Genomic DNA, 57,397 nt, shown 5'->3' with positions numbered 1-57,397 from the left:
TCTTTCTCAACGGCATAGCTCCTGTTATGGTTTGGATGTGAGGTGATCCCCAAAAGCTTACATGTGAGACAATGCAAGAAGGTTCAGAGGAGAAATGGTTGGCTTTTGAGAATCATAACCCAATCAGTGAATTAATCTCCTGATAGGGATTAACTGAGTGGTAACTAAAGTGATAGGGTGTGGGTGGGGGAGGTAGGAATTGGGGGTGTGGCTTTGGGTATATATTTGTATCTGGCAACTGGAGACTGCTCTTTGATTCCCTCTGCCACACACTCAGCCTCAATGTTCAGCCTCACCTTGAGCCCTGAAGAATGGAGCCTGCTGCCCAGGGACTGAGACATCTGAAACTGTGATGCCCTAAATAAACTTTTCCTCAGCTACAGTTGTTCTGGTTGGGTCCTTGCATCACATGGGCAAAAAAGCTGACTAAAACAGTTCCCATGTGCCCTGCTGCACAACTCATTTTCCTCTTAATGCTATTAGAGTAAATCAAACCTTTTCAGTAATCAGGAGACTTCTGCCTATTTTATCCTCCCTTGATCTTTTGTACCCAATTTAAATCAAAGGCCCTTCTTTTGTCATCCTTGTTAATCAGACCAAATAAATTATGCCAGGTCAGAAAGTCTAGTTGATGTTCAAAGATTGTTAGGAGTGACTCCTGGATTCAGCTTATATGACTTTCATTTTAGTTAGCTTCCACATCAGCAAATAATTCTTGCCAAAGCTATGTGAGATAAGGATGTAAATGAATGGATATGACCTTAGTTTCTCTCAAGTTCCTCTGGTTGCCGAATTATGGCAGTAAAACTCAATGTGCAATGTGAGAAAAACATCAGTTGGGCTATAAGGAAACTATTCTTGTAAATGTGGACTCATGATAGGCTTCTGAATATGTGGAACCTGCCCTTCTCAGCCTACATTGTCACTTTCATTGGTTTTATTCATCAATATGTTTTCAACTCCTAGGCTGTGACTCTGAGTGATGAATGAAAATGTTTTTAATGTATTTTATTTTCTTTTTCTAAAAACAAAGTCAATATACAGTAGCTTCAATAATTCCTATGAAAAAAGAAATAGTACATGGGTAGGCATGGCTTTTTAAGGAAAAAGATATATATGATACAAATAGTGGTAGTTAATTAAAATATATATATATATATATATATATATATTAATTTTTTCTAGTTGTTGATAGACTTTTATTTCATTTATTTATATGTGGTGCTGAGAATTGAAGCCAGTGCCTCACACATGCCAACAAGTGCGCTACTACTGAGCCCCAGCCCCAAAGAGGTATATTTTTAAATCGAACTAAATTAGGAAAAACTATGGTTAGATAGGTGGTATCTGATTTTTTTTTATTACCAGTACCTTCCATATTTCATAAATTGCAACAAACATGATTGTAGAAATTTCAGTGCTATAGTAGAGCTTTTAGTGAATATGATGCCATCAATTTATACCAATGGCACCAAACCAACCAATTTTCACAATTATCATTTATTTACTTTTTGTACTTTAAATACTTAAATTGATAATTTTAACTTCTTCATAAAATTTGAAAATATTTCTGAAAGTTTTGAATTAGAAAAATAATACACAACTGGGGCGACAACATGAAAAAAGTCTTTATTTATCACTACTTATGATAAATTAAATGAGTAAATAAAACTATTGAACTTTAGTATTGGTAGTTTTTCACAAACTCATGCATGTTTATATTTGATCACAATATCCTTTCTAGACCTCTTAAATATCCTTTATAAGTTTATAATCACACAGGATGGATTTAAAAATTCAGAAGTATCCTTTACTTATATTGCTTTTGTTTTTAAAACTCTGTTCTAGGTCTTCTTGAAGATTTTCTCTTCTTTAAGATACAAATAGTGGTACTTAAAATAATACTAACAACCACAACAAGCACAATAGACCCCACCACTGACAGACCACAGTAGAAATATTAACTCCAGAATCATGATTAGGATGACTTTCACCAGGATTAGGATTTGGTTGGCTTTCATCAGGACCAGGATCTGCTTGAGGGACAAACAAAGCCACTTGTGCAATATTGGATACTTTTGATGTCAAATTGCTTTTGTCTACACTTTGAATGGCAATGAATATGTGGGTTATGTTTTCTTCTGAGATGTTTCCTGGTTTAAATGCAAAGGTTTCCTTGGAGTTCGCCTCTTTTGGTGATAGGTCGGTAGTGTTCACTTGAAGTGCATCATCAAAATTGTCTCTTAGATCAATGATACTTCCACTTATTCTTATGATATACTGTCGAACTAAGAAAAGAATTACAGGCAGTTTAATAACTGTAGCATAGATACCATATAAATTTCTTTCCATTTACTCTCAAAAATGTTGTTTACTTATGCATGGTATATACTCACAAAAAAAGTTACTGCTTTTTAAATAAACCTGAATTCTGACTTTTAAGCTCTGCCAAATGTTACTATCTTTGCATGAGAAGTAAAACCATGTTAAAATATCTCCTTTGATTGATTAAAAAATATCAGATTATAAAATTAAAAGTTCAGTGAGCTGTCAGTCAAAAACTGTTCTTTCCTAACCTGCCCATACACCCTTGCTTTTGCAATGAGCACCTTTAACTTAAGTTGAAACCACATGATACTTTATGCTTACCTGTTCCGACATCAAAATTATCTCCTGGCGCTGTCCATGTTAGATTGATCTGATCCCCCTCAGATGTGGCATCAAGGTCTGTGATTTGACTTGGAGGGAACAGGTCAGGCAAGGGAACATTTGTAGAGTCTGGAACTTGTGACACCACAAATGCACCTCCAGATGCTGTTCGGCTGAAATTCTCCAATATTGTCTGAGTATCCTCAGTAGTTTCAGGTCTTGTTGTATTCTGTTCAATTTTGCCTGCATTAAAAATTTTCTAGTTTAAAGTGAGCAAATAAATCACCTTCTTCATCCCACTAGTCTTTCCCTTTTTTTCTTCATGTGTATAGTCAAATTTTTAGTAAGGCCTGTGACACAATCATAAGTGCCAATTGGTGGGATAATTCATCTTTTAGTTTCCTTTAGGATAAAACTGGATAATAAATTGCTTTGGAGTAAAGACTGTCACATGAGAATAATGTTATCTACAAATTCAATGTATACCTTCAAAAAAGTTTGCTTTACATTTCAAATTATCTTCAGGCTGGAATATACCTTGGGAAAAACCAGTTTCCTTCCAACCACTCCATGCTGCAAGTGCTATGGAATAATACTTATTGTACTCTAATTGCTAAGAAAAAGCCCCTGAAAGTCACAAGAGAAGTGACTATGCAAGGGAAAGTTAGCAAAGAATGCATTCTTCATGCTTATCATCACCTTGCTCTACACATTTCTTCTTTTGACTTAAAAAAAGCATTCCAGTATATGACAAAAGTATGGTTAGTTAACTAACATCCTGAGTACACTTTGTGTTAAAATTCATAGGAAGGATTGTTCTTAAAACCCCTTAGGAATTGAAATCATTAGAGTTCTCTTTAAGTATTACAGATGCATATATCTGACCCCTGCCTTGATAAGAGATGAGGAGAGAGGTTCCAGGCCATAATGTTCCTGTTTGGAAGTCACTTTCACATTCTAACCTTTAAAAAAAAAAAAAGGTCTTTTTTTTTCTCATTTCTGTTCCTTTGCTTTAAAGTCTAGCCTGTGTTAAATAAGTGTGTGTGGTTGATTCAGTGCTAGTGTATGTTTCGTGGGAAACTTAAGTACTTTATTGGAAACATCTAGTCTTTCTGGATGTTTAAAAGTACAAAACCTATGGCAAAAGTAGAGGGCTGAAATAATGCCCTTTATATATTTTTTGTTACTGTATAGGAATGGTTGGAATTTAGGGGAATGGAGTTATTAAACTTGATGTTTTGGAGAGTGTGTTGACTGTTCACTGGGTGCGGGGTGGAGAGAGAAGAAAGTATGGAGCAAGAATTCTTCTGTTCCCCTTATATTAGTTCAGATTCTCTAGCTACTGTTAAATGTATAATTTAGTTAATATTTCCGGGTATTAAAGGATAAGTCCTAATACCAAAAATTATATTAGAAGTAGCAAAATAATCTCTATGTGATTATCCTTTTGTTATTATTATTATTATTCTTTAAGGAAGAACTATCTTCTGGGAGTGACCTTTGTTTGCTTACCTCTTAAACCTAGTGGTAGTCCTGTACTTAGTCACTGAAAAGGGATAGGAGGAAGGGTAAGGGGAATGACTATTTGCTAGCATCTCCATATCTGGAAGTCTGTTTTAGATCATAATCATAAATCTATATGCGCATTTTTTTTGTAATGTACTTGTGCTTATTGTGTACAAAGTTCATACTTTATTTCATAAATTTCATAACATCTAAATTTTCTAGATGCCCAAGGTGATAGTATATCATAAAAATTAAACCTAGTGAATTAGCCAACTTGTAAATATCTTTTTGGTACAATTGATAGGAAAGATGCATCTTGGACATGAAATTATTTTTATCTCTGGGCAATGTTTTTCAGGACTTATTCCTTAGGCTAGCAGCAGAGGGGCAGAAGGAAGCACATAAGTAAACATGGGAGCAAACACTGAAAGATTTACATTTTGATGTGAGCTACTGATGTGTGTGCATCTTCTGGCTGTACTGTAGGAATACTTAAATTCACTGGGGACATGCTCTCTTGCTAGTATTTTAGTAGTAGAAATCTGATAGAGAACCTTCTGAGAAACATTATGCTTGGTGTATTGTGTTGCTTTAAGTCTCATTTTAATTGAGAATTAAAGGAATACATTATTGTAGTTGAAACTTTGCTAATATATCTATCTAGAGACCTGTTGCCATTTCTGCCTTGAGTGAAAATTTTGTCGCAGGAAAGGCAGGATTACGATTTTTTTTCTAACAGAAGGTATTGCTGTAGTATAGTATTCTTGATTATCAAAAATGCTCATGTAGCTTTGGCATTTTGAACTGGTGAATATTTATGATGCACAGAAAAACCCAATTCACACTATGATTTCAACCACACAAAATGAGATGTTATATATGGACATGCAGGTTCTGAAAGGACATGTCCAGCTAAGCTACTTGTGACTCCATGACTTTGTTCTTTCCTTGTGTTTTTCTGTTTCCTCTAATGTGCATATTAACTTTTAAAATATAAAAGATACTTTAAAGGCAAACAAACAGAAAACAACATTACAAATAAATGTTTATTTTTAATAGCACATGTAATCTGAAGGATAAATTCTGCTTATACTTAGGCTCATAACATATTGATTTGTTTTTATGTCCTGAGCTGAAAATTCGGCATATTTTTGTTGATATCATGAAGTTTTCTCAAACTGATCTAATACTAGCTAACAGTTTTTAAATGTTTACTAGGTGCTAGGCATTATTCTAAAGCTTAGATCAATTTGAAGGCAATTAGCCAAGAACTTCATTCCAGAAGTGGGAAAAGCTATATTTTGAGTTGTAAGATGTTTGAAGCCTCAATTATACCAAATCCCGAATATTATTCAATCTATACATGAATTCAGATGCCATGAGCTACTCACCATCTACCACCCAGCCTGGTATATAGGCAGCTCTATTCAGTGGGTACTGCAAGCTTCGCCTGGCAGAGTCTGTTCCTCCGTGAGCCCGCACTTTTAAGTTATATCTGCCATTTTCTGAATAAGATGTAAAATACCTGGAGTAGACCCCGTCATCTTTGAAAGAATCAGCACCTTATCATAGAAATGAAGAAATAAATGATTGTAAATACAAAGATAAATTCATGCATTTTCTAATACAACAAGCTTTGGCCTCTATAACATGCCCCCTAGACCAGGCTTCATATTTAGGGTTTGACCTTCTGGAGACTAGTTCTATTATGCTCTGTCAGCTCAATATATTGATACTAGAGTTGAATTGATACTAGAGTTGTTTTGATATCTTTATATCCATATAGCACATATACAACACTATATTTGTATATGTAAACAAATACCTCATATTCCTGTCCTTAATCTATTTACATATATTTTATAGTGCTTTTACCATTTCTCTGCCAATTGCTGCAATTTTACCTTAATTTATCTAGTCATATTATGTCATCCCTGTGTTTAAATCAAAAAAGGTCCCCACTAGGAAAAAATAGTGACTTTGTATAGAATCTATTTCTCACTCTAGTTGACTACATTACTTGTTTTGCTTTATCTTCAACAACTCTTTCTTTTTCGTTTCTCCAGCCTTTATTCTTCTGATCCATTAACTTTCTGGTCTGACAGAGGAAAATCTCATCTGCTATTAGAAAAAAAATTGGAGGATTTGTGGGATATTATATCATATGTATACTTCTTGATAACACAAGCATTGGCATTACCTGTTCAATTGCCAAACAATTTCCCATAGTTTAAAATTCTAAAACAGTGTATTACAGTGAAGTCCTTGAACCACCAATATCTGTATCTCTAAAAATCTAGATATTTTTAGACATGTAAATTTCTCATACTACTTTGGAAGGGCCTCAGCATTCAATATTTTACCAAACTCTCTAGATGATTCCCTTGTACACTAAAGTTTGAGAATGCCTTCATTGAGCCATTCTTAATCACCAATGCCTTTTTAGTTGAAGACATTTCAAACTAGTTACTTTCCAATTAGCTAAATATTCATCTGGTAAAATGCAAAGAAATCAAACAAGATGCAGGTAAGTTTAATATAGTGCAGATGGGTTTATGGAAAGGGAAAGAAAAGGCAAAGGACAGTTGTGTAAATATCATTATGCCTAAAGAAGGAATTGAGTTGCATGTAAGGATAATTAGCCAACTCTAGTTGAAGACAGTATTATCAAAAGAGTGAATAAATTACATTGTGGAAGGTACTGATTCAAATTTGTAACAATTAAGATGTGAATCAAATTGTTTATTTCCTTGCTTACTGACCTCTTACCCAGAAGCCAGCACAGTTCCTTTTTTCCTATTTGTAACAACTGGTATCTGATGCCCCAGCGAGGAGCCCTCCTTTTTTCAAGTAGCTCCTGCTGCCCCTGGGTCTTAGCTCTCATGTCATTTTTTCAGTTGTTGGGAGTTCTCTTGTTTCTTTCCCTTTTCCTACCAGGGGCCCAGGTAGTACTACTAGATCTCATCTGGCTGCTTGTGCTTGACTATCTCTGAGCAGACTTTCTTGGTGATGTTCCCCTATGAAACACTGGCCCAGCATTGCTGATGCTGTCCTCAACTGCCTGAATGAGATCTACTTAAATGGTGACAATCATTGGCTGACCAATGACAAACAATAATAATGACAACAAATAACGTTTATTGTCAACATCATTGATTGTAGGTTTTATCTGGTAGAATTCCCTACTGATCCTGCTATTTCCCCATCCCTTGGGTATCTATCTTACTGCCCCATTTTGACACAGGACCCTTACCATATCCTGAGTTTTGAAAATATTCATAAAACCAGTGAATTACCTGCACCATTGTCCAAAAGTTCCAAAACTTGTGTTTTTCCACTGTTTGATTCAATGATTGCAGTCACACTGGCTCCAAGAATGGGAAGATACCCTTGGAGAACTTGTGCATAGACGATCATTGGGCTGGGGAAGCTGTTTGTGTCTTTGTTCATTTTAGCATTCACCGTGATTGGAGGCACAGAAGAATTTGCTGCCCTAGAGGTTACTGTCATGGTTAGTATTTCTGTGTTTGCTTTGGCCTGAAGACTGTAAGTCCACGTGCCCACCTAAAATTTCCAATGGAAAGATAGTAAGTTTCCAGAGTTAAATGATATCCTGGTTCCCACTATGCAAATCTACAATAAATCTTAGAAATGTGAAGTATGATCCACAGGTTTTTGATGGTTTTGAGGTTTTAAAATGGTGTGAGTTAAGGTTCAGGCAGGTACTGTCATTATTGTCATGTATGGTGTCTGTATTTTGTGACATCTCATCTGGAAAAAGTAATTACTGGACAGTCTGCTTTTGGTCTTATTCATTGACCTCAACAGCAGTCTTCACACTAACTACAGAGTCTTCCCATAGTTTTTCGTGAGGGTTCTTGTTAGATTTTCTCCTGATACAAGAGTTCTTTATTTCTTTTTCCAGCTATCCACCACAGTCTTTAGGATCACAAAGTCTAAGAGAGTGTATGATAAAATAATTTTGTAGATGATATAATCATCAATACTCACATTTATGACATTAAACAATGAATTTTCAGCTTTTAACTTCAGAGAATGTCTTAAAGCTGATTACTTACCTGTGCAGTTCCTGGAATGCGGAGATAAGCCATTTTGGAAAGAGTGTCCTGTGTGAAAGCTTCTGTCAGTGTCCCATTGGGATTCCAGAGTGAAATACTGGGAGGCTGTTTTTCCCACGTGATGAGAAAGAATGTGTCCTTTCCCACAGTGCTATCAATTATTACAGTGTCATTCATCCAGGTATCATTGTTCAGGGTTAATCCCTTACTTTCGAGCTGTTTAGATACATTTTAAAAATCAATGACTATAGAATAGAATAATTTTATTTTTTTCTTTTAAAGATCAATCTCAATTTCTCATATGAATACGATGTTTTATATGGCATGCCACCTTATACTTGGACTCTTTCTGAAAGATCATTGGTATGTAGCAGTTGTCAGCTAGAAAATGTGGAAATAAGAGGGTCTGAGGGAAGAACAGCATATAAAAGAGCCATTTACAGTTGAGGGGCATGAACTCATTATTATTTTTTTTTTCAGTTTTTTTGATAAACACCCATGCCAGTCTTTAGTATTAACAGGTGATATGGACAGAGATGGACTATTGGGGGTGTGTATGTGTTTGTGTTTTTGTGTATGTGTGTGGTTATCCTCAGTTTCCCCCTCTTCATGATGATCCAAAGTATAATGTTTATGTGTCATTAGAGCTTTATAAATAAGGACCATATAACTGGGGAAAAGCTCTCATGGATACATTTCCCTGATTTGGAATCTTGAAATAGTTTTTCACAGGATAGAGAGTGAAGCTCTGGACAGTAAATACAAAAGAGGAAACTAATGTGTACAGGATGGAATTCTGAGAAAAGACCAATAAAAGATAGGATCTTCTCAGAGAGAAACTTTAAAGAAATTATTAAAATCTCTGTGGATAGCACTTAGTCTAGGAGATTCAACTCTTTTGCTTTATTATTATTTTTTAAAGTGACAAAAATGGTATAAATTTATCATATACAACATGGTGTTTTGAAAAGTATACATGTTATAGATGGGCTAAATCAAGTTAATTTATATGAGTATTACCTCACATCCTTGTCATTTTTTTATGGTGAAAGGACTTAATTTCATGCTGAACAATTTTCAAGGAAATAATGCATGTTATTAACTATCAACACCATGTTTGTATGATAGATATCTTGATCTCATTTCTCCCATCTAACAGAAATGTTGTATCCTTGTTTAATATCTCTCCAAGCCCAACATCCTACCAGCCGCTTGTAATCATCATTATACTCTTTGTTTCTCTGAGTTCAACTGTGTAAAATCATGCACTTTTGTCTTTCTGGGCCTGGCTTATTTCAGGTAACATAATGTCACAGAATATCCAACTTAATTCACTCACTACATGCTTCCTAGGTGAAGCATTCTCTGTAGAATAAGAAATCTCATTTATATTTCCACTTACTCCATAACCCAAAATACCTTCATGCTAATAAAAGTGAGCAGATTGCTACTTTGAAAATCATTGTTATAAAAATCTCCATCTCCTGTTAAGTAAATATATCTTTAGTTTATTATTATTGAGTTAAATCTCCAAACCAATATGTACATATTCTAAGCCACAGGCTCTCCTTCTATGCTCTCTTTATTGTTGGAAAATAGGTCTGTCCAGGTGATCATGCTAAGTTTTAATGTATATAGTGATTTGATGAATAGAAAAACTGAACACAGGAGTCTTGACATAAGGATGCATGACATAGACTTTTGGGAAGAAGATAAACAGATTTTTTAAAAAATATATTTTGATGGAAACAGGCTTTGTTGACATTGTACATGGGATCTGAATTGAAGAACCAGAGCTTAATCAAAGTTCTTGAATTTAAGTAGCAGAAAATGATCCTGTCATTGTGATATAGATGAGAAAAAGAGTTGAGTTCAGAGGAGAGGTGAGTAAAATAAAATGCCAGTGAAAAGTGTGGTTGAAAATATGGGAGAAGCCCTAGCCTTGTAGATACAATAATCATTCACCCTTCTTTCTCGTATTTATTTCCAAGATACATTTCTTCCATTTCCAAATTAGGCAGTTGAGTTCATTTGTCTAAATTTATTTTGTAACAATGAAGTGTAAAGAAAGCTTGGAAATATGGTGAGGTTTTTTTGTTGTTTTTCATTCAAAATGGTTGCTTTAATTTAGATGAAGAAAATGGATGTAGAAGAGCCTACATCCTGGGAACAAATTTTTACTCCTCACACTTCAGATAGAGCCCTAATATCCAGAGTATACAAAGAACTCAAAAAATTAAACAATAAGATAACAAATAACCCAATCAACAAATGGGCCAAAGACCTGAACAGACACTTCTCAGAGGGGGACATACAATCAATCAACAAGTACATGAAAAAATGCTCACCATCTCTAGCAGTCAGAGAAATGCAAATCAAAACCACCCTAAGATACCATCTCACTCCAGTAAGATTGGCAGCCATTATGAAGTCAAACAACAACAAGTGCTGGCGAGGATGTGGGGAAAGGGGTACTCTTGTACATTGCTGGTGGGACTGCAAATTGGTGTGGCCAATTTGGAAAGCAGTATGGAGATTCGGGAAAGCTGGGAATGGAACCACCATTTGACCCAGCTATTGAAGACCTTAAAAGAGCGTACTACAGGGATACTGCCACATCGATGTTCATAGCAGCACAATTCACAATAGCTAGACTGTGGAACCAACCCAGATGCCCTTCAATAGATGAATGGATAAAAAAAATGTGGCATTTATACACAATGGAGTATTATGCAGCACTAAAAAATGACAAAATCATAGAATTTGCAGGGAAATGGATGGCAGTAGAGCAGATTATGCTAAGTGAAGCTAGCTAATCCCTAAAGAACAAATGCCAGATGTCTTCTTTGATATAATGAGAGCAACTAAGAACAGAGCAGGGAGGAAGAGCAGGAGGAAAAGATTAACATTGAACAGAGACATGAGGTGGAAGGGAAAGGGAGAGGAAAGGGAAATTGCACGGAAATGGAAGGAGACCCTCATTGTTATACAAAATTACATATAAGAGGTTGTGAGGGGAAAGGGGAAAAAAAAACAAGGTAGAGAATTAAATTACAGCAGATGGGGTAGAGAGAGAAGATGGGAGGGGAGGAGAGGGGGGATATTAGAGGATAGGAAAGGCAGCAGAATACAACAGTTACTAATATGGCAGTATGTAAAAATGTGGATGTGTAACCGATGTGATTCTGCAATCTGTATACGGGGTAAAAATGTGAGTTCATAACCCACTTGAATCTAAAGTATGAAATATGATATGTCAAGAGCTATGTAATGTTTTGAACAACCAATAAAAAAATAAATAAAATACAAAAAATACAAATAAAAAAAAGAAAATGGATGTAATTTGATTTTAACATTATCCCTTAATCAAATTCTATGGGAATATGAAAAACAGTCTTAGCTATCTCACCATTTATTTTACTCTCGTTTTAGCACTTAATTTGGTTATAGCTAAAGAATAATTTCTATTTCTGGCAGAAGTTTTGATTTTAATTAAAAGTTTACTTTGAGATAAATATAGAACTCAAAACTTAAGACTACCAAATTCTTCTGCTCAGTTATGGTAAATGCAAACACAAAAATCCCAAGAGTGGCAACTCTGACCTGAAGTGACTTCTGGGTGGGATCAGCATTTTCTGATGTAAGGGCACCAAAAGCATCAATGAGGCCATTGTTCACGGCTTCATCTGTAGCTAAAACATGTTTTCCTCCTAAAATGTAAATGCATTAATCAGTTTACTTTCTAGAAAATAAGCACATATTAGTGGTTAATAAGGTAACAGTTTAAATAAAATCAGTTTCAGAATATATTAGTAAAATAGACCAATGTCAGATAGCTGTAGGTTTTAACTCTGAAATGCCAATTTAAAAATGGTATCAGAAGCTATTTTAATATCTCAACATCAAAATCTCAGCTACCCGAAATACATCAAATAATTATGGACTATGAAAGAAGATGTGACAATTCCATGTGGCTAAGCTTGCAGTCTTTACACAGCCCTTTCGGGGAATTATTCACTTTTATATAGGATATAATTCTAAAAAAAAAGCGGTTTTTAGATTTTACAAAGTATAGATCAAACAGCAAATTAGAATGATAATATACAAATTACAAAGATATTAGAAAGATGCTGCAGTACCCTGACAATCATTGACAGGCGATAGAAGAAAAGTAAGCAGTGGAGTCAAGTTTAAAAAGTACTACTTGGAAAATATTTAAATTAGACATTTGCTATAAAAGCCCTTTGAATGGGCATGGCAACTCAGGCCTGTAATCCTAGCTACTTGGTAGGCTGAGGCAGGAGAATTATAAATTTGAAGCCAGCATTGGCAACTTAAGCGACCCTGTCTCAAACAAAACAAAACAACAAAAACAAAACAGAAACACTTTAAAATGATGAGTCTGTACAACTACAAGCACATTTATATTTGTGACATTAAAGCCATTTTGGTAATTTGTACTCATGAATTATGTTTTGTCTGCTATTTAGAAGGCATTAGAAACATTTAATCTGAATCATTCATCTGTGTGCCTAAAATAACAGCTACCATAGTTAATATCTATTATTTGGATATTTTGGCTGAGCTTCTGTCCAACATGGCCTCCCACTCACAGCCTGCTTCACAAATAAGCACCTCACAGCAGGAATACCACTGTTTCCATAGATTGCCTCACATTGTCACTCCACAATGATTTTTTTTTTTTTTTTTTTTTTTTTGCTCATGGCCTGATTATTTCCCTTTTTCCTTCCTGGAGAAATTTAACACCTTGTTCAAGGCCCAGCAAAGAAATCTCCTCGTTGCTCAGACCTCCTTGCCCTTATTCTCTACAACCTTGGGAGAACTGATGGCTTTCTTTTCTCACATAGAGATTTATTCTTTGATATTTCACATGTTGTCAAGGAATGTTATCATCTTATGTGATCTGATTTGCAGTTTCATTTCCCACTCCAGACAACTGAATTCTGAGTACTGTTAGAACACAGATTGCATCTGGTTTGACTGGGGTTTTCAACTCTTCGCCCAGCACCTGAAAACCAGGTGCTCAAGAGAAGTTGTTGAATTGTCAGCTTCTTTATATACATTGGTATTAAAGGTCTAGAATGTACAGATCATGTTTTACCTGTTTCAATGCTCATCTCTGTTACTGCAGAGTCAGCATCTGGCCCCAAAGCAATTAAATGAATGATGGCCCCACTCTGTTTCACAGCATCAGCACAGCTCCCTGTAGTGCTGTCCTCCCCATCAGTCAGCAGCACTATTTCAGATCCATCTATTTGGGGGTTTAGCTTTTGAATCACCTGCAAGCATAATTCAGACCACAATTACCATCCAAGATCCAAAAGACCAAAGGGAAAAAAAATAGAGGAATAAACAATAGTGTGAAGAATAGAGGAGATAGTTTCTTATAAAATCATAGAAATCAACAATCCCTGGGGAAATTTAAACATTACCTTTTCCTGCCTCCTGACCCCTGCCCATTGAAGAGAATATTTATTCAAATATAATACCTTCTGATACCATTTTTAAATTGGCATTTCAGAGTTAAAACCTAAAGCTATCTGACATTGGAAAATCCTGCCTGGACCAAATGGCAGTGGTGTCTCAGCCTGGGAAATTAAAGTGAACCAGACACCTAAAATTTAACTGTGTAATATGGAAGTAATATTTACTGCTTTCTTTGACTGGACTATCTTGCAACAAAATTCAGTGTATAATGTCTGTTGTATATTCAGATAAATGTATTAAGAATCTACCTCACTAAAGGGAACAGGGGGGAGGAAAAAGGAAAATACTGGGGACTAATTAGGAGCAGATTATATATCATCCTTGTATAATTTTGTCAAAAAGAACCCTAATATTTTTTTTTTTTTTTTTTTTTTTAATTTTTTTATAGAGAATTTTTTTAATGTTTATTTTTTAGTTTTCGGCGGACACAACATCTTTGTATGTGGTGCTGAGGATCGAACCCAGGCCGCACGCATGCCAGGCGAGCGTGCTACCGCTTGAGCCACATCCCCAGCCCAAAAAAAAAACCCTAATATTTTATATAACTGAAATGAACAAATGAAAAAAAAAGAGTGCACTCAAAATAAAAGTCTTGATTTCAAATTAGAAAACTCTTATCATATTTTTTTTAAAAGATATGTTAAATTCTAAGCATGGCAGAGCTAGGGATCTTGTATAACTTTATTTTACTTTTAATAGTAACTGGCACAGATCTAACCATATTAGTGGTATTCAAAGACAACATGAACTATATTTGTTGATTTCTATTTGCAATTGAATTGCTTTCCTACAAGTCTAGCAGTTTGAACCTTAGAGTTCTGAATCTAGATGGTTGTGGTAGAGGAAAAAGAGAACTTAGCCTGGGAGAGCAATTCTATTTCAATTTCTCTGTCAGTTTTAATTAGTAGTGGCTTCTTTGAGCACCATTTTGGAAAACTGAGTCCAGCCAGCAAGGGAAAAAAATGTCAGATTATCAGTGGCTTCTTTGCTCAAGGAGTAGAGACATGTGTACAGAAAAAGTTTGAGAATATAGAAATCCCTAATAGAACTGGTATCAGGGGAAAAATTACCACCCATATTACAATTTGCCTATGGCTTGAGGCAAAGCAACTTATATATATTTTAATACATGGGAAATATTCTCTGACATACATTGAAATCAACTGAAGAGGAAGACTTTTATACACTTATGACATCTGTACAGCATTCCAAAATCATATCCCCCACACAAAGTCAAAACAAAGACCCAAAGATGAAGTAGCGTTCTCTATCCTTCATCTCTCCCTTTTTTGTATTACTTACTGAGCACTTGCCATGGGTCAGCCACTGTGTGGAAATTCAGTAGGAACTACATAGTTCCTACATTCATGGAAATAATTAAATTCAATTTAATAATCCCTACTGAGTTTTGTGTCTTGAGACTGAGAAAATGTAGACATGAGTAAGAAAAAATACAACAAATACTATAACAGAGTACTCTGTAGTTTAAGAGAGATGACATATTACAGAGTTGCCATTTATTGAACATTGATGTTTTACACAGTATGTAATTTATGAAGCCCAATCTCCTGAACTGTCTGCCTATTACCATTCTTGCTCCCTACACTTGGTTTTACGTGGGGCAACAAGATCACCTTCCTAAAACATAAATTGATAATCAGATTCTGGCAGAAGCCCTAGTAGCTGTCTGTTGTACTTAAAACAAATTAAAATTCTTATATATTTTTGAAGTTTTGAATGCTTAGCCATCATTTAATTTTTCAACCACATTTCATACCCCCTCACTTGCTATTCTCCAGTGCCACCAGCTTTTACCATTTCTTGGAATAATCCAGTTTTTATCCAACTCTTCCCAAGGAACTTTGTGCTCTTTTTTCGACATAAACCATTGGCTTCTTCTCATCTTTCAAGTCTTAGTTTAGATGTCACTTTTTAAGGAAGGCCTCAGTCGGCTCTTTTTCTGAAGTGATTCCCTCCTTTCCCAGTTACTCAGAATCATAGCACACTGCTAGGTTATTTTGCAACACTGTCTCCATAATGTGCATTACTGTTTGTATTCACCTAGAGGTAATATCTGTTTGCAAACACCACAGCAAACACGATAGAGACAAGCAGCTTTGATTGGCCCATACCAGCTAGACATTAAATACATGTTGAATAAATGAAAACATGAACTACCTTATGTGCTGGCTTTCATTATCACATTTTACAAAGGAGGAACTCAAGGACTCAGAGGTCAATCATGTTTAGTGTCACAAAGCTAATAGTGACATTTGAGATTTAGATGCAGGTCTTCATTTTATAAACCTACACTTAAAAGGCCATGTAATTCATAAAAGAGACTCTATAGGGTGGTGGAGGGGCAGTAAAAGCTAAAAAGAGAGAGGATTTTGAAGACCTAGTAGAATTTTAACATGTCAAGATGGGAAAGAAGGAAGCATTTTAGGTAGAGAAATTGCATGTGGATAGGTACAGGGACTGCTAGCACACAGGGGGCTTGGAGAGCAATGTGCACAGTAAGTTCTTGGGGCATAGAGCATCAGGAGTGGTGAACTGAGAAAAAGGCTGGAAAATAGAAGAGGGTAATCTTAGCCTCAGGAGACTTTGGAGTAACTTCAGACTGAGGAATTTGGACTTAATTTTATAGACTGTGAGGAGATAGGGAGGGTTTCTAAACAAAAGAAAAATGACAGTTGATATTAATGATGTGTTCAATATGACCATTTGGATAAAATTAACTCTATAATACAGCAAAGATCATTCCAAGTATATAACTGTATAAGTTCACATCATCTTCATAATAATCCTATGAGTAGGCATTCCTCTGTCCTCTATTGTATAGATAAGGCATATGGAATCCATAGAGACCAAGAAGTTTGCCTAAGGTTACAAAGCTAATAAACAGAGCCAGTACTCGGATGCGAAAGGTCATGCCCTGACTCACATGGCTTACACTAGATAGGATTAATAGTCCCTACTTAATAGATAGGCATCAGTTTGCCCTGTCTGAATGCCACATAAACTAAAAGGAGAACTGGCAAAAGTGGAATCACACCAAGTAATTTTCTTCACTGCTCCCAAAGTTGATGGCTTTTGTGCCCACACACTATCATTTACTTAACTGACATTTATTTCTCACCAACTCTTCTATGCGAACAAGAGCAAAATATCTGGCCTTCTTGGACATACAATGTAATGACATTTTTATACTTATTTATTTCCCTATATTTATTCATTGATTCACTGATTCATTTAAAAATGAACTGAATTTTTTTCTGTATATTCTGTGCCTCTTAGGATAAATTATGTTAAAATTAGGCAGAAAGCATGTGTAGAAGCACTTTGTATTAAAATGTCCTAAAAACTAACAAAAAAGAAAAAATACATATTTGTAAATATGCGTTTTACCTGAAATGCAGCTGCAATTCCAGAGCAGATGGAAGTTCCTCCAAGAGCTACAGTAGGTAAGCTCTCCAAGAGCTTGTTTTTTTCGCTGTCACTTTTTATTTGGATTAGCTCACTTTTAACACTGGCTGCACTATCAAAGTGAACCATCCCTACCCAGGATCCATTTTCAACAGTCTGTAGTAGGAAATATTTAGCTGCTTGATTCATTCGATTGAGGCGATTATAAAGCTGAATTAAAAAAAAAAGACAAGAAAACAACAAGTGGTTTTCATCTGGAATATAATAGCAGATCACACAAAATGAGTGGATAAACCTTACTGATAAGAAATTTCTATAAATATTAATTGGTATTGTTGAAGAAAGCAATTATTAATTTGTAAAATTGAAAAATATGGTTATGTGTGTTATGGAACACATACAGTATATTAAGGAGCACATATTTTTCAACTTGAACTGATTACTGCTGCTAACCACCCAAGTTAGAGGTGGAAGCTAGGGAGGAGATTGAGTTGCAAATGATGATACACATTTTAGAGCCTCTCTAATTCCTCCTGGGAGCCTCTGTGCCTGTTGTCCTTGGATGAAATCACATCCCAGAACTCTCAATCCAACCAGACTATCTTGACCTCCACCCAGAACTCAAATGGTTCAACTACTGGGGATTAGTCTTCCCCAAATGCAAAACTTACTTGAGCTGCAGTAAATGCTGAGAATCCCAGTCCCTCCCTCCCTCCTTTCCTCTTCTCCTAACCTTCCCCACCACTTCTCCAGCTATGGATTAATTTGAATTGGTTCTCTGGTAACACTTCAGGACTCACATCCCTCTTCCTGGTATTGGGTTTTTGAGGATGTATACTTCTTCATAATTTGTCCTCTCCATCCCTCCTCACCACACTCAGAGGGTTCCTCTCCACAACCACAACCAAGTTTCTCTCTGAACTTCCTGAACAAGTTACAGGGAAAAACTTCTATACCCCCATATTTGAGTACTCTCCACCACTTTGCTGCTTTACTTTGCCTTTAACCCTGGATCTGCCAACACCCTGTCTCGGGAAGACTCCTCAGCTGCCAATCAGGAGCATTTTCTTTCCTCAGTGACATTTACTGTTCACTTTATGGGTTGCTGTATAGCATTTTGCTGCTTTCTCTGGAACTCTGTGTTACTGTGGTTCATCTCATTAATCGTATCTTTCTCTGCCCTTTTAATAGCTACCCTTTCCCTATTTGCTGAAGTTTTTATTCCTGGCCTGCAGCATGCATGCTCTGTTCTGCTTCAAATGTGTCATCCTCTGGGTGCTTTATCACATTGCATCTGCTTGTTAGTAGTCCATACATTTCAACAAATTTTTATTGACTGTCCCTACATGATAAACTCTGTTCTAGGCCATCGGATAAAAAGGTGCATCAAATAAATTTCCACTTCCTAGAAGAGCTCCCAGGCTAGTTGGGAAAGACATGTGTAGTTTCCATTTAATGCATAGTAATGGACATAAGCACAGGGCAGTGTTAGGATCAGAAGAACCTACAGCGTGTTATAAACCTAGCCCATCTATGGGTGAGTGCCTCTCCCAAATTTTGTAGAATAATATAAGTCATTCAGGTAGTGAGAAAAGGGATAGAAAATTGTGTATTGGACTCTGAACATCTGAATGACATGGAAATGAGCCTAACAGAATGATTTCCATTCACCAAAATATAATGGAATGAATGGCTGCATCTAGCTATATATCGTGTGTATGTGTGTGTGTGTGTGTGTGTGTGTGTCTTTAAGCATAAAGAGGTCACTTGTACAGTTGGTATAAATAAGAGAAAGCCATGTTAGAAATTCTGCTGATTGTTTTTGTTCCTTGAACTGGAACGGGGTTTAGCATCCACTAACCCACTCTATCTGCATGTCTCTTAAGCATTTTCAGTACAAGGACCATAATTAAAAACAACTTTGTATTTCAATGTCTAGTTTTAATTTTCCAACTAAAGTCCTACATCTTCCCCTAGTAACCATCCATTTTCTGTGGGACAAAGAAGGAGATCCTTAGGTTAGGTCTTCTTAACTCTGCTGATATCATCTTTTGCTACAATATTTTTTTGCTACACCTTGATCTCATGATCACAGGAAGTGATGGTATTTTATGTCACCATGTGATTTACAATAACCCAGGTACAGGTAGAGTTCAGTGTGTTCTTAGCATTCAATTATTTCCATTCCCACCCTTCAGAAAAAATGGACCCATGAACTTACAGACATGCTTCCAGACTTATCAAGAACTAAGCACAGAATTCTTTCACTGATCCTCAACAATGAGAACACAGGTGGAGGAGGTGGTGCTGCCATGGGTGTAGTGTTTTTAAAATCCTCAGAATTGCTGATTACCTCCCATGTACTTCTAAAATTGCACTTAATGTTTTGTAAACTTGGAGCTTCTTGGTTATGGTTTTCTGCATTACAAAACTCCAACACCTAAAAGATTAATAAAATGAAAAATAATTTGTTATCCCCTGTACTAAAAAAGCCTAAGTATAAAATTGGAAAAAATTTAAAATATGTTCTGCAAATATACTTTTACTGAATAAAATGTAATTAATGAGAATCAAGTAATTTTACCACAATAGTGATAGTGATAACAGATTACACTTTTTGTGTGCTTACCATGCACCAGCCAATGTTCAAAGAACTCTGTGTTATTATATTTAAGCCTTACTTCACCTGGACAGATAATTTAAAATAGGGTATGTGGGGCAGGGAATGTAGTTCAATGGATAGAGTGCTCATCTAACATGCATAAGGCCTTGGGTTTGACAACCAGCACCACAAAATAATAAAAATAAAAATGAATAAAACTAGAAATGCCCTTTGATTATAAATTCTGAAAATCATGATTGGCATACTTACAGAATCAATGCTTTGCATGAACATTATGGATGCTTTTTCTGTTTGAACTTTATTAGGGAAAAATTGACAGTCCTTTTCATACAATTTTGTTGTAGAATTAATTTTGCAAAAGTTCTCTGTACAACTGCCTCCTTGACACTTATAAACTCTATTTTTGCCAGTGATACCTGTGGAACACCTGAAAAATATGTGACAGTTAATTTTGAGGCAATTTAGTTATTACTAGTTTGCACTTGTGTGACAAATTCCTCTCCCCAGGTGGACATGTATCATTGATTGGGCACCCAATTTTAAGTGGATTCCCCAACCACTTTGTTTTCTTAATCTTAGAATCCAGAGGACAGTCTTTTATTAACTGTGATGCTAGATTGACATTCTAAAATGACCTCTATTAGTTTCCAAGAAGTTACTAATTGGCTTCTTAGAGCATTTGGTTTCTTATTCAGCCCACACTTAGAAGTACTTAACCATCTTTGTTTACTTTTATACAAACAGAAATAATTTTGATCAATTTTGTAGTTAGTCCAACTATGTAATGTACAATTTTAGTCTAAATGAGTTCTGGTCATTGTGGTAGACAGGTGTAAAATACACCAAAATGCCAAATGCCAATCAAATAATTGCCATGAAAGTTATGTGTATTTTAAATAGAAAACCAACTGCATTAAGATAAATTTCCCTAAAAAGAGGCAGTTCTGTAATATAGCGCCTATTATTTGCATTGAGACAAAAGTGAATAATTGTGATTTGAAAGAAGTAAAAAAAAAAACAGTTAAAAGCCTGAGTTCATTAGGAGAATATAAATATCCATGCCTTGTTGCTTCAATTTTCTTTGATTTGCCGCTGTAGAAAGGCTTCTGTTCATTGTACTCATCAAACACTCCCCAGCGGAGATGAGCCCACTCATGGACAAACAATCTACCTGTAGGAAATTATTTCAAATGCATGATGATAATTCAGGTGAAAATTTTTGTATCTCAAAAATTTTAATAAGATCTTTCCATTACAACATATATCTTGATTGAAGATATTCATAACTCCTAACATTTTTGTTTCTAAAAACCCCATGGTATTAAATGACTATACTGTTAAATAGTATATTATCTTTTTATTCCACAACATGTTAAATCAATGAAACATTTATGGAGCATATGCTATCATCAAAGTAGACAAATATTTGGGGTTTGGTAGCTTGAGAGCAAAAGACATTACATAATATAATGATTTATGGTTCTCTAAACTTCAACTCCACCAACAATACAATCAGATATGTAATAATTATTGTATTAAGATGCCATTCGATATAATCAGGAAAATTTGTCTAAAAATCTCTTAAGAGAGTGGTAATGAAGAGACTGGGAAACAGTATTATAGACCACAGAGAATTTTGGGGGTGTCAAAATAAACTGATACATTTATGATATATGTAAGCATTAATTATATAAAATAATTATTATTTTTATTTATATACATTGAATGCAATATTGGGTATTTAAAAACTAAAGACCTCAAAATATTAAGGACCTAAAAAATGAAAAATATAGACCTCAAAATATGGTCCTGAACCAGCAGCATCAACATCACTGGGGAGCTTGCTGGAAATGCAGAATCTCACTCTAAACCTACTAAACCTATTAAATCAAAGTCTAGATTTTAACAATATCTCTATGTTATTGCTTATGCAATCATCTTTAAAATTTAAAATTTTATGATTTTCTGGGCAAATGAGACCTGATTAGTAGGAGTGGAATTATAACCTTCAGTGGAGGGGAAAACCCTCATATCAAGTACTACTATAGGATTTTGGTAAATTTTAAGAAAATTTAAAATTCCCTTCATCTGTGACTATCTTCTAGAAAGTTCCACCCGCAGCCTTCTGCCCTCCTCAGGTTGCTCTATCTCCCATCCACACTTGAAAACCAGCCCTTCTGACTTAGGATTTTATTGCCATTGAAATCATGTCATTTCAGCCTGCATTGTTCTCAATTCTAACAGAAATTTTACTCTGTGTGTGTGTGTGTGTGTGTGTGTGTGTGTGTGTATATATATATATATATATATATATATATATATATATATATATATATATACTTTTAATATCTGCTGGGGCATCCTCCAGCCATACTGAGTTGCTGCCTGGTAGGTCCCAATGATCTGTCTAGATACCATATTACCATTGTGGTTGGTATGAAAATAAGTAGATTTTGAGGCCTCTCTTCTTCATCCTATTTTTCCAAAAGCCTGTTGTTTTTAGGACAAGGTTTGGAGAATGTGAATTTTCTTTTTATAAATACATACATCAAATGACATAACAAACTCCTGTCTAAAAGGAAGGGTGGGACTGTCAGTAATAGAATAGGTCTAAGTTATGGGGTATGATGAAGGATCAAGATCCGAGATGGGGAAAATTGGAAGTCTTTTCTATGACCAGTATAGGTAGAGGAGGTAAAAGTGGACATGAATTTGGATTATAAAACAAAAAAGGTAGTGGCTTCAGTTTTCTCACTCTGGGCCTCTGATAATAGACGAGGAGAGTGACTAGAGATCTTAAGAAAAATGGTAAAAGTTTTGAAATAGCTACTATGGAAATAAGAAAGGTAACTGAGAAGAACCAAGTAAGAATAATGTTAAATAGATTTGAAAACATAACTGAGCTTAGAAACTGTGTGTTTGTAATGATGCCAGTTAGTGTTATGTATTCCTTAAAGAGTCGGGAAACAGGTAACAGGAGCCAAAAAGAGACAGACAAGAGCATATAGTGCAGGAGATGGAAGTTAAGGATAAGAGTGGATGGGGAATTGAGCTATTTGTATTTGTGGCTCAAGTGACTAGATTTGCTGGACATGTCAGGGTAGAAAGAAATTGCACTTAGGGTGGTGTGACATTTTGGGGAACCAAGGAGAGCAATTCTTGTCAGGATAATGTGTGGAAGAGAGGTAAGATTGGGATGGAGGGGATGATGGAGCTTTCAAGGTTGGAGAGAGAAATTGGTCCAGGTATTGATAACTATCGCTGGCTGTGTTGGCAGAAACAGAGACTAATGAACTTTCACTGAACAGGCAATGGGAGAGGCAATTATAGGGTATGGGGTTGCATGAAAGTTTTTACTGAATAGTGACATGTGAACTGGAATCTCCTTTAATAGTGATCTTCATTTTTGTCTGGAAAATAATTGCTTTCATTCATCTGAATAAATAATCTTAACATTATATTGAATTAGATGAAATTTCCATTTTTGAAATGATCAACTACAAATGATCAACTACAAACAGTTTCATTTGATATAAGCAAGTAGTTTAAATAATAATATCAGCAAATAATAGCCTATGAATTTTTCTCTTGATCAGTAACTGGCATCATGGCTCTCTCCAGCTTGTTCCCCATCTGGTTTTTATGGAACTTACGTGTGATTGATTAACAGATGTGGAGAACTAGAAAACTGAAATCTAAAAAGTATGCCTTAGAAAACATTTATTAATTCTGGTGTCAAAATTTCTGAAACATTACTGACACTATATTGTATACCTTTACATGGATTCTCTAGATTGTGGTTCACAAAAATTCTACAAGGTAGAAACTCAACTAGTCACCATTTTGTCAGGAATAAGCACAGACAGGGTGGGTCACTTGTTTAACATACACCTGGCAAAAAACAAAAACAAAAGACAGAGGAGCCAGGATTTGAACCCAAAGACTTTGGCTCCAAGATCTGTCCACTAAAGCTGGGAACAGAAATGCTTACTTAAAATGAGTGGTTTTAGCCAAATTTCCTACCTGATGGTCCATATTCATTTTGTTTTTTTCCCAGTACAAAGTCAGGGGTGAAATGAATGTATTCTGCTTTCTCTCCACATTCTGTGAACTGCCTGGTGTAGGGTTCATCTCTGCCTGGGAGGGCTGGTGCTGCAACTCTAACATCAGCCTGAGAATGTTTCAAAAAATCATTAAAATAAGAAGAACAGAAATGATAATATTTAATTAGAAAGACTCTGAGACAATCAGTTGTGGCAAACCTGAGAAGCATCTGAAAATATTCTTTGTTTTTGTTAGAGAAGATTTTGACACTTACTTGTTCATAGCTCTCATGTTTTGGCCTCTTGTATTCAGGACTTCCTTCCCAATTCTCAGGAATTAATATAGAAACATTTTTGAAAAAAAATCTTTTCTGTGTGGCTTCAAACAAGTAGGTAGATGCTGTAGTGACCATGTCCTATTTTAAAGAAAAATAATATGTGAGTATTGCTGAGCAGAGTTCATCTCTGACATCTCCCCCTGGTACCTGTCAACACAAAAGCACTTGCCTGATGATGGCCCACCATTCTGCAACCTGTCAAACTCAAACTAATGCTTTGTCCTACATATTGAAAGGCTTATCAGTCTTCTGTTCTCTTACCCCAAAAGACAATTGCTTTTGTTGGTGTTTAGAGGAACTGATTAATATGAATATACACATGAACTTTGGGTTAATTTTCTTTGTCTCAGTACTGGTCATTAGTTCTTTCTGGTTCACAGATCTTGGTTGATTTATATAATGTTCTGAAGTTCAGTTTCCTCACCTCTTCAATGAATCACTGCTACACACCTATTTTGACGGTTGTCATAAAGATGAGATGAATTAGAAAGTACTCTGTCCATAAGCAGCCCTAAAGCTGCTTGATATCAGTACTAAAAATCTGAGTCAAGAAAAGCTTTAATGGATGCAAGCTCAGGAAAACAGTCTGGGAAAGAATATTTTGGTGTGGGTTTTTGCCCTCTTATTCAAGCCAGAACTAAAACCCAGGTCTATCAGCATTTAAACTCATGAGCAGGATTTCAATTCCGAGTTTATTTTATATGATGTGGGAAGAGTCATCTATCTTTTCAGAACCCCAGATTTCTCTTTCTGTGTAATGTGAATGATAGTATTTTATACCATTACAAGTTATAAATGTAAGAAATTCATTGAGGGCTGAGGAAATACCAAGAAATATTGTGATATCTAGGCTTGGGCATGTGTGCAAGTATTGAATTTACACTTTTAGTGTTCATAAAAGACCATGTTAAGACACTCTTTACTCCAACAAAACATTTTATCAAATATTGATTTCTGAGTTCAAAAATGTTTACAATTGATCTATTAGCCCTGAACACTAAAAAACTATCATTAAGAATTAGATGTGCCTCATAGAATGAATTTGGAAGTTCTCCCTCTTTTTCTATTTCCTGAAGTAGCTTGAAAAGTATTGGTATTAGTTCTTCTTTAAAGGTTTTGTAAAATTCTGCTGTATACCCATCCGGTCCTGGGCTTTTCTTAGTTGGTAGTCTTTTTATGGTTTCTTCTATTTCCTCAATTGATATTGGTCTGTTTAGGTTTTCTATATCCTCCTGACTCAATCTGGGCAGATCATATGACTTAAGAAATTTATCTATGCCTTCACTATCTTCTAATTTATTGGAGTATAAGGATTCAAAACAGTTTTTGATTATCTTCTGTATTTCTGAAGTGTCTGTTGTGATATTGCCTTTTTCATCCCGTATGCTAGTAATTTGAGTTCTCTCTCTTCTTCTCTTCGCTAGCATGGCTAAGGGTCTGTCGATTTTGTTTATTTTTTCAAAGAACCAACTTTTAGTTTTGTCAATTTTTTCAATTATTTCTTTTGTTTCGATTTCATTAATTTCAGCTCTGATTTTAATTATTTCTTGCCTTCTACTTCTTTTGCTGTTGTTTTGCTCTTCTTTATCAAGGATATAAAATCAACACGCATAAATCAAAGGCATTCCTGTATATCAGCGAAAAATCCTCTGAAATGGAAATGAGGACAACCCCTCCATTCACAATATCTTCAAAAAAAATAAAATACTTGGGAATCAACCTAACAAAAGAGGTGAAAGACTTATACAATGAAAACTACAGAGCCCTAAAGAGAGAAATAGAAGAAGATCTTAGAAGATGGAAAAATATACCCTGTTCATGGATAGGCAGAACTAACATCATCAAAATGGCGATATTACCAAAAGTTCTCTATAGGTTTAATGCAATGCCAATCAAAATCCCAATGGCATTTCTTGTAGAAATAGAGAAAGCAATCATGAAATTCATATGGAAAAATAAAAGACCCAGAATAGCAAAAACAATGCTAAGCAGGAAGTGTGAATCAGGCGGTATAGCGATACCAGACTTCAAACTATACTACAGAGCAATAGTAAGAAAAACAGCATGGTACTGGTACCAAACAGGCGGGTGGACCAATGGTACAGAATAGAGGACACAGAAACCAATCCAGAAAACTACAACTATCTTATATTTGATAAAGGGGCTAAAAGCATGCAATGGAGGAAGGATAGCATCTTCAACAAATGGTGCTGGGAAAACTGGAAATCCATATGCAACAAAATGAAACTGAATCCCTTTCTCTCGCCATGCACAAAAGTGAATTCAAAATGGATCAAGGAGCTTGATATCAAATCAGAGACACGCCGTCTGATAGAAGAAAAAGTTGGCTACGATCTACGTACTGTGGGGTCGGGCTCCAAATTCCTCAATAGGACACCCATAGCACAAAAGTTAATAACTAGAATCAACAAATGGGACTTACTCAAACTAAAAAGTTTTTTCTCAGCAAAAGAAACAATAAGAGAGGTAAATAGGGAGCCTACACCCTGGGAACAAATCTTTACTCCTCACACTTCAGATAGAGCCCTAATATCCAGAGTATACAAAGAACTCAAAAAATTAGACAATAAGAGAACAAACAACCCAATCAACAAATGGGCCAAGGACCTGAACAGACACTTCTCAGAGGAGGACATACAGTCAATCAACAAGTACATGAAAAAATGCTCAACATCTCTAGCTGTCAGAGAAATGCAAATCAAAACCACCCTAAGATACCATCTCACTCCAGTAAGATTGGCAGCCATTATGAAGTCAAACAACAACAAGTGCTGGCGAGGATGTGGGGAAAAGGGTACACTTGTACATTGCTGGTGGGACTGCAGATTGGTGCAGCCAATTTGGAAAGCAGTATGGAGATTTCTTGGAAAGCTGGGAATGGAGCCACCATTTGACCCAGCTATTCCCCTTCTTGGTCTATTCCCTAAAGACCTAAAAAGAGCATGCTACAGGGACACTGCTACATCGATGTTCATAGCAGCACAGTTCACAATAGCAAGACTGTGGAACCAACCTAGATGCCCTTCAATAGACGAATGGATAAAAAAATGTGGCATTTATACACAATGGAGTATTACTCTGCATTAAAAAATGACAAAATCATAGAATTTACAGGGAAATGGATGGCATTAGAGCAGATTATGCTAAGTGAAGCTAGCCAATCCCTAAAAAACAAATGCCAAATGTCTTCTTTGATATAAGGAGAGTAACTAAGATCAGAGTAGGGACGAAGAGTAGGAGAAGAAGATTAACATTTAACAGGGATGAGAGGTGGGAGGGAAAGGGAGAGAGAAGGGAAATTGCATGGTAATGGAAGGAGACCCTCAGGGTTATACAGTGGAGGGGGTAGAGAGAGAGGAGGGGAGGGGAGGGGAGAGGTGGGGAGGGGGGAGGGTGGAGGATGGGAAAGGCAGCGGAGCACAACAGACACTAGTATGGCAATATGTAAATCAATGGATGTGTAACTGATGTGATTCTGCAATCTGTGTATGGGGTGAAGGTGGGAGTTCATAACCCACTTGAATCAAAGTGTGGAATATGATATGTCAAGAAATTTGTAATGTTTTGAACAACCCACAATAAAAAATTAAAAAAAAATACAAAAAAACCCAAAGAATTAGATGTGCTATCTGCTCTTATAACCCATACTTTTTAGCAAAAGGAATATTTATCTTTTTTGGAATTCAAAGGGTACAATAAGCAAAGACCTCTATGTTGCAACAGAATTTATAGGAATAAATAATAAATAGCAGCCACAGAATCACCAATGAAGGCTTCAAAAGTGAACATCCCAACACAGTTCTGGAAATTGAATATAAGGAATGAGTATATGTAGATGTCAGATAGAGAGAAACAACTCACATCACTGTAAGCCCAAATCTCTGCATTATGTGGGATTTTTATGGTTCAGAGAAACTGGAAAATCAGGGTCTTGATGCCTTTCTCTTCTCTGTTTGCGCTTACCTCATGCATTCAAATCATCACACACTGATTGATGAATCTTAAATTTTTACCTACACACAAATTGTCATCCTAGATTCAGTTTCTTGTCTTCTCTACTTGGATATCTAATAAGCATCTTAATTTCAAAACCCTTAAACTATCTCCAGATCTCCAAACTGCCAAACTTCCTTACTCACAGTTGTACCCTTCTCAATTGATGAGAATATAATCATTCCAAGTGTTTACGCAAAAGTTTAGGTCCTGTCTTGATTATTACCTTCCCCTATCACACACCCATCTAAATCATCAGGAAGTATTGTCCATGATACCCTAAGAACATGTTCAGAATCACACATACTAACTATCTCTACCACAATACCACTGTCCTTGTCACAATTACTGCTCACCTGCCACAGCTTTCTACCTGTACTCCTGTATTGCAACAGCATTCATACAGGATGAGCAACAAGTGCCAACCCTTCACCATTTCCTCCACAGCACTGTTGGAACAATCCTAGAACATGAAGTACAGTGCACACCTCCCCTAACAAACTCCTTAATAGATACTCAGAGTAGAAGCCAAAGGCTTTCCAGTGGTGTGTGCTCTGCTTCCTCTTCAACTTCAGCTAAACTCACTCTTCCTCCTCTTCATCCATGTCATTTCCTTGGTCACAGGAAGAATGCTGTCATCTCCATGCTGTGCCCATCCCACAGATTGTCAGTGGGCTCTCCTTTCACTCATGTCTGTCTCCTTGAGACGTCAACTGATCAGAGAGGTCTTCCCTGACTATCCTACATGACACTAATATTCTCCAATTATTCTACTCCCACCCATACTCTGAACTCTCTTTCCTGATTTGGTGTATTCCACAGCAACCTGCTAACATCTGACCTGCTGATTTACTCATTTTTATTAATTAGATCTCTGAAAAAAAAACATACACTCCATGAGACCAAAGGCTTTTTAAAATTTAAATCACTGCTTTCTCTTCTAGCATGCCATAAGCATTCAATAAATAACTTACCAAAGAACAGATAAGTTCAAATGCTAATTTCCAGATGAGGAAACTGAGGATCAGGGGGCCCTATGCCATATTGTTCATACTGTGATGAGGTAGGCTAGAACCCCATCTAGAACCTCTACTTCCCTCTGCCCATTCCAACATTGTCCCCACTGCACCATGCTGCTTTTAAACTTTCTGGAGATTTCAGAGTTTCCATGATAATTATTAACTTTAATTAACATTTTTTTCTTTTCCATAATTAAAACAGAAGATATCACATCTATTTTACCTTTATTTGTTCAATTAGTTTTCCATCTTCTGGCACACCAGGATCTATAGCAATGACCAGGTCTTCATAACCATTGCCATTCACCCTCACAAGGGAAGTGTCTGACCTCTGCAGCAGGAATAGGACTAAGAGGGAGACCAAACCTCTGAATAACCTCATTGTTCCTTTCTGGTTATTCAAAAGGCTTCTTTCACCCTGTCTCTCTCTGTCTATATATACCTCTAAAAATTATGGATGTTGACTGTTTAAAGGTCAATATTACATATATGGGAAAGTATTTGACTTCAATTTACACAACACTTTTATTGTATATTACTGTAAAAGTGATCAAGAATCATAATATAGAAATCAGGTCTTTCTATAAAGTGTACTGCACATTTTCCTCTTAAGGCACATTTTTATTCTTCCTAATTTTGGTTAATTTCCTAAATATAGACCTAGACTATACCTTCTGTAGAGTGGAGGGTGAAAATTCATAAAAACTCATAATAAAATGAGCAATTCCCAGAGTGCTAATACTGCTCTTCAGTGCTACAGAGCAACTGAATTATCTGAGCCATTCATCATCTAGGAATAAATGATGTAAATAATGAAATAAAATATAAGATCTTTAAATGTAAATGATCCCAAATTAGGTAAAATAGACTTAAAACCCAAATTGAAGATCTTAAAGACTTTTTTTCCTGATACCAGGGATTGAAACCAGGGTTGCTTAATTAAAGACTTTTATAAATTAAAGATTTGATTAAATGAAGTTATTAGCATGAAATTTTAAAATCTTGTCCAGTAAAGAATGAAAAGAATAAATTTTGATCCCAGCATATAAAAAAGACCTGGTACTTTGCTGGTTACTATTTTGAAAGACAAATAGTTAACATTTATTCATTGTTTACCAAGGCACAGATTCATTCCCTTAGTCCTCATGGCAACTCTCTAATGTAAATACTTATAGTATGGAGATCTGAGGCATATAGAGTTTAAAACTTGTGAAGATCACACAGCCAGGGAATTTCAGAATCAGGATTTTAACTCAGCATTGTTATACCAGGTACCAGGGATCTAATCACTCCATAATGAGGCAATGTGGTTTTATAAGGCAAATAATACAATAAGTTTTTTTAAAGGAGAAAAGAGGTCAGGTTAGGAGTTACAATAATAAATCCAGAAGTCTTGTCCTAAAGTAGAAGGAGCCAAACATATTAGAACCCAAAAGAGGACTGAAAATAGACTAGCAAAGAACACCTTCATGAATGTGAGTATTCAATGTTGGATTCTTGGCCACATTTCCAAGATGGAGGCTTTGTCATGTGTGCCCTGGCTTTGCCTTCTCAGGTAGCTCCCATGCCCTTGTTCCATCCCCTTGGAATACTGCTGGATAGTTCTACATTCACAGAATTACTCTGCTGTGAAAGTTTCTGGATGGCCCTGTTGCAGCAGCCCCAGGGAAACTGTGATATAAGTAGAAGGGTTAATAACAAATACATATTGCATGGCCTTGCCTTTGTTCCTCCTGAGCTGCCTTCCTTTTACTCCCTACCTCTCTCTTAACTTGCTTCAAGCAAACCAGACATGTTCTGAGCCGATGGAGTTGGTGCTTGGGAATTGTTTTGACCAGTGGATTGACTGAATTAGTAAATGATATCACTTAAGCCAAAAATAACAACACATCCCCATGTCTAAATAGAAGTTTGTTCAAGGTCTTTGAAACATTGGAGATGCTTGGGGGATGTGGATCCTCTCTGTTTGGTAGATTATCTAGTTGATTTGAGAAGGTGCTATTACCCTTCAATAAAGTTGAGAAGGTCTTTGCAATAAAAACGAAGGGAGATATTTTCCATTTGCCAAAGCTGTTTGGAAAATCTCCCTTCAAGTCTGGAACAGAGCATATGAAGCCTAGTGAATACTTACAACAGTCCACTTCCACAAATTCCTTTTATCTCAGGAATCTTTGAATTGGACTTGACTTATTTTCGACTCATCTCCCTGGCTGAATTTCTACTCTCTTGGTACAGAAGGAAGTGGGGAGCTGCTCCAGGGCCCTCTGAGACATCCTTGTTCATGACTGATCCACTTCTGACACACTCCCAGGTGACTGTCGGTCCAGCTACAAGCCCATTGTCTCATTCCAGCAGAGGCCAGCTCCTCACAAGTTAGAAAGGACTGTGCTTAGTGGGTGTAAACCAGATACAACTTAGGTAAACAGGCTCAATTGCAACATTGGAGAGGGCTGGGTTTCCTTGCCCTGATTGGATCAAGGAAGACCTTGAAAGAGTCATGTGTTATGGCTTCATTCTTGTGTATGACAGAAAAATGTATCCAACATATAAAACTTGTATTTCCCCAGATACTACTGGTAGAATGACACCAAGTTTGTTGTTTTCTTTTCTTTTTTCTTTTTTTTTGGTTTGTTCAGTTTTAATTTTAGTTAAATGGATACACATTGTCTTAGTCCCTTCTGTGTGCTATACAGAATACTATGGACTGGTGTTTTATCAACAACAAATTTATTTCTCACAATTCTTTAGCCTGGGATGTTCAAGATGAAGGCACTGGCAGATTTGGTGTCTGGCAAGGACTACTTCCTGGTTCACAGATGGTTTTCTTCTCCCTGTGTACTGACACCACAGAAGGTGCAATAGAGCTCTCTGGATTCTTTTAAAAGGGCACAAATTCCATTCATGAGTACTCCACCCTTAAACTATCACCTTCCAAAGGCCTCAAATACTATCACATTGTGGGTTGTATTTTAACATCTGAATCTGTGGGAGTGGAAGGATTCAAACACACAAACATTTTAGACATTATATAAGAATTCAAGGAAATTGTGGTGAAAAATACACTTGAGTCAATGAATGAAGCTTGTAAGCCTTTAACAAAAGAACAGTGAAAATATTCCTTTTATGATGAAAATGATAATATTTACACACTGAAATATTCTCGACAATATTTATCCTTTGTTTTGAGGTACATTAGCATAATCCTTCGAAAGAATATTACTGATACAGGAAGGAATCAATATTGTGTAAAAAAGGAATGTTCTACTCTCCCTCACTTAATGTTTCCTTAAATTTTCATTCACTCTTATGCTGTTCTTGTCTTCACCACTTTTAATTTCTTCTCAATGAAACCACTGAGAAAACAGAAAACAAAGATGGTGGTAATGAGCCAGACATAAAAAAAAATTTCAATGAAGACCTTAATCAATAACTTTAAAATGAACATATTTGTGCTCTAGAAAAACTACTATATGAAATTATAGAGGATGCAGGAAAAGTACCATGGTACTTGGCAAATATGGGTTTGTTGGTTTCTTTTTCCTCCAGGGCTTCAAAGTATTTTCTTTATTGAAGAATAGATTTCAGTACTAACCTCATCTGTTTCATATTCTGATGGCCACTCTACCAATATAAATTTAATCTTCATAGATTAAAAAAAAAAGTTTTCACAGCAGCAAGTCTGTATCCATTACTGTGAATCTGCTTTCAAGGAAATTTGATATTCCATCATGAATTAAAATGCTCTCCAGGCAACTTCATTTGCATGCCAGTAAAGTTCATCACTCTGCATCAAAATTTGAGCCATTCTGTCATGTAAATACAGTTAGATGATGAAATCTCACCACCTTCATGGCAGTCATCAAAAACCCGGCAGAGCCTGCAGGGTCATTGGATTAAACCCATGGGTGGGATGATTGGATTGACTGCCCTGTACAGTTTCATATGTCTGTCTACGCTGTCAACTGTGCCTTCTTTTGTAGCAATAAAAGTCTTATCTACTTTACTCATCATAAATAAGTGTATTTAAGCTCGTTTCAATGTTCTTCATGGACAATTCTACCTTACTGATTCCCAGTTCGCAGATAGATTTCCATACTTCATGTAATGAAGGAAATGAACTATTTCTTTGTATCACTGGATTCTGTTTGCTTTCTCATGATGTTTCTGCCTTGGTTTGTAGGAATTTGAAACACTCTTAAGCACTTGTACAAATTCAGATTCAAAATCCTGATCACTGTACCAGGCTCTACCAGTCACAGACTGATCTGGCTCAGATTACAGAGCATATATACTTTCTTTTTTGGAGGCTGCTACAGACTTAAGAACTTTGATAAGCTTTTTACTTTCTGAATTCTTTAGAATTTTGTTGATTTCTGTTAATGATAAGTTACTTTTATATCAAATATCTCTGCTCCATATTCCTTTATTTCCTGCATCCTCTATAATTTCATATAGTAGTTTTTCTTGGTTGTCTGAGCCCTTTATTTTACCAGCATTCTAAGAGTTTTTTATTCTGTATAAAAGGCTTATATTCTATACCCAAAGGACTTAAAAACAGCATATTTGGTGGTGTAGCCACTTCAATGTTTATAGCAGCACAATTCACAATTGCTAAACTGTGGAACCAACTTAGATGCCCTTAGATGAATGGATAAAGAAACTGTGGGATATTATTCAACATTAAAAGAGAATAAAATTACGGCATTTGCAGATAAATGGATGGAGTTGGAGAACATCATGCTAAGCAAAATTAGCCTATCCCCCAAAACCAGGGCTGAATGTTTTTTTCTGATAAGCAGATGCTAAGCCATAATGGGTGGGGCACAGTGGAACAAAGTTCCACTGGGATGAACTTTGGATGGGCAAAGGGGAGGAGCGGAGGTAAGGGATTAGGAAATATGGTAAAATGTGATGGACATCATTATCCTAGGCATAGGTATGATTGCACGAATGGTGTGATTCTACTTCATGTACAACCAGAGAAACAAAAATTCTATTCTGTTTGTGTACAATGAATGGAAGAGCTTTCTACTGTCATGTATAACTGATTAGAACTAATTAAAAAAAAAGAAAAGAAAAAGAAAGAAAGAAAGGGGGCCTGTATTTCTCCTTAAGAGATTCAACTGACCCATGGACAACAGTCTATGGATGGCCACTGCCTGCTGTTGGGTTTCTATATGAGGCATTTCATTTTGAATTACTTGGTCAGTGATTCCATGAGGAAATTGGCATCGTTCTATAACCCTGTTTTCTATTTTGACTGGATCCACACTGGGGAAGCTGCACCTTCACCTTCACCTCTGCCATGAGGTCCTGGAGGAAGAGACACACCAGTCACTGGATAACTCACTGGGGGAACACTGGTAAACCATAGAAGACAGCATAGGCCCGGAGTGAGAGGACTTCTTCCTTTTGTTGCAGCCAGTCCTTCCTGTGTTTTTCTTTTAAAGGATGTTTATTTAAAGAAAATATTAGGTGATGGGAGGAGAGTGGAAGGGAGGGGGGATAGGAAGGGGATAGGAAGGGCAGCAGAATACAACAGACACTAGTATGGCAGTATGTATAAATGTGGCTGTATATAAATAACCAATGTGATCCTGCAATCTGTACACGTGGGAAAAATAAGAATTCATACCCCATTTGAATCAAATGTATGATATATGATATGTCAAGATAATTGTAATGTTTTGAGCAACTAATAAAAAACAAGAAAAGAAAATATTAGGGAAATAGTGTAGTGGATCCAAGAGTATGCCTGAGGTTGGCATGTGTAGGCATGATGTTAGTTCATCATGGTACACATGCAATCATCTTCTATTTTTTAAACATTGAATATGTAATTTTATAATATGGATTAATTATGATTTACAAATTCCATTAATAATGAACATTTATCTGTATTCATGTTTACAATTCAGGGGATCATAAATGTAAGAAAAGCTTTCCCCATGCCTTTACAAGTCCTAGGAATTGTATATTTAAAATTATTTTTGTAGCTTTTGGTTGTTATTGGTGTTGTTTACATTTCATTAATTTCTTCTTTATTAGTCATTGCTTTTGTTACTTTTTGATTTATAATGTAATTCTCTAGCTGCTTTCCCAATTTAATTACTTAACTAATTTATTTGTGTTTGTTTTATTGTTGTTTAGGAATAAGTTTTAAACAAATACCTTGAGTACTATTTTGGCCACATTCCACAAGTTTTAGCACAGTGTATTGCAGTGTCGATAGTCTCTTTTGTTCACTGATACACTTAACATTTGTTTCTACATAGTTTATAAGATGAATTTAAGTTTTGATTTCCTCTCTAATTCTACACCAGATTTGGGGTATTTGGTACATTTAATGTTGAACCTATTTTGCTAAAATTTTCCCAGGGTCCTTGAATATCATGTACATATTTAGATTTGGTTGAGCTCATCTTTATTTTACCCTTAATAGTATGTTTAGGTTTACAAGTACAATGTTACAAAATTGGTAAATGTTTAATTTTTCAAATATAATTACTGAACATTTTTCCTATATAAAACTTTTGTTATATATAATCTATTCAACTTCAAAATATTTTTTTCGATTTAGTTATCAGATCATAACTCAAAAAGGAAATAATATATATAGTTAAATTAATAATTGATTTCAATGTAATCAATGCAATCTATATGCATGTATGGAAATATTACAGTGAGTCCCATTAATATGTACAATTAATGTATGTTAATTTAAAAAGAAAGAAAAACTAATTTTGGTGGATAAAAGATTCTGTCATAGAGTACTGACAGATTGGATGAACATTTAATATCTTAGGAGAACATACCTTTACTGTGTTAATAATTCTCTCTTCTACTCTCTTTGTAGATCAAACAGACATTTTATTGTCTCAATAACACTTTTTCTTAAACAAGAACCATAAAATAAACATATTTGGACTTTCCCATGTTAAATTTATCTTGAGAGAATTTCCTTATATATTCTTCATAGAGAGAATGAAAATGCCAGAAAATACAGAAAGTGGGGTGCTACTTTTTGTTCTCTTTTTATTTTTGACCTCCTATTCCAGGTTCTTCTCTGGGGCTTCAGATGAACACTGAATTCTCCAGGGAGTGTAAATACTTTTGATTATCATGGTGACAGAAGGTCCTCTGTCATGAGATTAAAATCATTGATCAGTCACATGCTAGGAGAGTAAAAATCACTTTCTTTCATTATGACAGGAAGATTTATATTATTATTGAGGTAGGTATGTGGTCTATGATTTCACTTTTCATTTCCTGGAAGAACTCGTATTTGTGAGATTGCTAGCTTTAAAAAATGGGAAGAGGTTCCTTTTGCAAAGCCGAGTTATTCCTTTTATACATTTTCTGAAGGTGATACTGGATTTTAGTTATTATAAGTTACCTTTAACACAGAACCTGGGATATTAGTGGGCTAGAATTTACCTATGAAGCTTGGTTTCTTCCTCTTTCCATTTGAATCTGTCCATTCTCAATGTGTGCCTTCTGCTCCAAAATTCCTTGGGCTGAGCACACATGGTCAGAGTCCTGTCCTGTCTTTAAAGAGGCAGATCTGGAAACCAGTTTCTCTCCCCACCAGAGTCCAATTAATGTAAGGTATGATTCCCTTTGTACCTAGTCAGATAAGCACCTTCCCATCAGACTATATCTTTGGAGTCATAATGGGAGTGTCTTTATGATTTCCAGACATGAGAAGAAGTATTAGAAATCCCAACTGTGGTGAAGATCTGGGCCTATTTTTTCTTCTTTTAGCCACAGAGTCTTTGTTCTGGTGCCTAAGTCTTTGATTCACTTGAGTTGATTTTTGTGCAGGTTGAGAGATAGAGGTTTAATTTCATTTTTGTACATATGGATTTCCAGTTTTGCCAGCACCATTTGTTGAATATGCCATCTTTTCTCCAATAAGTGTTTTTGGCACCCTTGTCTAGTATGAGATAACCGTGTTTATGTGGGTTAGTTTCTGTGTCCTCTATTCTATACCATTGGTCTACAAGTCTATTTTGGTGCCAAAACCATGCCATTTTGGTTACTATAGCTCTGTAGTATAGTTTAAGCTCTGATATTGTGATGCCTCCTGCTTCATTTTTCTTGCTAAGGATTTCTTTAGCTATTCTGGATCTCTTATTTTTCCAAATAAATTTCATGATTGCCTTTTCTATTTCTATGAAGAATGTCATTAGGATTTTAATAGGAGTTGCATTAAATCTGTATAATGCTTTGGGTAGTATGGCCATTTCAACAATGTTAATTCTGCCTATCCAGGAGCATGGGAAATCTTTCCATCTTCTGAGGTTTCCTTCAATTTTTTTCTTTAGTGTTCTGTAGTTTTCCTTGTAGAGGTCTTTCACCTCTTTTGTTAGATTGATTCCCAGATATTTTTTTGAGGCTATTGTGAATGGAGTAGTTTTCCTAATTCCTAGGATATGAATTCCTTAATAAGACTCCTAAAGCACAAGAGGTAAAATCAAGAATCAATAAATGGGATGGATTCAAATTAAAAGGCTTCTTCTTAGCAAAAAAATAATTAATAATGTAAGGAGGGAGCCTACAGATTGGGAGAAAATCTTTACCACATGCACCTCTGGTAAAGCATTAATCTCTAGGATATATAAAGAACTCAGAAAACTTAACACCAAAATAACCTAAAAAACTCAATCAATAAATGGGCTAAGGAACTGAACAACACTTCACAGAAGAAGAAATACAATTAATCAAAAATATATGAAAAAGTGTTCAACATCTCTAACAATTAGAGAAATGCAAATCAAAAGTACTCTAAGATATCATCTCACTCCAATAAGAATGGCAGCTATTATAAAGACAAACAACAATAAATGTTGGTGAGGATGTGGGGGAAAAGGCACACTCATACATTGCTGGTGGGACTGCAAATTGGTGCAACCAATATGGAAAGCAGTATGGAGATTCTTCAGAAAATTGGGAATGGAACCACCCCTTGACCCAGCTATCCCACTCCTTGGTTTATACCCAAAGGACTTAAAATCAACATACTATAGTGACACAGCCACATCAATGTTTATAGCACCTCAATTAACAATAGCTAGACTATGGAACCAACCTAGGTTTCCCTCAATAGATGAGTGGATAAAGAAAGTGTGGTATATATAACCAATGAACTATTACTCAGCTTTAAAGAAGAGTGAAATTATAGGCATTTGCCAGTAAATGGTTGTAGTTGGAGAATATCATGCTAAGTGAAATAAGCCAATCCCACAAAACCAAAGGCTGAATATTTTCTCTAATATGCAGATATTAATTCACAACAAGGTGAGGGACACTAGGGAAGAATAGCATTACCTTAGATTCGGTAGAGGGAAGTGATGGGAGGGAAGGGGAGGGGATGTGGGGATGGGAAAGATAGTAGAATGAAACAGACATTATTACTGTATGTATATATGTGACTACATGACCAATATTATTCTGCAACATGTACACTCAGAAACGTGAGAAATTATATTCCATCTATGTATGATATATCAAAGTGCATAAATGCATTCTATATATAGAATGTATATATAGAATGTATAACTAATTAAAACAAATTAAAAGATTACAAAGAAAAAAGAAATCCCAAGTGTTGCTTTAGATCATACCACACAATTTTAGTCTAATTTCACCATATGTACAACTACTGTTTTGATCATCTGCCTGACCCCTATGTCTATTTCCAAATTAGTTCCAAACTCTGAAAGAAAATGGCTGTGCTTTGTTCTTGCTAGTTGAAAGCTCCAATACACCAAAACAGGGAACAATGTGAAATCAAATTATTCTTAGTGTCCATTTCCTCCCTCTCTTTCCTTTATCCTTTTCTTCTTTCTTGGATTGATAAATTCCTGGAACTCCAATTACTTTTCTTCTAACCTACAAAGCTATATGTTAGCTCTTACCTTTCCTCCCAAATTTTCACCCTCCAAATCCATCAATGGGAGGTAATTATGTTTATAAAGAGCTGTATAGTCTTACATAAAACAAAAGAAACCCATCTTCCTGTAGGTTCTCTACGAGGGGATGGGCTATTGGAGGTAATTCCATTTTTTCCTCTCTCTGTTGGTATTAACGAAATGGTACAAAAACCTAAACTTTCAAAGAGTTTTCATTTGTAACTAGGCAATTTGGCAGACTTATCAAAGATTTTTTAGTTAGCAGTAATTTCTGGCTCTGACTTATCTTACATATCACCTAGTGGTATTGTGTACAATGCCACCTTTCCTTTGTCAGATTCTTTAAGAACATATCATTACTTTAGGTTGTCACAATCCCTTACATGCTATCCAAACCCATTACAATCTGGCCCCAACTTATAATTTCCAGGTTTATTTCTGAATGCTACATATAATAAACCTTACCCTCCTGTCATTAAACCTCCTGGTATGTTCATGTTTTGTGAATTTTTAAAAAATTTCCCACTGTAATGTCATTGTACACACCCATGTTTGTAATTCTGCTTTCTTCTCCATATCCAGCTCAAGTTCTACTTCCCTATGAAGTTTTTCTGAGCAATCTAGGCTGTAATTTCCCTTCCTTAAACTTCTGTACCCTTTGTACCATAAAGGAATTTTTCCACAGAGGAAATCCTCGAGATTTTGGATAAGGATTTGAGGTTTTGAAAAGTCACATGATACAGTTTTAGAACTATAAACCACCCTAGAGGCATCTAGGGCAAACACTGACTTGGAATTGAGAATCCTGATGTCCAAGGAAGTGTCTGACTGAATAGCAAAACTTAGACTGGAGATATGTGACTTTTAGCCCAGTGTGGTTTCCTCTCATGGCTTCCTGTTGGTCATTGCTGTGCCGGCCCCTCCTGACTCTCCCTGGCTGCTCTTTTGCTCCTTCTATTTGTTATACCTTTCTGAACCCTTAGTTCAGGGCATTCATTTCTTCTTAGAAACTATAAACTTAGCAGATGCTATAGAAATATTGTAACATGTGTGTATTAAAGAATTTCTCTTCAAATAATCAAAAGAATGAAGAAGTCTTAAGGAGAAATATCGTTTGAACAAACTTGCTTTAAACAGAGTTTGTCTGAAGAAATTCACACCAGGAGTGAGTACCTTACAAATTCATTTATCCACCATGATCACTATAATCCATTCTTGGGATAGATTAAGAATCTTGCAAGGATTAGAGAGAACTAATATTTACTGAGCCTACCTGAGTATGTCAAATACTTCCATAGTTACTTTATATTATTAATTTATTTAGTTTTCATTAATTATTCCCCTATCTATAAATGGTGAGACACAGACTCAGAGATATTGAGTCAACTATCCAAGTTTGTATATCCAGGAAAGTGGAGGAGATGGGATCTAAACCTGTTTTTCTGTCCCTATGCCATGCTATGGCTAGTTATATTATGTCCAGTTGGTTACACCTTTGGGTATGGTGTTCCCCACAAGTTCTTTCATATCCTCTTTCTTGTTCCTGTGTGCTTCTTCTCTGTGCTTAAATATGCTTTTGCTTCCAAAGATCCATACCTGCAGCTCTTCTTTGTATGATGACCCTCAGGCTACTGACATTGCTTCATGTGGAGAGCCAGAGGTAGCTTAATTCCATGAAGGTGGTCCCTAACCAATGCCAGAGAGTGCCGGAATATGAAATCTCAGTGCCTTTCCTGTGGGTTGGGACAAGTTCTAAGGTGTGACAGAGATCCCTGTGGATCAGTAGGACTTTGTAATCACATCTCTAATTGACTGTTTCTTTTTTACTGCCCTTTCCTACAACTCCCTAATTTTTCCCTGAAAACTTCATTTGTAAATTGTTTATACATAAATCCTTATCTCAGAGCCTGCCTCTAGTGACCCCAATCTAAGATAGGGTGTCATTTTCTAAGAAATAAAATAATATTTATTAAGCCCTTATTGTATGCCAAGCACCATGTGACATTGCAAGTTTTAACTCATTTGATCTCTCAAACAACTACAGAAGTAGACACCATCTCTCATGATACAAATGAGAAAACTTACTCAAAGTCATACAGACAGTAGTTGTCAGAACCAAATAAAAATCCTAGTCTGACTCAAAGTCATCTTTTATCCTTTGTGCTGCATTCCTTGAGGACACATTATTTACCCTGGTAAGGAGTCCAATTCATATTTAGTCAAACCCTCTATCTTAGGAAGAATATTAAAAACAAATTATTAAAATTCCAGTATAAAAACCAAATTATCAAAATTTTATAATTTTCTTTCCCTAATCCAGAAGATCTAGAATTCTGTTACTAGGAAGAAATAGAATTCTTGTCTGAGGAAAATATATATAAGAGGTCATGTGGGCTTTAGACTAAACCCTTGAGTAATTATGGAGAGTATGTTCTGCAATAAGCTCAGAGGATAAAAAGTTCTTTCCCTTAAGAAATCTGCAATTTACTAGAGGGATATGGACTATGAAGACCTATCATATAAACTGATGAATACCATAATAAAAATATATAACAGCAAGGAAAATGGAACAAAGATTCACACCCCAGTGATTCCTTGGATGAGTCAGAGCTAGTGATAAAGTTGAGATATGATGATTTAAGCTGGGTTATAAAGAGTGGACAGGATTTTAACATTTTATTTTATTAAGTGTTTTATCATTCTATTTTATTCTATTATAAAAGAAGAACAATACCCAAATTTTACTTGAAAGAGAGACCAAAATGATGGAATTAGAAAATGGCCTATATCTCTACTTCTGCTAACTAAAATTGCAACACAAAAAAATCTATATTCCAAAGTATTTCCTTTGATAGGTGCAAGAGCAGTGCTTCTTTCTCTGATTGATTGCTAGAGTGGGCAGAGTCACTGTAGTCTTTAAAATGACTGAGAATTAATTATTTTACAATTAACATGTTTGCTTCCAAGTAATGATTGCTTATGTTCATAGTTATTCATAGCTATATCTAATGGGTGATCCTAAAATTGAGGTTTTAAATTTTCAAAAGTTTCTAATATGGAGGTGAGAAATTGAAGATGTTAATGGCAACATGGATAAAGGAAAGTGATTTCCAGCCCGGTGGTTTAATAGAACCTGAGAAAGTCAAGTTTATTGAGATTGGTATCCAAATTCATATGCATATGTGACTCCTTTTCCAAGCTAAAGATACTAGAATTCTTATGTTGTAGGATAGCAATAAGACAAAACAGTTGAGGGTACAGGGTTTAAAGTTGTGCTGTCTGAGTTCAAATCCCATCCCCATCACTTAGTAAATGAACAAAGTTATTTAAGTTACTGTAAGGACAGGCCTAAGATGGCTATATTTAGGCCCTCTTACTGAGGTTACATTTCAATATATTGCTAAGGTCATGAACACCTGGTTCGGCATATGTACTCAAGGTCAGAAACACTTGCGTGTGAGCATGTGCTCACGTATGTAACTTGATGGCAATGTGCCTTCTTTGGCCTGCATATAAAAAAGGCTTATGGAAAGACTCAGAAGGCTGGATGGTTGAAAACTGGGGGCCTGGGGTCTACTGCAACCTCTTCAAAGCATGTCTACTATCCCAACTGTGCCTAGCATCTTCTTCTACCTGGTGGGATCCCAGGTGGAAGAAATTTGTTTCCCAGGGTCTGAGCCTCAGCCTGATAGTTACTTAACTTCTTTTTGCTTCAATTTCCTCATCAGGAGAATTATAACAATAAACCCTGCTTCAAAGAATTTTAAGACAGAAACAAATTACATATAAAACACTTAGAACACTATGGTAAGTGCTCAGTGAATACCAATTGTTGCCACTATGAGTTGGGGAAGTGGATCACCATCTTTTCTACATTGAAAAATTACTAGATTATTTCTGAAAGAGCTGCAGATTGACATCTGTTTTGGTGCTGCATGCAAGGAGTTTTGTTAGCAGAATGGCTCTGTATGGCAAGGAGGACACAGGGAAAACTGCTGTCCCAAGAAGGGAAATACAGACAGGTGAACATAGGGAGTCTTCTTACTGGAGCAGAGACGAGGTGCAAACCACCTTGCAAACTGATGCCAAGGTGCGAAACTCTGAACTGCAATTGACAAAGTACTGGAAGCTCAGTTTGGCTAAGTCTGAGAATCTAAAAGCCCTGGGCCACCCAGTCAGAGTGGGACCCACACTTTTGTAAATTTTGCATTGGAGAGTCTAACCAAGTTCTTACAGTAAATACGTAGGGAAAAAAACCCTCATGCTTCCAGCAGGAGGAGGGGAAACACCATTTTGGAATATGCTAGAGCCCTTGTTCTTAATAAGGCATGCCCTCTGGAGAAACTAGTTATCCAGAGCCTACCCTGCTGGGAATCTTGTCATAGCCTATCAGGGGGAAAGGACAACACCCAGCCCCAGTCAGCCCTAGCCTTTGACGTGGAGAAAGGAAATATACAACTCAGCTCACTCTAGCTGTCCTGTCATACCAATGGTGGGGGAAAAAAGCCTGAGACACACTTGTGACATTCACAATCCAGAGGCCTAATCATAAGATTACAGAATATCGCCCCCCGTACACCTCACCACCATGTTACTAAACACCTATTTAATTTAGTTCCTTTTACCCAGGGCATCATATCCGTATATGAAGAAATTATAAGACATAATAAAAGGCAAAAAACAATTTCAAAAGACACAGGAAGCATGAAAACCAGACATGAAGGAATATTAAAATTGTCAGGTCAGAAATTTAAAACTATTATATGAAAGGATCTAGAGGATAAAGTAGGCAACATTGTGAACAGATGAGAAATGTAATCAGATAGAAATTCTGAGAAAGGATAAAAAATTATGTTTGAGGTCAAAAATACTATAACCAAAATATAGAATGCCTTTGGTGAGTTTATTAGTAGATTGGACATAGCTGAGGAAGGAATCTCAGAGTTTAAGGCTATTATCAATACAAATCTCCAAATTTTCAAAACTGAAAACTAAAGAGAAAAAGACAAGAAAGCAAATAAGAGAAAGACAAAAAAAAAAAAAAAAAAAAAAGAACAGAATATCCAAGGACTATAGGACAAAAGGCATACATACTGTATCACAAGGTGTAATTCCAATCATTGTGTAATTCCAATCGTTGACATTCTGGAAGAGGCAAAATTGTGGTGATATTGCATAAATTACATATTACATATTACATAGATTTTCAGGGGTTATTCAGGAAAGAGATGAATAGTCAGAGCACAGAGGATTTTTAGGCTGTGAAAATACTGTGTATGGTACCATAGTGGTAGACACATGGCATCATGTTTGTTAAAACCCATAGAATGTACAAAATCAAGACTGAGTCCTAATGTAAACTGTGGTCTTCAGGTGGTAGTGATGTGTTAATGCAAGGTCACCAATTGGAGCAAATATACCACTCTGGTGAGGGATGTTGTTTATGGGGAGGCCGTACATGTGTTGAGGCAGTGGGTATATAAGAAATGTGTAGACATTCCTCTCAATTTTGCTGTGAACCCAAACTGTTTTCTAAATTTTTTTTTTAAGTTAGGGATCACAGTTCTATAACAAATCCTTATTTACCTGAAGAAGCTTTTCTGGGTTTGGATTACCCAGGTCCTTTACTTTCTTCTTTCTCCCCATTTTGCTAGCTTTTTTGTCTACATTTTACACATTAGTACCAAGGCCTAATTGTACTCATTAGGAGTGTTTTCTGTTATAAAATCTAATTCATAGTGGCTTACTCAAATATTGGTATATTATCTATACATAGCAGTTCAGGGTTGGTGCAGTGGCAAAATGATTGCACTAAAGACACTGTTTCTTTCCAAATTTCTTCTCCACCAACCTTGGATTGGTGGCTTTTACTCACAATCACAAGATGACTGCTGCAGCCACAGGCCCCATATCTATGCTATTCCACAGGAATATGGTGGCCCCAACAATGTTTGTTCTTTCATTAGAAAAGCAACAGTTTGACCAAATCTCCATAAGATGTCAACTTGGATATAATTGGTTAGACCTTCTGATTGTGTACTTCATGCTATTCAAAGGACGGCCTATGGGCCAGATGCCTTAGCATCACCTGACAGTTTGTTAGAAATGCAGAGTCTCAGCAATTACCCCAGACCTAATGAATCAAAATCTGCATATTTAACAAGATTCCCAGGTGATTTATATGCACATTGAATTTTGAGAAAAAAACAGTGTTTGCCATTATTGACAATAACTGGCACATACTGACTTTGGTTGACTTGGGTACAAATGCATTATTACCATTGACTTCCTGATGAAATTAAATAGGCTATGGGTGACAGACTTTACACTCACATAATCCTTCATGCTTGCCATACTTTCTTTGCCAGTCATTCACATCTTTGCATTTCCTTTGTTGGCGTGGCCTTGGGGTTTGGTACAGAGTAAGCTTGTGTATTCATGTCTTATTATGGGTTTCATAGTATTCTTGTACAAACTGCTCAGATACTTCTCTTGTTTCTGGCTGATCCTTGCCATCTGATGAATGGGAGGAGAGGCCCTTCTTTCAGTGAAATATTTATCCAATTAGTTATTGACTGGATTGCTTGTTTTTCTTTTTTTCTACATATGTGTATATTAAAGTAATAAAAATCCAAAATCATTATTGAGTCCCTTGTTTAGTGAAATATATTGTTTATATAATGGGTTCTTCCTCTGGATAAGAATATATAAATGCAGCCTGTTCTAATATACTTTGAGGGATTTTGTTGAGAAGACTGTCAAATAACAAATCAATTACAAAATTGCTTTTCTAACATGAATCAATAAAATACTTGCTCTGTTTCTTTTAAAAAGTAAATTTCATTAGAATATTTACTTAAGGAAATATATCTCTAAGGAAGAGAGCCTAACAAATAACGACAACATTAAAAGTATTTTAAAATTTACTCCTAGATTTTTAAAGTGCAGTTGATAAATAGTGAGGATCACCATTAACATGCTGTGGCTCTTGTGTGTAGTAATTTTGAATGACTACAGAGTTGGAAAGCTAGTAAAAACAGAATGAAGTTTAATGGCTGTTAAACAAACTACACAATCAAGAGAACAAACACTATTTAGGATTAACAGTAGAGAAAAAAACTTGTTGTTTATGTATTAAACAAAAAAATATCAATTTTTTCAGCACCTCCAAAAAAATGTGTGTGAGAAGAACAATATTCTGTGGAAAGTGTCCTTCATGTACATGACTTCAAAGAGATTTTCTTTCAGTTCAGGACTCAAGAGAAATATGAGATTTGGAGAGGATTTAGAGTTGCCCAAAAAATAAAATTAGAAATTTTATGATGAGACACTGCTTCACACTGATTAGAACAGCTATCATAAAAACAAACAAAACAAAACAAAAACATAAAATAAGTAATGCCAAGTGTGGGTTGAAATTGGAACTCTTGTGCATTGCTGGTAAGGAATGTAAAATGGTGCAGCCATGAGGAAAATGGTGTGGTGATTCCTCACAGAATCAAACAGAATAACCCTATGATCCAGCAATTTCACTTCTGGGTATGAACCAAAAGAATTGAAAGCAGGAACATGAACTAATATCTGTACACACATGATCATATAACACCACTATTCACAATAGCAACTCAAATGTCACTGATTGAGATCAAATAGATGAGCAAAATATGATATATACGTCCTTAAAAAGGGAGAAAATTTTGACATGTGCTATAATATGGATGAACCCTGACAACATTAATTTAAGCAAAATGAGCCAGGCACAAAAGGACAAATTTTGAATCCACTCAAAGGGGTACTCAGACTAGGCAGATTCATAGAGGCAGAAAATAAAGCAATGGTTGCCAAGGGCTGGGGAGAAGGGGGAACAGGGAGTTAGTATTGGGTATGGAGTTTAAGTTTTGGGAAGGTGAAAAAGTCTTGGAGATGGATGGGGATGATGCTTGTACAACAGCATGAATGTACCTAATGTCACTGAACTGTGCATTTAAAAATGGTTAAAAAAGTAAATTTTATTTTTTAGCATAATGAAAACAATCAGAGGTTTGAAGGGATGAATTTTTAGCATTTTTCTATTATCTGACATGCTTATGTTAATGGGCTCAATACTTATCACAGTGTTCTTTCCTCTATCAGGTGACTTGGTATTTGTTAGGTAGGTTTGTATTAGGTATTTGAATCCCTGTGCCAATGGTCCAACAGGTATTTGTTGAGCCCTACTGTCAACAAGCAGACATTTTAGTAGGCCTTAGGGATATAAAAACAAATTAAATATAGTCTTTGGCTTTTGTGTGACCCCAAATTAACATGGAATATGGATACGAAGATAAATGATGTATTTGGTACAATGCAACACATAACACATTGGGGTATGGATCTTAAATATTCAATAAAGGCACATGTGCTAAAGGCTTGGTCACCAGCCTGTGGCTCTGTTGGGTGGTGGTGAAACCTTTAAGAGGTAGGGCCTAGTGAAAGGAGGTTGTTGGGGTTGTGCCCTTGAATGGAATATTGGGAATCCAGTCCCTTCCTCTTTCTCCCTTTATTTTATGGCCACTGTGAGGTAAAGAGCTTTTTTCTACCACATACCCTCTGCCAGAATATTCGTCTTGCCACAGGCCTCCAAACAATGTAGCCAACCAGCCGTGGACTGAAATCTCTGAAACTGAGAACCAAAATAAACCTTTCCTCCTTTTAAGTTGATTTACCTTAGACATTTGTCACAGCAATAGAAACCTGACTAACACATAGCAGAAATATATATATCACTGTATATATATTTCACTGTATATATATGTATATATATCTATCCTGGCTTAATTATTTTAACTGGTACTGTGATCCTAAACAAGTTGATAGATATGTTTGTGCTTCACTTTTCTCATTTATAAAATTCAGGTAATTATGATCCATTCTCATAGACTTGTTGTGAGAATTAAATGAGTTCATATCATAAAAATATGAAAACAATGCTTGGATCTAGTAAATGTTTATTAAATCTAGCAAGGATCAGCCTTGGCCATTTACAAGGCAATAGAAGTAGAAGGATATAAGGTAGCGATTTTGTCTTATTTTTCCCCCACTACTGAATCCTCAATGATCAGGAGATTATATGACACATATAAAGAAATGTTATTACTTTACAGTTGAGGAAAATGAGGTTCAGAACTATTAAAGAAAGAAGAGTTTGGGGGCCAAGTGGGTAGGTGGTTAGAAGAAGTAATACCTCAACAGGAATGTGATAAATAAATTTGCCATGAAACAGTGGGAGGGAGGGAACAGGCATTCCTGACAGAGCAGTGTGATAGCCATGGAGGTGAAGTAGCATGGACTATCTGAGGAGCAATCATTCGTGTAGTATTTTCAGGTTGTAATGAATGAGGTGAGGAATGGTCCAAGATGTGACTAGAATAATAGATAAGTTTATTGTGAGAGATTTAGTTTAGTAATTTGCCTTCCTGACACTGTGTCAGATGCTTGGATTGCAGTGACTACTATTCTAGTCTTTGGGATGAATGACCTGAAATGCCATCCTGTGAGGATTAGACTATGGAGTCAACTATGGAGAAAACTGTGGCATTGACTTCATAAAGAGTTGGAAATCTTTTAATAAATGTTGCAACCTGATCAGAGTGTATGATAGATGTCACTCTGCCAGGAGATAGAGGATGCACTGGGCAGGGGCTGAGGGGACCAGCTTCTGATGGTGCTGACTAGAGAGCAAACAGAGGGAAGGGTTTGCTCTAATCCAGACAAAAGAACATAACACCCAAACTAAGGGGTGTTGATGGGGATAGAAAGGAGAGCTATGAATTTTATAGGTCATTACAGTACATATTCTCTAGAACTTTGTGACTGAGGGTGAAGAAAGCCATGAGAGGACTCTCAGCTTTATAGTTTTCCTAGGGAGGTAGAATGTTGGGACCCCCTAGCCATACTCATTCAAGGAAGAAAGTAAGAAGACCAGATTAGGAAGAGGGAGGAAGAACCATATTTATTGATTCAGTTTTGAATGAGCTGAATTTGAGTCATCAAAGGAACATGTAGGTAGAAGAGACCTGTTTATCTATTTGTCTATCTATAATCTCTCTATCTCTCTATCTATCCATGTATACACTTATATACTTACACACATATCCACTTACAAAATAAATAAGCATGTAAATAAATGTGTGTGTGCTTGTGAGTGTAGCAAAAGAGGGTATTAGAATAGATTATCCTTAAATTCTTTTTCAGTTCTTAAGTTCTATTAATTTTTATCAGGATCACATTCACTAATTCTTATCAATTATTGGTTAACTGATAATTTTGACCCCCAAACAAAAAAAAATTTTTTGATTCTTAAATTGCAGCTAGACTTCTTGGATAGACTGGAATTCTACTCACACCTATTTCTTTCAGGCTGCCAGCACCCTTCTTCTAGGTTGTTCATATACTTAGCTTCCTCCTTTCTACCTTTGCCTTCTTCCTATTAGCAGAGGAAAAATAGAAACAAAAACAAAGATAATAATCATAGATTGAAAGTTTGAAATCCCATAGGTGACTTTTCACAATCTGAAAAATTTTGAAAGGGACTGTTTGAAAAAGGTCTTTGGAAACCTCTTTGGAAGTTTGAAAATGTACTGTCTGGGTTGAACCATGTTTTCCCCAAATTCACAGGCTGTAGTCCAACTCTTAGTAACTCAGAATATTGCCTTACTTGGAAAAGGGCCATTGCAAATGTAACTAGTTAAGATGAAATCATACTGGCCTAGGGTGGCTCCCTATTCCAATGTGACTGGTGTCCTTATACAAAGGGGAAAATTAGATATAGATCCCCAAACAGGGGGAACACCAGAAGCATATAAAAATGAGAGATTGGATGATGTGTCTACAAGTCAAGCAGTGGCAAATATTGCTGGAGAACCACTAGATGGGTGTAGAACAGATTCTCCTTCATGGCACCCAGAAGGGACCATTCTGCAGACACCTTAATCTTGAATGCTAGTCTCCAAAACTGAGTCTATAAATTTTTTCCATGCAGTTTTTGGTACTTTGTTGCAGTAGCATAGAAATAGACGGACTAACATTTTGCTCCTCATCATTCTTTAACTTTTTAAACTTTATTAACTGCTTTTTGCCTTAATTATAGGACTTAGAATTATGAAAATCAGAGTTGAAACCAAAATTTTTCTGAGAAAAAAAACCAGTGCCTCATCTAATAACTTTTCTCATAACATTAAAAGGAAAATGTAATTGGTTCTTAAACCTGCATTTGAAGCATTACATTTCTGTTAAATAACTTTCAAGGGTAATTGAAGCACCATTTCTTCTCTTAGTCTAGTCTGGTTTGTAGTTCCTGGGAATACATGAAATCCATTTATGTTCTAGGCAAACATTTCCATACATTGGTCTAATCTGAAGGGATGCACATTTCTACTGAGCTGTTTACTGGTATTATTAAAGTTACAGTGCTACTCATGCTATCAACTCACCTCATTCCTTACCTATCAGCAAAATTGATTCTTGATGTTTCACAAGGAAAATAGAAACACCTAGATGTGAATTTCATCAAATTCTTCCCTTCACATCTACAAATGTGTCTTTATTTGGACCGTTTCTATTCTCAAGCCTCAGGAACACCACATATTACATTTTTAACAGTTAATCTCTCTCTGTATTCTCCAACATTGTCTTCTAGTATTTAGAAGATGCACTGTTCTCTCTCTCTTTTTTAAATTTTAATTTAATTTTTTGTAGCTTCTTCTCTCCTGGCTTCCTACTCCTCTTATCAGCATTTGAAAATAATACAGATTTTTCTCATCTTTAAAGGAAAAACCCAATGACCTGGATATATTGTTTCAAGCAATGAATAATTTAGTGTACTTATCTTACTTGACCTCCTTGTAATACCTGATATTGTTGATAATTTCTTATTTTTTTGAAAATGTCTCCTCTCTTGGTTTTTGCGACATGTTCTCTATTATATTTATAAATCTCTGACTGTATTTTTTCAGTATAGGTCACAATGCCTCCTCTTGACCACCTCCTTAAAGGTCAGGTCTTCTCAAGAGTTGATTCTTGGCTCCCTTCTTGCCTCCCTCTCTATTCCAGTTGCTTATCTCACTCTGGATCATGCTTCCATTATCTCTGTATGCTGATGATGACCAATTTTATGTCCAGCCTGGACTTCTCAGCAGCAACCCTTGCTGTAAGAGGCAATGGAATAATACTTCTGAAGTGTTGAAAGAAGAAACAGTGAAATCTAGCATCTTTAATTATCACTTAAATATTAGGGTGAAATAAAAATAAGTCAGATATTTTAGGCCTCATATGACCAAACACACATGCTAAATGTACTTTGGGACCTGGATTGCAGCCAGGTGGTAGAGTGTGTGCTCAGTATGCCTGAGGCTCTGGGTTCAATCCCCAGTCCCTGCACCACTCCAAAAAAGCACTCTTGGAGGAAATTCTCCAGCAAGCAACAAAATAACTCTAAGAAGGATCAATAAGATGTAATAAAAAATTAAATGTCAGTAAATAACAGTAATTTTTTTTGTCTAAATAAGCATGACAACAAATGTATAATGAATTGCTTAAACTCTAAAAACTACCAACATGAGGCAGATTGGTGGTATAGTCCATAGAGAGATAAGACACTATTAAAGCATTTTTATGGTACAGGACAGGACACTTTAATCTGAAGCAGGTGTTCTTTATTTCATCCAAAGCTGTAGCACTGGTTTTAAGTTGCATCAGGAAGTTTTACAAGGAAATGGTTGCAGTGTTTAAAACAAACTATTCTAGGAAGTTTTAGAATGTTTTTTGGAGGAAATTTTACAGAGAAATAGTCACAAGAAGGAAGTGTATTTGATGGTTCAAATGGAGTTGTGTATTGAACAGGGTTGCTGTGTGTGATTGTGTGGGTAAAGCATTGTACAGCTCCAAGGGATTGCATTTATGTTGGAGTCTCAATGGTCCAAGTGGGCTGTCTTGGATAGTGGTGAGGAGGGGTGCCAGAGACCCTTAGATGACTGCCACCCCCTGGGATGTCTTGGAATAGCTAATAATTGTTCCCTAAGATTTGGAAGCAGGATATCCATAATATTTCTTCTAAATTCTTTCTCAGAGTTCCTATAATAACCTAGTTGGATGAAGAAGATGACAATTTCAGTGTTTGTAGAAGTAATTACTCTCAAACCAAGAATAAATATTAAAACATAGAAAAAGGAAACTTGAAAATTGAACATCTCAGGTATCTCTAAGAATAGGTTTAAAACCACTTTGGTTCATACGTTTTTAGGAAAGAATATTTTGGTTCGGGTTTTGGCCATCTTATTCAAGTCAGAAACAAAGTCCATCAGTCTTCAAAGCTCATGAGAAAGATCTCAGTTCTGATTGTATTTAGTGTAACCTGAGAAAGATCATCTATCTTTTCAGAACCCCAGTTTTCTTTTCCTGTGTAATGTGGATGATAGTATTTTACTAAGTTATCTGATAATATAAAAGTAAGAAATTTGTAAAGAGCTAAGAAAATGTCAAGAACCAATGTGAAATCTAGACATGTCTACAAGGAATTTAATTTACCTTTTAGTTTTCAAAAGAGGACCATATTAAGAAACTTTTTACCTCATCAAAGAATTTTAGCAAATACTAATTTCTTAGTTCAGAAATGTTTAAAATTGAATGCTTAGCTTTGTATACTAAGAACTGATCATTAAAATTTGGTTGTGCTATCTGCTCTTTGAACCCATATTTTCAAGTTAAAGGAATATTTATCTTTTCTAGAATCCATAAGGTACCGATAAACAAACACCTGTATGCTGCAAGAAAATTTATAGGGAATGAACAATAAATAGTAGCCTTGGAATCACCAAAGAAGAGTTCAGAAGTGAGCATCAGTTCATATATCATCTTTTATATCATCGGGAAATTGAATAAAAGAAATGAGTACATGTAGAAGTCAGGTACAGAGAAACAACTCACATTACTGTAAACCCAATCTCTGTATTGTCTTGTATTTTATGGTTGAGAGTAAGTTTAGAAAATTAGAGTCTTTCATTTAAGATCCTGGTCTTTCTCTTTGTTTGTACTCAGCTAGTGGACTTGTATCCTTTACACTGAGGACTTTCAAATTTTTACCTACACACAAATTTTAACCATAAATTCAGTTTCCTGCATCCTCTACTTGGATGTCCAATAGTGTCTAAATTTCAAAATGCCCTAAATTAACTCCAAATCTTTTCATTCCTACTTTTGTCACTTTTTCCTTGTTTAATGATCCCCAAATTTATGTCTCTAAGGCACTCTGGCTGTTGGCTCTTGAGTTTTAGTGAAATCTCTTTCAATTACTACCCAGAGAAGCAGTGTTGTGGATGTTTGAATCCCCTGTCCTTGGAGCTACAAGAACTGTTGCTACTGTCTACTCTTCCATCTTCCACCATCCCATTGTTTTTCTTTGAGAAATGCCTAATCAGATCCCTTGCCCACTTTAAATCTGAGAAACCAAGATGAGTGAGGGAAGAACCCACTAACAATCTGTAAATTGTGCACCGCATGGAGGTGACAGCATGCTTGTAATGACCAAGGAAAAATTGTGGATGAATAGGAGGAAGGGTGTGACTAGCTGAAACTGGAGGCAAAACAGAGCCCAGACCACTGGAAAGACTTTGGTAGCTATTCTGAGATGTGAATCCACAAGAAAGTTTGAGCAGAGGAGTTGTGCATTCTCCTAAATGTTCTGAGATAGCTCTGAATATGGTGTGGTGGAAATGGTGGGGAATTGTCACTTGTCACCCATACTGTGTAAATTCTGATGTATCACAGAGGTATAGAAGGACCCAAGTAGGAAGCTGTGGCAGGTGAGCAGTGATGGTGACAAGGACAGAGATATTGTGGAAAAAATAGTTAATGTGTGTAATTCTGAACATAGTCTGAGGGTATCATGGACAATAGTTCCTGATGGTATAGATGGGTGTGGGATTGGGGAATTTGGAAGGAAAGTAAATCTAAACTTTTGTCTAAATACTTGGAAGGATGAAACACTCATTAATTAAGAAGGAACAACTGTTAGTGGAGAATGTTTAGAATCATCATTTTTATTATTATTACTTTTCTCTGGGAAGGTTTTGGCTTCTGACATATTTTAATATTAGCCTTTTAATTTTTTTAAAATGGCTTTTAATTTTTTTCCTTTCATTCTGAGGCTCTATTTTCATTCGCCTCTCTACTTCAGCACTTAGTGCTGAATGTCTGGTAAATAGCAGGATTCAATAGGTCAGTTGGGCTAAGATGGGCAGATAGTCCTCAATGCTAAGATCCCTGAGCTTCAGAGTTAGCAAGTTCTAAACATGAGAGCTGCCATGAATTCAGCACTAGGTACATATAGGAACAGGACTCAAAATCTGCCATTATTTAATGGAATCCACAAAATACTTGGAGGTAGGCTCAATTGTCCCAGTTTGCAGATTACAGTACTGTAAGTCTGAATCCAAAGTGTTCTTTTAAATTTTTAAAAACTTTTTTCCATTTCATATGTACAAGGTTTAAAATATATAATAGTTCTATAATACTTATAATAGAATTCAACAATTACTCTACAAATAAAGCCTCTCTTGGCTTCAAACATACAAATTCTTCTAATTTCCACTTCTCTATACTGTACTTCACAGTCAAGATTCTCTTTACTCTCTTCATTATTTCTTTGTGAGAATTGCATTTATTAAGTTCACTGATCACTTTGTGTTGCTAAATTCACTGTCCATTTCTCAGCATTAATCACAACAATCACTTGCTCCTTTGTGCTTGCTTCCTGTTCTGCCTATGACCCCACAGTCTTGGAAAATCTCAGTTGTCTTCAGAAGTCCTTCCTAGCCTTTTGTTGTTGTTGTTGGGTGTGGGGATAAGTCAAGGGACAGCTCTTCCTCCCTACTCAATCTCAAAATACATCTATTAGTGTATGAAAATGGCAACTTCAATTCATCTGAAATTGTTTTTCCTCAGGCTCCTTACTGAACCAACAAACAAGCATTACAGAAGATGTACAAGATTGGATTAAAGTAAATACATAGACAATGACACATGACTCTGCAGTACAATAGGGGATTGGGCCAGAAGTCTGTAATCAGTGCCACCAATGTGGAGTGAGTGTCACCATGTCACAAGAGCTCATAGCTTTCAGCTTTCTGCCTATTAAAATTACTAGGCTGAGGACAAGGACCACTCACTACCACATGAGGAAATTCCTTGTGATTACACCATGTGGCATGATCGCATATTTCTGTGATTGTACGGGCTTAGCTCAGGCAACTTGGATGTATCGAAACTGCATCTGGCAGAAACTATGTGATTCTGGGGTAAAACTGGTGAGAAGTTCTTTGCTCTGTAGTATTCATATTGGTTCTGTTTCCCTAATGGAATCTGGACTAATAACAGGAATTGGCTGTTTTGCTAATCTAGTGCTATGGACTAAATTATGCCAAAATTTAGTAGCTTAAAACAATAATTATATTTTCTCCATGATTATGTTGGTTGACTGGGATTAAATGGAAGATTTGTTTGCTGGTTATTCTTGAAGTCTAGTGATTACAAATGGAAAAACATCTAGAGGCTTGTGTAAATCTCTGAGGGCGGGTATTTAACTTGTGACACTGTGACTGGCTAACTCCAGGGCATCATCCACTTGGATGACTGCTGCGACAGGTTTTTTTCTATTCAGGAGCCCTTCAGAGAGCTGATTCTCTGAAGTTGGTACAGTAGCTGTTCCTTCCCACATAGGGCTGACTCTTTTCGTTACTTGGAAACTTAGATTTACTTTCTGTTTCTAGATTCCTAATCAGAGGTGATGGGTCTACGTGTCTCTACCCAAATCTGATACTTTTTCTTGATTAACGAGACCTACTATGAGACCATGGAGGGTACTTTGTGGTTTTAATGGACCATACGGAGTCCCTACACAACTGGTGCTGTTACTAGTTTTTCCTGCAGCATAGGTAAGGCTGGCTTTGTGGGTATGGGGTCCATGCATTTGTTCAGAGCTTTGTGCTCAGCAGGGCTTTGAACTTGGTTTCATTGTTTTTGTCATTGCTTGAAATTTTGCTGTTGTCTTGAAATTCTCAATAATTTTTAAACAGAGGCCTCTTGTTTTCATTTCATACTGGGAAACATAAGTTATTTACCTGTCCTGACCATAATAATAACAATCATTTGGTTATCTAATTCTAACTAATTAACAACTAGTTACTTATAGAGATCTGGTAATAGAACTAATTCAGAGCTAGATCTTGATGGGAATAGCCCAATATAGGGATCTGCCTGTACCTAGTTATTGTACTGTAGCATCACAAAGGGAAATAACCATGCCAATAAGCTTTGCCTTCAGAGGTATGGGGTGGCTGGGTGGGAAGGATACTGAGAAAGTCTGATACAGTAGTATCACTATTGTTAACCCAGAATCTCAGGCCTTCATTCCCCTCTTTGTAAAATTCCAAAGTGTAACAGGCCTTTTCTATGTTCTCCACATTGACCTATATCTCTCTACCTATTAGCAGTAGTTGAACAGGTGCTAACCTGCAAGAAGGAGTAAGACTGCAATATTTGTTCTTCCTCAACAACACAATTCTTGTTATGGTTTGGATGTGAGGTCCCCAAAACATTCACAAGTGAGAGAATGCAAGAAGGTTCAGAGGAGAAATAATTGGGTTGTGAAAGTCTTAAAAAATTAGTGAATTAATCCCCTGATAGGGATTATCTGAGTGGAAACTGAAATGGTAGGGTGAAGCTGGAGGTGGTGGGAATTGGGGTGTATGGCTTTGGGGTATATATTTGTATCTGGCAAGTGGAGACCTGTCTCTCTACTTCCTGACCCATGTGAGTCACTTCCCTCTGCCACACACTCCACCATGATGTTCTGCCTCATTTTGAGCCCCAGAGAATGGAGCCTGCTGTCATGGACTGAGACCTCTGAAACCATGAGCCCTTAGTAAAGTTTTCTTCCCCTACAGTTGTTTTTGGGACCTTGTGACTCTGAGTTATGAATGAAATTGTTTCTTTACATATTTTAGTTTTTTTCTCTGAAAACAGTCAATACACAGTAGCTTCAATAATTCCTATGATGAAAGAAAAAATACATGGGTAGGTATGGCTTTTTAAGGAAAAAGATGCGTATGTTTATATTGAACTGAAATCAGAAAAAAACTATTGTTTGACAGGTGGTATCTGATTTTTTTAACTGCTACATTCCATATATCATGAATTGCAACAAATATGATTATAGATATTTCAGTGCTATAGTGGAGCTTTTA

The 57,397-nt window shown here is 36.1% G+C and overlaps 1 protein-coding gene and 1 pseudogene across 1 annotated transcript; both read right to left on the bottom strand.

The window, feature by feature from the left end:
* Positions 1-1,789: 1,789 nt before the first annotated feature.
* LOC124091927 (calcium-activated chloride channel regulator 4-like) lies at positions 1,790-29,587 on the bottom strand. The gene is made up of 14 exons (XM_046443151.2): positions 29,429-29,587; positions 24,110-24,250; positions 23,815-23,962; positions 20,854-20,962; positions 20,041-20,218; positions 19,390-19,608; positions 17,151-17,378; positions 13,357-13,534; positions 11,838-11,944; positions 8,235-8,450; positions 7,452-7,719; positions 5,547-5,717; positions 2,650-2,892; positions 1,790-2,288 (listed from the first exon to the last, which is right to left on the bottom strand). Exons 1-14 carry the CDS (start codon positions 29,585-29,587, stop codon positions 1,894-1,896), a joined length of 2,760 nt encoding a protein of 919 aa, XP_046299107.1. The 3' UTR covers positions 1,790-1,893.
* A 3,407-nt stretch (positions 29,588-32,994) lies between these two features.
* On the bottom strand, positions 32,995-34,512 carry LOC124091889 (DNA-directed RNA polymerase III subunit RPC6-like; annotated as a pseudogene).
* Between the last annotated feature and the right edge of the window lie 22,885 nt (positions 34,513-57,397).

The sequence above is a fragment of the Marmota monax genome, unplaced genomic scaffold (genome assembly GCF_021218885.2).
Source record: "Marmota monax isolate L192 unplaced genomic scaffold, Marmota_monax_Labrador192_F-V1.1 WCK01_AAM20220418_F8-fsc00046, whole genome shotgun sequence".
NCBI classification, from domain to species: Eukaryota; Metazoa; Chordata; class Mammalia; order Rodentia; family Sciuridae; genus Marmota; species Marmota monax.
This window is presented reverse-complemented; position numbering and strand designations above follow the sequence as displayed.

Coding starts and splice junctions, on each gene's coding strand:
- LOC124091927 (XM_046443151.2), bottom strand. CDS start 29,587: ATGAGGTTATTCAGAGGTTTGGTCTCCCTCTTAGTCCTATTCCTGCTG. Junction 11,945..13,356: donor AGAGATGAGCATTGAAACAG/GTAAAACATGAT, acceptor TTTACATTTTAG/GAGGAAAACATGTTTTAGCT. Junction 2,289..2,649: donor TAATTTTGATGTCGGAACAG/GTAAGCATAAAG, acceptor TTCTTTTCTTAG/TTCGACAGTATATCATAAGA.